The sequence below is a fragment of the Coffea arabica genome, chromosome 8c (genome assembly GCF_036785885.1).
Source record: "Coffea arabica cultivar ET-39 chromosome 8c, Coffea Arabica ET-39 HiFi, whole genome shotgun sequence".
NCBI classification, from domain to species: domain Eukaryota; kingdom Viridiplantae; phylum Streptophyta; class Magnoliopsida; order Gentianales; family Rubiaceae; genus Coffea; species Coffea arabica.
The window spans coordinates 24,787,835-24,859,923 of NC_092325.1; the positions used below are offsets into that span (position 1 = coordinate 24,787,835).

Sequence of the window (72,089 nt, forward strand, 5' to 3'; positions counted from 1 at the left end):
TTTTATCCCAATCACATGAGTTGTGATGGCCAATAAGGAAAATTCTCATAGAGGTCACGGGTAATGCAAATGAAGACCCAAATATGAATGCAAGTGTGAAAATGTAAGAGGAATGCAAAAATAAAATAAAAATACAAATGTAGGTGCAAGTGTGCAAATGAGAAAAAGTGCATGTGTGCAAATTGAGAAAAGTGCATGTGTGCAAATTGAGAAAAGTGCAAGGTGTGCAAATGTGAGAAAGGTGCATGTGTGCGAGTGGATGAGAATATGGTATAATAGTAGTAAATGCATCTAAGTACAATTGGGTGCAATTTGTGAGGTAGAAAATAAATAAGTGATAGGGAAAGAAGAGAGGTGTGTGAACATGGCATGTGAATTGAGAAAAATATAAGTTGTGAGAAAATGTGGATAAAGAGTGAGGAAGTGATATGATAAGAACGAGAGTGCATGAACCTAGGGGTATGCATCAAGTCGGGTACGGGAATGACTCCTAATTTCACGACTTTAATTTTCCCTTTGATTAGAAGGAAGAACTAGCATGCTAAGGCTATTTTGTAGCCACACTCGCTCGTTTCCCTTATCGAAAGGGGACACTCAAGCAAATGTACCCTATAACTAGCATGAGGATGCAAAAACCTAAAATGAAGGGGAAAGGATTGGAGGATCATGCCAAATGCTAGAAAAAACTAAGAAAAATGTATGAAATGTAGTGAAACATGCAAGTATGAACTAGCGAGGGAAATCCCTAAGGGTCTAGCGTTGGACTAGCCCATATCTATGCATTCCTACTAGCGTTGGACTAGTGGAAAACGGGACAATGAGCCACAACTAGCGTTGGACTAGTGTGGTGACGTGCATTCATCCATTACGTTCATCTATGACTATAGAAAGCAAGTAGTCATGCCAATCATCTATAAACACGTAGCACATAACACTTAGCATGTTCGACTAAATGCAAGAGCCTAATAAAGCAAATTAACACGTAGCAACAAAAGCAAGCAATCAATCTAATGAACCTATTACATTTGCTAACTAAAACAAAAGGGGAAGGGGAAAATGGACAAAAACGCTCTCCAAGCCCTATCTATTACAAGCCAAGAGGTGTACATATACCCCATAAAGAATAACTAAATGAAAGCAAAAGTAAATGAAATAAATGAAAGGAATTAAGGAAAGGCAAGGAAAGCAAAGTAGACATGCAATTCTCACTTAGCACGTTGGATCACATAGGAGAGACAAAAAAAAAGGATAAAAGAAGTTATACCTCCTCCCGTTTATGGTGCTAATAAAGTGAACAAGACTTAACTTGGGCTATAGTCACCAAAGGAAGAGATAATTTGGGCTAAAACTATCAAAACAAGGGATTAATGCATCACTTTAATTAACGAAATCTCAAGGAAAAGAATAAATATGAAATTGAATAATTAAACAGAGCATTCAAAGAAGTTAAACAACCCCTATTCATCCAATTAAACAAACAAAGATCCATTTAAAGAATTAAAGAATATTCAAGGGATCAATTTATTATTACTATAAAATAAAATAAAATTAAGGACCTAAGGTGAGACCCTCAATCAAATGATAAAAATCACATAAAAACAAATAAAAACCAATTTGCTAGGATTAAACAATAAAGAATCCGAATTAAAGTCATAAGTCTCTTAAAAGCTAATGAAACCTCAAAGTCTCATCCCAAAAAACTCATGCATGTTCTGTTCCATAATCCCATGAAAGCAAATCAAGGGAAAATAACATGTTAAAGGGGTCAAATTGGTTGATTTTCCCAATTATTTGGGCCACAGGGGAACAAAGGGAGACTTGGGGGGTCAAAGTGCTAAATTCAGAAGTTATTTTCATGCAAAACATGCAGCTACGTATGGCTTAAACTTCTGCAACTAAAAAATGAAACATGCTTCCTTTTGTTTCCAAGCTTGCTGCAATTTTCATTTTTTTTGCAAGTACATATCAACTTCAACACCAATTTTGATCAAAAACCTTTCAACCAAACATTCAAAAACTAATCTAAGCATCATAACACACAATTTCAACATTCAAACAAACCAAAACATAGAAGACAAATCATGCCAATGCTGGAAAATTCTATGCAAAAGGTTCGGCAATCCTGACTTGTTCCTTTTCAGCAAGCATTCGATCATAGCTCAAGTATTTTTAGACCCATACTTGCAAACTTAATTCACTCATCCAATTTCCTCTTTTCAACACAAGATTAAATAGCAAAGTAGGTGATGAAACCCATTTAGTGGGCTGTTGCGAAAAAAAAAAAATAAATAAAAATCAGTAGGACATAAGAATGAACGCAGCTTTCTATTTACTTTAGCCTGGATATATTTGTGTGCAAGAAACTCAAACAAACTCTACTAATTTGGACAACCAAACCCAAGTGCTAGGACTTCATCCCATTGCTACCATTATCCCAAAATACTACTACCTATCCCCAACAGATTTTAACATGAAATAGGTGTGAAAATTACAGCAAAGATGCAAAAAAAAAATCAACTGGAAGATGCATCTTATCAGCAAACTCGGGAAATTTGCAGCCCAACATGCATTATATGTAGCATGAACACACGCTTAAACAAGCAACGAAGAGCATTTGGGATAGAGATGGGCCAGAACGAATATGCACTTTCAAAAATTTTTATGCAGCCTAGTCGAAGACAGTTTTCATTCTTACTGATCTTTGCAATCTTAAACCATTACAACCGGGGCAACTCAGGCCATCTCAACCCAAATCATCAAATTCATCAATCCCAATCCATTAAACTACAAAACACAGCACAACAGGCAGGATACAAGCCATTGAAGGTCAATCAGACAAATAAAATGAAAACACATGCGACCTGGACATATTCTGCAACTTTTCTAACACTTTCCATTAAACTAGCCTAGGGAAAACTTGCATATTTTAGCTACAACCTCCCATCCAGTACATCATGCAAACGAATTAACCAAATACCAGGATTTTAACTATCAATTATCAATTAAAAACAAACACGAGATGTTGTTGTAGGATTCAAGCCAAGAAATTGAATTGACCGACAGAAAAATGAAAAAGCAGCAAGGTTTCTCTGCAATTTTCTTGTCCATCAAACCCCAAAGCCAAAACTTCCAAACCATGTTATTAACGCTGCCCATATGCAACAGCCTCTACCTAAAAGACCCAGACCGAACACATGAAAGCAAACAAGATGCTCAGAACAACACTTGCAACCTGCGGGCCATCCTCATTCAGTTACATGGAGAAACAAAACACGAAAAAGCTAATGGCTTTTTGGTTCACAAGCTCTCAAACACATGAATTCAAGACATAGCTATGGCAGCCAAAAGACTTAGCCTTTTTACTCACAAACAAAGCCACAGATTCATAGTGAACATGAAACAAGAAAGAAGGAAAAAGTAGACAATAAAACAGCAGACATTCCATAGGCAAGGATACTGAATACATGCTTCAACAACTTCAAGCATCTGCGCGTTAAGATATACTGAAATTTAAAGGACAAGACTGACTTACAGTGCTCGTGCTTTCTCTCTTGGTGAAGATTTACGATTGATGATGGCGTGATGAAGTGATCACAGCTTCTCGTGAGGGTCAGCAGCTCCCCTTTTTCCTTCGTCTGTTTTCCTATCCAAAGCTTCCTGCTTCAGCTCCCTTTCTCCCGCAACTCCTCCTTCCAGTCTTAGTCTTCCCTCTTTCTGTTTTCTTTTCCTTTCCTAGCCGTCACTCCTCCCTCCTTTCATTTCTCTCTTTTCCATCAAAAACCTCTCAGCCGTTGTCACCCAAAAACTTTCCCTCAGAATTTTTCTCAGTTCCAGCCGCCCCTCTCTTTGTTTTTCTTTCCTTTCTTCAGATCTGAAGCCGTCACTCGATACCCCTAAAAGCTGCGTTTCTTGTTCTATTTATACCAGAAACCTGCTCTCAAACCCTCACCTGAAAGGTGAGGATGAGAGTGGAGGTTTTACTGGGCATCTTAGAGCCCTCCGATGCCAGCCACATTTTTCCTGAAGATGCCACTGCATGCGGCTCTTTTTTTTTTTTTTTAATAATAATATGAAAATAATATTTTAAATAAAAATCAGATAATAAGAAGAAAATTCGGAATAAAAGATAGAAAATAAAATGCCTAACAACAAATTATGTTTGATTAATGATTTTCTTTTTTTCATTTTTTTTCCTTTTTCCCTTTTTTTTTCATTTTTCATATTTTTGTCCAAGAAAACATTGAGTTTAAATCAAAACAACTAAAACATAATTTTTTGAATGCTTTTTCTTTTTCCCGAGAAATTCTATGCTAAAGCTTAAAAATAAAATAATAAAATAAAAAACTAAAAAACTACAAACTAAAAAGTGAATAAACCTAGCACGACAAATAAAAACAAAAAAAAAATGAAATTACACTGAAAATTTGGTATCTACATATGGAAATGAGATTATTTTGTGTGTGACTCTAGGACTAATTGAGGAAACGAATAAAACCATAAATGGCTAGAAAATAGGTAAATACAAAGGGCGTGCTGCCCAAATTTACGCTCAAGGGCAAAGTAGATATACTTGCGACTCGAGTAAGGCTTGAGAGCGAATACCACGTGAACCATCTAGGATATTTGTGTCTTCTTTTATCGAGGTATATAAGTAAGAACTTGGCTGACCTTGTACCCTTGGAAAAATGAAATTTACGACTAATAGAAATATGTTTTCTCCATTTCTTTGACTAATAGAAATACGTTTTTCTCCAAGAGAAGATTTAATGTGTGGCCCAAGTTCACCCAAAAGTCAACTCTTCTTCGCGCTCGCACGCGCGTGTTTTGTGCTTGTTTCCTCTCGAGTTTATTTCACTAGTGCACTAAACCTCTAATGGACTTATATTCGTATTAATATTATTCAATCTTAATTGTCCCAAAATAAGGGTCTAAAGTCCCTCAATTAAATCGCACGCGTAAAAACGCGTACTTTCGATTTTTGCGCGATAAAGCGAAATTTTCAAGAAATTCTTATAACGATTGTATCACTAACTAATGCTTGAATACTTAAGTATAAAAATACTTATTTTAAGACTAATGTATAAGTCTCCAATTTTCCAAGGTTATTGTATTCTCGAATCGATTATTGACTCCAATCGCTTATTCACTATTTTCACTTAACGAGTTTTCAAAAATTAAATTTTGAAACGAGTTATTTTAAAAATATAAGCAAGTCGTAGTTCTATGTAATTGGGTCTAAAAAGGTTGAAATAAATTATTCGAAGAAAACGGGTGGATAAATAATTAATGAAGCCATTAAAATAAGTAAAAATTCGGGTCCTCACACTACCGAGACTTAAATGACGTTACCATCAAGAATAACCACCCTTTGCCCCACATTGATGAGTTATTTGACCAATTGCAAGGAACGGTAGTATTCTCAAAGTTGGATCTCAGGCAAGGTTATTATCAACTGAGAATTTTGGAAAAAAATATACCTAAAACTGCTTTTATCTCGAGATACGGACACTTTAAGTTCGCAGTGAAGCCATTTGAATTGACTAATGCACCTGCAGCTTTTATGGATTTAATGCACCGAATCATTAAGTCTTATTTGGATCAATTTGTAGTAGTATTCATTGACGATATATTGGTGTATTCTAAAACTTTGGAGGATCATAAGAAACATTTGAGAGTTATTTTACAAACTTTGAGAGAACATCAGTTGTATGCTAAGTGTAACAGCCCCACTTTCCTCTAAGGCGAACCAAAGGGGTTAGCGGACTGCCTGCCCAGCTCTCGCCAGGACTACGGATTAGTTCACGTCGATCTAATACGTTCCGGAACATACCCACGCGCGTAAACAAGTCAAAATTACAAAATAAAAAAAATGAAAACGCGCCGATGATGATCAACGCCGGCCACGTCAGAATCCAGATACTAGGCCGAGAGTAGCCAAAATTTTCTTTTTGTCGTTTGAAATACGAGTTGATCCGAAATTCAACCAAACATACACACATTGAAATATAACATTTTCAAGCCAAAGCGGCATATCAAAACCATTCATTACAAATATACATGTTCGGTTTGCCAATCAAAAGAAAGTGAACCCAATACACATTAGGGTTTCATTCGAAGAGCTATCCAAAAGATACATTTACATGAGCTCAACTTGACAACCAACAAGTATAATCTTTCCAAAAGTGGTCATTTTCCTGTAAGGAAAACAAATGGAACGGAATGAGCTTAAGCCCAGTGAGTTACTACCACATAAGCAACAAGGATCATATAAGCATAATCTTTCATTTTGAGTACACAATTAAGAATTAAAACAAGTCAGTAAAAGGATACGGATGGCTCTCAAGAGCCCATTTCCACGCTTACATTCTTGATCCAATCTCATTGACCCTCCATCAATGTTTAAGAATACCCGACCGTAGACCTCACTTCACTCCATTCCTTCCACCAAACATACCCCAACCGGGCCCGCACTCCAATTCAGTAGCTTTTGGTAATACTCGAGTATACCGGAACCAAGAGTCTCATTACTACAAGGTTCCCCAGTACAGTTCCCGTGGCAAGTCAATTTTCACGACCAAGCCCTCGCCGGCTCGATTCAATTGACCACCAACGAGGTTGAGCTCAGTAATACAGTAAGGCCGTTGGATATTCGTCCAAACGACACCAAATCAGTTTTCCATGACAGTAATTCAATGTCTCATATAGCATGTGCAGTATTTCAGTAAAACAGTAAACAGTCATGAATGAGATCACAAGGGGTGAGGGCGGTTAAGTACACCCTCACCTCTATCAATTCCAATAGCCAAGTAAGCCTTCAAGGCATCAAATTCACATATAACAAAGCCACATTGTAACAATTAAGTGAGTAGTATACTCACCAATCAATTAAGTGCTATTTCATGCACTTCCGTCAGGAGAATGTCGTGAACCACCGTCACGCCCTAGAACACGTAAGCAAGTACAATGAGACTCGATAACGAGTCATAAAGCAATGCCAATCACAACCCCAATAGGGTTTATATGCATAAATAAGCATCATTGGTAACCAGAAATTAAGGAATGGCTTTAACTTAGGCCTTGACAAAGAAACCGTATTTGACCTCAATATGCGGTAATGGCACCAAATTCACTACGGTTATCGGATGAGGGTGTAAGACCCACCGTTTCGAAGCCAAGAAACAGGGCTACAACAATTTAGAAGGCCACTCAATCCAAATCCTAGCACAACTAGGTCAAATATGCCAAATACTACACCAGAACCACCAAAAACAGGTTTACAAATCACACAATGCTGTAATTAGTCTATTTCAGTCTACACAAGTCCAAATGCATTGATTCCAAAGGCATATCATAGCTAAGACATCCAGATACATTTCATCAGAAGACACCAACACCAAAATCCAAACCAATTCCAGTCAAAACAGTCAATTACAAGTGCAGTTTTCACATTCTGAGCAACCCAGATCAGCAATAGTAAAATCGACATATCTCACTCTACACTAATCCAAATGACCTGAAATTTTGCAGGCACTTCAAACTCATCAATACCTACAACGTTCATGTTTTGAGCAAAGTCCAATTCGGCCTCTAACCCTATGATCCAAAACCGGACAGAATTAGGGGTTTTGAAACCCTAACTTTTCATTTTTCAATCCAAATCCAAAATTGGTTGCAATTATCAATAATTCTCACCTACTAGAGTCATTCTAGGCCATTACCAATCATCATACAAGTCCACAACATCAAGATCATATTAAACCAGAAAATTCATCAATAAAATAAAAACTTCACCAAATCACTTCAAACCAAGAAATAAATCACATATATCATCACTTTAGCCACTACTAAACATAACTTAAGCTTCATTAAGTGTAAGAGGGCATTCACACACCACTCACCTAGTAACCACGAGAGGTAGAGATGTTGGACACCTTAGCTCTTCAAACAAACTTCACTAAACTACTTACTAGCACCCAAGGGAGGAATTTTATGGAGTGGAATCTAGTTTAGGTATTTGTTTTTGGAAGATTGAACCAAATGGAAGCTTGAAAATTGATGAAGTTTTCTTCCTTCTTGAGCTTGAGAGGGCCGGCTATGGTGAAGAAAAAATGAGGGAATTTTAGTGAATTTTGGAGATATTAACCACTTAGTCAAAAATAGTCAAAAGTATGAATAGTTGTCTACAAGTCCAACCAACCAACAAGTGACATTTGGCACTCCATTAATGCATGTCAATCCTTTTGTTTCCTCTCACATCAATCAAATCCCACTCTCTACTTATCTCTTAACACCCGATAAATTTCACACAGTATCCGGAATTTAACCTAATTGGCCGAATTTTTCCGAACTTTTCGCACTAGTGGGTCCCACGTCCAATATATATTCTTAATTTTCTAAAAACTCTCCAATATTAGAAAAATCATTTAAAAACTATAATTACTCATAAAATCCACCAAAAAAATATTCCTAAGCCAGAAAATGCAGAAAACATGCAATTAAGGGGAAATAAACCCTAGGAAAAATATTAGGGAAATACGGGTTCTCACACTCTCTCTCCCTTAAAAGAATTTCGTTCTCGAAATTCCTTATCATTGACTACTCCGGGATTAAATTGAGCATTATACTTAGCTAACAGATCTGTACCCCTTCACTGGCCAGGTTCAGTAAATTATTACCTTCCACGTCCCCTAATGGGTCAAAGACTTGATGTTGTTCTAAGGAGTACACCCGAGAGGACACTTTCGATCCATCCTTGTCCCCCTTCGGCTGGACAGGGTTGGTCGTAGTTGGTGGCAGAGTCCCTTGCCGCTCGCGCAGGCGAGCTGGACAGTTAGCAATTTGATGTTCGGCACTCCCACAGAGCAAGCATTTTCCTCCTTTCCTCCAGCAATTGTCCTCCGAGTGGTTTAATTTTCCGCAATACCCGCAGGGTCCGCGTGCTACAGAAACCGAGCCTCCTCTTGACGGGCTCTCTTGTGACACTCCCGGCATCCTTACTCCTCCCGTTCCTCGTCCAAACTTGGGAGGGGTACTTTCATCCTCCTGTCCCGAACTGTTTCCAGGAAATCCTCTCTTTTTCGCCTGAAAGTTTTTCACCTGGAGGCTAGCATTCTCTACTCGTTGTGCCTTTTCCACTGCTTCGCTGAAGGCGTTAATTTGGGCTGCCGCGAGGTCCTTCTGGATTTCTACGTTCAGCCCCTGGACAAATCGCCGTATTCTTTGTTGCTCGGTCATGATGAGTTCGGGCGCGAATTTAGATAGGCGGGTGAATTGGCTCTCATATTCCGCCACAGTTTGAGCTCCTTGGCGGAGTCGAATGAACTCGTCTTCCTTCCTCTCCTGAACTAGAGGAGGGAAAAACTTTGCATTAAACTCTCGGATGAAGTTCACCCAAGTTCTCGGCGTCTGCTCCCTTTCCCATTTCTGTCTAATTACATTCCACCAGGAACGGGCCGCTCCCTCAAGTTGGAACACGGCAAAAATCACCTGGCGTTCGTCTGGTTAGTGTAGAGCTGCAAATATGTCAACCATCTTCTCAAGCCATTTCTCGGCAACGTCTGGGTCGGGTCCCCCAACAAACTTTGGCGGAGCGAACTTTTGAAAGCGTTCAAGAGCTCTATCTTCGCTCTCGATGTGGTTACCAGGATTTCCGGGGTTAGGATTTGGGTTTTGGCCCTGTTGCTGCACCACTTGTGCGAGCAAGTCTGTCATTTGCTGCATAGCAGCAGCTATTTGTACATTAGGGTTTACTTGCGGTTCCAGATTGGGTCCAGTAGAGGTTTCCCCCGTACCCCTAACCGGTGTGGGTTGCCTACCCCTGCGTCCACGGCCTCGACCACTTCGGGTGCCTTCCATCAATCTAAGTCAATCTAGGTCATCAAATAAATACACTGTTAAAGGGCACCTAACCCTTCCTTCCGTAGCACCAGACAGGAACAAGGAAACAGGAATAAGTAACTCAAACAATTACCGCGAAGAGCATTTAAACACATAACACATATACATAGATCACATAACCAGGTTAAGCAATTATACGGAACAGTCAGTCAAGTACATACGAAGTCATTCCATGAAACAAAAGGGTCTTCCAAAAGTACTATAGACACCTAGGTCACAAGTACAAAAGAACTCACGAAAAGCTTTTCCCTTTTCCAGGGCTTCGTCCAAATATTTATATCTTAATCAAGGTCGATCACGCTTAACCACACCCGAACAAACCACACGAAGTTCCATAGAATCGCCTTTCTAGTTCACCAAATCCTTTCTAACCTAGGCCCTCATATCTTTCATATCCGGGCGCAAGAATCTCGTCTAAGATAATTCACATCTCGAGCCGGCCGGTCCCAAGAGTAAACCATCCTTATTAAAGATTCCTACCCGACATACATACCTAGCTTTCTCGAGTCCCATAATAATGATTCGTACACTTATCACATGCCCGGTTCATACTTACGCTCAAACGAGCACTTAGACATATTCATGAAATTAGGACCACAACACCACTTGGCCCAGTCTCACTCCGCCCAGAGACCACGCGAAGTGGCTCTGATACCACTTGTAACAGCCCCACTTTCCCCTAAGGCGAACCAAAGGGGTTAGCGGACTGCCTGCCCAGCTCTCGCCAGGACTACGGATTAGTTCACGTCGATCTAATACGTTCCGGAACATACCCACGCGCGTAAACAAGTCAAAATTACAAAATAAAAAAAATGAAAACGCGCCGATGATGATCAACGCCGGCCACGTCAGAATCCAGATACTAGGCCGAGAGTAGCCAAAATTTTCTTTTTGTCGTTTGAAATACGAGTTGATCCGAAATTCAACCAAACATACACACATTGAAATATAACATTTTTAAGCCAAAGCGGCATATCAAAACCATTCATTACAAATATACATGTTCGGTTTGCCAATCAAAAGAAAGTGAACCCAATACACATTAGGGTTTCATTCGAAGAGCTATCCAAAAGATACATTTACATGAGCTCAACTTGACAACCAACAAGTATAATCTTTCCAAAAGTGGTCATTTTCCTGAAAGGAAAACAAATGGAACGGAATGAGCTTAAGCCCAGTGAGTTACTACCACATAAGCAACAAGGATCATATAAGCATAATCTTTCATTTTGAGTACACAATTAAGAATTAAAACAAGTCAGTAAAAGGATACGGATGGCTCTCAAGAGCCCATTTCCACGCTTACATTCTTGATCCAATCTCATTGACCCTCCGTCAATGTTTAAGAATACCCGACCGTAGACCTCACTTCACTCCATTCCTTCCACCAAACATACCCCAACCGGGCCCGCACTCCAATTCAGTAGCTTTTGGTAATACTCGAGTATACCGGAACCAAGAGTCTCATTACTACAAGATTCCCCAGTACAGTTCCCGTGGCAAGTCAATTTTCACGACCAAGCCCTCGCCGGCTCGATTCAATTGACCACCAACGAGGTTGAGCTCAGTAATACAGTAAGGCCGTTGGATATTCGTCCAAACGACACCAAATCAGTTTTCCATGACAGTAATTCAATGTCTCATATAGCATGTGCAGTATTTCAGTAAAACAGTAAACAGTCATGAATGAGATCACAAGGGGTGAGGGCGGTTAAGTACACCCTCACCTCTATCAATTCCAATAGCCAAGTAAGCCTTCAAGGCATCAAATTCACATATAACAAAGCCACATTGTAACAATTAAGTGAGTAGTATACTCACCAATCAATTAAGTGCTATTTCATGCACTTCTGTCAGGAGAATGTCGTGAACCACCGTCACGCCCTAGAACACGTAAGCATATACAATGAGACTCGATAACGAGTCATAAAGCAATGCCAATCACAACCCCAATAGGGTTTATATGCATAAATAAGCATCATTGGTAACCAGAAATTAAGGAATGGCTTTAACTTAGGTCTTGACAAAGAAACCGTATTTGACCTCAATATGCGGTAATGGCACCAAATTCACTACGGTTATCGGATGAGGGTGTAAGACCCACCATTTCGAAGCCAAGAAACAGGTCTACAACAATGTAGAAGGCCACTCAATCCAAATCCTAGCACAACTAGGTCAAATATGCCAAATACTACACCAGAACCACCAAAAACAGGTTTACAAATCACACAATGCTGTAATTAGTCTATTTCAGTCTACACAAGTCCAAATGCATTGATTCCAAAGGCATATCATAGCTAAGACATCCAGCTACATTTCATCAGAAGACACCAATACCAAAATCCAAACCAATTCCAGTCAAAACAGTCAATTACAAGTGCAGTTTTCACATTCTGAGCAACCCAGATCAGCAATAGTAAAATCGACATATCTCACTCTACACTAATCTAAATGACCTGTAATTTTGTAGGAACTTCAAACTCATCAATACCTACAACTTTCATGTTTTGAGCAAAGTCCAATTCGGCCTCTAACCCTATGATCCAAAACCGGACAGAATTAGGGGTTTTGAAACCCTAACTTTTCATTTTTCAATCCAAATCCAAAATTGGTTGCAATTATCAATAATTCCCACCTACTAGAGTCATTCTAGGCCATTACCAATCATCATACAAGTCCACAACATCAAGATCATATTAAACCAGAAAATTCATCAATAAAATAAAAACTTCACCAAATCACTTCAAACCAAGAAATAAATCACATATATCATCACTTTAGCCACTACTAAACATAACTTAAGCTTCATTAAGTGTAAGAGGGCATTCACACACCACTCACCTAGTAACCAAGAGAGGTAGAGATGTTGGACACCTTAGCTCTTCAAACAAACTTCACTAAACTACTTACTAGCACCCAAGGGAGGAATTTTATGGAGTGGAATCTAGTTTAGGTATTTGTTTTTGGAAGATTGAACCAAATGGAAGCTTGAAAATTGATGAAGTTTTCTTCCTTCTTGAGCTTGAGAGGGCCGGCTATGGTGAAGAAAAAATGAGGGAATTTTAGTGAATTTTGGAGATATTAACCACTTAGTCAAAAATAGTCAAAAGTATGAATAGTTGTCTACAAGTCCAACCAACCAACAAGTGACATTTGGCACTCCATTAATGCATGTCAATCCTTTTGTTTCCTCTCACATCAATCAAATCCCACTCTCTACTTATCTCTTAACACCCGATAAATTTCACACAGTATCCGGAATTTAACCTAATTGGCCGAATTTTTCCGAACTTTTCGCACTAGTGGGTCCCACGTCCAATATATATTCTTAATTTTCTAAAAACTCTCCAATATTAGAAAAATCATCTAAAAACTATAATTACTCATAAAATCCACCAAAAAAATATTCCTAAGCCAGAAAATGCAGAAAACATGCAATTAAGGGGAAATAAACCCTAGGAAAAATATTAGGGAAATACGGGTTCTCACACTAAGTTTAGCAAATGTGAATTCTAGTTGAAGGAAGTAACTTTCTTAGGTCATATAATTTCCAAGGACGGAATTAAGGTGGATCCAGCCAAAATTGAAGCAGTTTCTAAGTGGAAGCAACCGGAAAACCCTACTGAAATTCAAAGTTTTATATGGTTAGCAGGGTATTATCAGAGGTTTATCAAAGATTTTTCTAAGATTGCTGGACCCATAACTGAGTTGACTAAGAAAAGTGAAAAATTTATATGAAACCCGAAGTGTGAAGAAAGTTTTCAGAAGTTAAAGAAACGGTTGACGAGAGCACCTGTTTTAGCTTTACCTAATGGAAATGATAGTTTTGTAGTATATACAGATGCTTCCAAAGAAGGCTTGGGGTGTGTATTGATGCAGAATGATAAGGTAATTGCGTATGCCTCTAGAAAATTAAAGCCGCACGAGAGAAATTATCCAACTCATGATTTGGAATTAGTGGCTGTAGTGTTTGCATTGAAGAAGTGGAGATATTACCTATATGGAGTGACATTTGAGATTTTCACGGACCACAAGAGTCTTAAATATTTATTTTCTCAAAAGGAGTTGAATTTGAGACAATGTAGATGGGTGAAATTTTTGGAGGATTATGATTGCATGGTAAATTATTATCCAGGAAAAGCTAATGTAGTGGCCGATGTTTTAAGTCGTCAAGTGCAAGTGGTAGGATTGATGATTAAAGAATTGCACTTGTTGGAAGAGGTTAGTTGTTGGAATCCTCGACTTGAACCGAGAAAAGTGATCCTTGGAAACATTGTCGTGAAATCCACTTTGTTGGAACATATCAAGGAAACTCAGGAAAAGGATGTTGAAGTACAAAAGTGGTTGGAGAAAGTTAGTAAGGGAGCAAAGTCGAATTTTAACTTGGGAACAAACGGTGTATTAAGATTTCGGAATCGTATATTAGTGCCAAAGGACGAAGGGCTTCAGAAGGAAATCTTGGAAGAAGCACACCGATCTAAGTACACGGTACATCCTGGAGGGAATAAAATATACCAGGACTTAAAGAGTTTGTACTAGTGGGAGAACATGAAAAAGAAAATTGCTCGATTTGTCCAGACTTGTTTGATTTGCCAGCAGGTTAAAGCTGAGCATTAAAAACCATCTGGTCTATTGCAACTTTTAGAGATACCCGAGTGGAAGTGAAAAAATATCACTATGGATTTTGTATCGAGATTGCCAAGAACACAAAGAGGTCACGACACCGTTTGGGTAATAGTGGATAAGTTTTTTTTTTTTTTTAAGCTAACCTTTTATTTTATTAGACCAAAGAAGGAATACAAGCGTGGGAACACATTAAGCCCCTATTACCCTAAACCTGCGAAAGGAAGGAAAACCAAGCCTGTCCAACCGATAAGCACCCCTAGCCAACGTAGGCAATTCATCAATCCCGTCATAGACCAACACCCCGCTCTGAGAATGAGCTACCCTAGCATTCGCCAAAATGTCCGCAACCTTATTCGCTTCCCTGTAACAGTGTAGGACTTGAAAGCTCCCCCTGGCTAGGAGCCCAATCTTCCGCACCTCTACACTGATGGACCATGGACACAAGCAGCGTTTCAACAGAATCCGTTGCAACATCAGAGAGTCTGTCTCCACCACCACGTTACCACCAAAACCCCGTTGGTCACATAACCGCAACCCGAGTAATAATGCTTTGGCCTCAGCCTGTAAACGAGTACAACACCCAAAATAGCTAGAAAACGCAAATATCATACAGCCCGAAGAATTTCGAAGGATCCCCCCTCCCCCACTCACCCCTGGGTTACCTTTTAAGCCCCCACCAATATTAAGCTTGACCATGCCAGGCCACGGAGCGTCCCACCTAATGTGACACACGAGGAATGCCTCCGGCCTGCACTCCACCGACTCCAAAAACGCATGCCATTCGGTAGCCCGATGCATCACCCCGAATCTGCACCAAAATACCTCCTTTAACTCTCGAAAAATAGCCTGACACACCTGTGCAGGTCTCTGCATGGATCCCTGGAACACCGCTGTACACCTTACCTTCCAAATATGCCAACAGATGAGAGAAGGTAATACCCGGAACACAAACCGAAGCTTCCCCGACTTCACCGGCTTAAGCCACCAACCCATCAACCAAACCTTGAGATGGCCAGTCAGAACCCTCCCCCAAATCAAACCAAAAAACTCCCGAACCGCAGTTGCAAGTTCCCCCTCTAGGAACAGGTGGAGAAGGGACTCAGAGCCCGACACCAGACAACATGAGCACTTGGATGGCAGCTGAAACCCACAAGCTGTCAACACGTCATCCAAAGGAAGGCGATTAGACAGTAACCGAAGCATAAAAAAGGACACCTTGAGGGGAATGCACGCATGCCAGATTTGCCGAAACAGGAATGATGAAGGCTTTGTCTCTCGGATCTCTTCATAGGCGGATGAAATCGAAAACTGCCCCGAGCATGAAGCCAGCCATATCATAATATCCGGAGACGCCCCATCCGGCCCTGCCACTGCTAAAACCTGCTGTACCATGTCATAAGGTAGGACCCCCGCTAACTTCGACGGGTCCCATTGCCCATCCTCCATAAATTCCAGACAGGGTACGTCCTCCTACACCCTCATTCTCAAATATAATGCCCCATGGCCAGTCCAATTATCATACCAAAAACTACATTGACCCTCATTCAGCCTCCATCCAATAAACAACTCTGCTAACCCCCGAACATCTAACATTCTCTTCCAAGTTGCTGAGCCCAGGATAGACACAGAAATCTGGCACGGGTGCCTCCTCTTACAATACTTAGCATTCAGAAACCGCGCCCACAAGGAAAGGCCACACCGGAAATTCCACCACAATTTACACGAGAATGCCTTGTACATATCACCCAACGAACGAAGCCCAGCCCCCCCTTCATTTGTTGGGTAACACAGGTCTCGCCAACGAATCCAGTGAAATTTCTTCTGCTCATCCCCCGCCTGCCAGAGAAAATCGGCACATACCCTTTCAATTGTCCGGAAGACGCCTTTTGGTATGACACCCACAGCCAATAAATGAATCGGGATGCTGGACAGCACATGCCTAATCAAAATGAGCTTCCCCCCGAAGGATAACAAGCGGGACTTCCAAGAGAGCACCTTATTAAGCACCGTTTGACACAAATCCGAGTAGTATGCCTCCTTGGCTCTACCGGTAAACAGCGGAGCGCCAAGATATCGAACCGGAAACTCTCTCCTTTGAAAGTGAGTAACCCGCTCAATTACCTTTTTACGTCCCACGGCGATCCGAGGATGTACTAAATATCCACTTTTTTGCACATTTACCAACTGGCCCGAATCACTTTGGTACCATTCCAAACACTTCATGACCCTGCTTAACGAACCCGCTGTCCCATTGGCAAAGATAATGACGTCGTTAGCAAACGCCAAGTGAGACACTACCGGACAATGCCTCGGCACCTTGTATCCCACGCCACGCGATTGAGACACAAGCCCATTTAATGCCCTGGACAACACCTCTGCCCCAATGATAAACAATGATGGTGATAATGGATCCCCTTGACGCAACCCTCGAGACGATTTGAAAAAACCATACGACACCCCATTCACAAGCACAGAAAACCACACATTGGAGATCAATCTCCATACCATGTCAATGAACCTTTCCCCAAAGCCAAACCGCCGTAAAACTGCAATAAGGAATGGCCAAGAAACCCGATCATATGCCTTAGCCATGTCTAGTTTCAGGGCCAAATTACCCCCCCGGCACTTCCTTCCCATATCCGACATCAGCTCCTGAGCCAGCAAATAATTATCCGCAATCGAACGCCCCTTAACAAACCCACTTTGTTGGGGAGAAATAATCCGGGGTAACACACTAGACAGCCTTGCCACCAAAATTCGAGAAATAACTTTATTCAAAAAATTACTCACACTAATAGGACGAAATTGAGTAAAATCCTTAGGGTTCATGACCTTGGGTAATAGGACAAGAGATGTAGCCGTAATAAAATGAGGTAGTTTAGCGCCACAGAAGAAACTCACAACCGCCTTATACACATCATTAGCCACTACCTCCCAGGCCACCGTAAAGAACTTCCCTGAGAACCCGTCTGGCCCAGCGGTACTATCACCATCCATCCCGAAGACCACCCCCTTCACCTCCTCCAAAGAAGGAACCTCTTCCAACCTCGTGTTATTAATCTCATCCCCAAGATTGGGGATAACAAGTAAGAGATGAAAGTCGGGCACAGGGTCAGCCGAGAACAACTTACTAAAGAACCGGACTGCCTCCCTTCCAATCCCCTCATCGTCTCTTACCCATCCTCCCACGGAATCCTGAATCCTGTGAATTCTGGATTGAAACCGACGTTGCTTGACCACCGAATGAAAGTATCTTGAATTCCGATCACCGTGTTGTAGCCACTTGACCCTAGCCTTCTGACTCCAAAATTGTTCCTCAATAGCTAACTGGCGGTTCAAATTAGCTTGGGCCTGCTGGAGCTCCAAGTGAGCCTCGTCAGAGAGATCAACCTGTACCCGCATTTCTGCCTCTGCCACTGCCGCTTCCCCCTTCCTAACATTCTCAAAAACATTTCCAAAAACCTGTTTGTTCCAGACACGAAGAGCCCGGGAGACATTCTTCAATTTTCCCCACACTTCCGAAAAGGGGGACCCCATCACCTCCACCTGCCAAGCTGACTTGACCACTTCCAAGAAACCCACTTTGGAGGGCCAAACGTTCAAAAAGCGGAACGAGCGACTCCTACAATCAACTTTAGGTGCTAGCGAGATGAGTAGCGGAGCATGGTCAGACGGGGCACGCACTAAGTGGGACACAGAGACTGAGAAAGGACAATCCAAGCACTCCATATTGAGCAAAACTCTATCTAACCGTTTCCAGATGCGCGCCCTCCCTAATCTGTTATTATACCACGTGAAACTACTACCCGAGAAACCTGCATCGAATACCCCCCCTCCAGACATAAATTGAGAAAGTTCAAGACCCTCTGCCAGCCGAAACTGCCTGCCTCCTTTCTTCTCACTGCCGGAAATAATAAAATTAAAATCCCCCACAATGCACCACGGTCCCTGCCGAGGCTTATCCTGTAGCAGCCCCTCCCAAAGCCGCTGCCGCTCCTCCCTCAAACACTTGGCATGAACAAAAGAAGTTAATAATGGATTCGGGAACTGGGGGTGCCCCCACCGGATTGAAAGGTGCTGATCCGACTCCCCAACCACCTGGCCACCAACCGGGGAACTAAAAAACACCCACAACTCCCCAGAGGCATTACACACTACGTAGTCAAAATTCAACTTAAGCCGAATTGAATCAGCTTCATACCTAGACAATTTTGGTTCACAAACACCCACAAGCACCAACCTATGCATCCGAACAAGATTCTTAAGTCTTCGAAGATTGGTGGGCTTTCCAATCCCCTGAATATTCCAAAAACATGCATTAATCATGGGTTAAACTATGAAAATAATTTTGAGTTTTCTTAGCTACCTGTAGACACCAAATTTTTGGTTTCGAATTTTACTTATTTAATTAGTTTAATTTTAAATTTGTTGTTTCAATTTTAGATTTATTTTCGGGGATTCCTGTTTCATGTCTCTTATTTTAATTAGTTTACGAACATTTATTACTAATTTAATTGAAAAAAGAGAAAAATGATGAAAATGGAAAATGAAAAAAAAAGGAAAAAGGAAAAATGAAAATTGCATTTTTGTTGTTTATTATTTCTAGTTTATTTATTTTTATCCGATGTTAATTAACTTGTTGTTTTTTGTTATTATTATCAATTTTTGTTTTAATTAAAAAAAAAAGAGAGTCACGGCATGCAAGCTGCGTTTTTTCGCAGCGGAAGGGCTTGGGGCAGCCCTTTGGCTGCAAATATAGAAGGAGATTGCTGGGGTTTTAGGGTTGAGGTCCCATATATAAAGGCCAAAAGAAATCGCCGCAAAAGGAAGGAGGTGGGCAACGAAAGAGAGAGGCGGAAAAACAGAGAGAAAAGCAGAAAGCTACGGGATTTCATCGAAGGACTGGGGAGCTGAAAAAGAAACAGCGGAGGGAAGAAAGATTGAAGTTGACGGCTGAGAGTTGAGATCGAGAGAGAGTAGGGGGGGTTGGCTGAAGAAAGAAAAGGAAGAAAAGGGCTATCGGGCTGAGAAGAAAACGGGAAAAAAAGGAAGAGCTTCAGGTGGGAAGCAAGAAAGGGCTGAGAAAGAAAGGAGGAATCTGAGAATAAACGGGCAAGGGAGGCTATGGGTAGTGAAGGAGAAACAACGACAAGAAACGAGAGCAAAAGAAATCAGAGGAGAAAGAGAAAGCTGCGGGCTGCTCTTTTCCTTGGAAGAAGCTGATCATCCAACCCTCTTGAGTGAAGATTTTCCCCTTCAATTCGGCATCGTTCGCCAAACTGCTGACTTCTACACACTCTCCGATATCAGGAGAGTAAGTTCTATTCAAAAATTTCGGAGTAAAACTGACAGGAAAGTCACCAGATTTGCCTTCCAAAGTCACGGATCGGCTCTGCTGGTGCATCTGCGAAGCTGCGAAGAATTCTTAAAACTCATCATCCGCTCGTTCCTTTTGACTTCAGCCTCGTTCAAGCTCATCATCAGGTAATCATAATATCACTTCTTATTCCTTATAGCACCTGCACGAAGCATAATCCAAGAAATCTGTGCTTGCTATGTCACGACCTTGCTGGGTTATGAGATGACTTTGCTCTTCAACTGATAATGTAGTCTCAGGCCTGATGAGTTTGGTTTACCCAGTGTTTTGATGCCATAGAGGAAAGTGAAATGTCCAAGTAAATCTGATTGGTGTTTTTTTTAGTTGGTCAATGCATGTTTGTTTGTTCTTTTGGTCTCTCCCGTCTTGCATAATTTTGTCCCAGAAATTTTGTTTACAAAGATTATATGGCTTAGTTGATGTTCTTGGCTAGAGGATGGGGATGGTTTTTTCTTGTTGAAACCGCAAGCCGTGAATGATTGAAAGTTGCATAAGCATTGCGGGCGTAAAAATTGCAGAAAGAAAGCTTCTGCGTTAACTTTACATCAAGAATCTTCATTTTTATTCCTTGTCGTCTTGCCGATAGCTGGTTTGAAACCTGGGATTGTATGATCTTGCGATGGGTTTTGAATTATGTGTTTAAATCACTGTAATGTTTATCTCTATCTCTGCAAGCTATGTAACTCATGATCTGAAACCAGTTTTGAGGATTTGTTTGGAATATGCAAACGGAAGTATTCTGTTTCTTTGTTGTTTGCAAATCCGAGAAGAAAAGGAGGAAAGGGGGGAGTTTTGAGCTTTAATCTCATGTTTTTGTGCTGTTTCTCTGTTGGATTGTGATTCTTGTGGGGTTCTAGTTGATAAAGTCATGGATTCCATTTGAGTTTGCTCGAATATTTGTGTTTGTTAAGCTGCTAAGAAGATTGCAGCAAGAAAGCTTTCAAATTTGCAGAAACATAGAAGAAAGCTTCTGGGATGGTTTGCATGGAAAAAATTTCAGAAAAATTACACTTTAACCACTCAAGTTTCACCTTGTGCTACTATGACCCGGAAAATTGAGAAAACTAATCAATTGGGTCCCTGTGACTTTTGCAGCAATGCATTATGGCCCAATTACATTCCAATGTCTTGCAATTAGGTCCTAAGGTGGGTGCATTTTGAGTCGTTACTTGGCTCTTTTATTATTTTTGGGACCTTTGAAGTTCTTAAATGTTTCGATTGGACTTGAATGGTTGATTAATCTTTGCGAGTTGCTCCTTGGTAGTTTTAATTTTTGCAACTTCATTGTTTGTTTGATTCCAATTAGCCACCTTGCTTTGTTTAAATTGCACTTCATTTAAGAGCTTTATGACCATGTGAGCCCGTGTTTGCATGTTTTCTTTAATTTTTACAAATAAATTGGTACCTTGACCATTTCTTTTATTTTGGAGGATAAATAAGCCATTTTTCTTTCATTTGGGCACCATTCCAAGGGAGGTATAACTTCTTTTATCTTTTTTGTTTCTTTCCTTTGTGATCCAACGTGCTAAGTGAGAATTGCATGCCTACTTGCTTCCTTTGCCTTTCCTTAATTCCTTTCATTTATTTCATTTTTACTTTTGGTTTTTATTTAAGTTATTCTTTATGGGGTATGTGTACACCTCTTGGCTTGTAATAGATAGGGCTTGGAAAGCACTTGATGAAGACCTATTGAAGACGTGTGCCTAGCTAGCAAATGTAATAGGTCCATTACCTTGATTGCTTACTTTTATTGCTATGTGTTAATTTGCTTTATTAGGCTCTTGCATCTAGTCGAGCATGCTAAGTGTTATGTGCTATGTGTTTATGAGTGTTTGGCATGTCTACTTGCTTTCTATAGTCGTAGATGAATGTGATGGATGAATGTACGTCACCACACTAGTCCAATGCTAGTTGTGGCTCATTATCCCGTTAGGAATTCATAGAAAGGGCTAGTCCAACGCTAGACCCTTAGGAATTTCCCTTTCGTTAGTGCATACTTGCATGTTCACTACATTTCATGCATTTTTCTTAGTTTTTATCATTTGGCATGCTCCTTCAATCCTTTTCCCCTCATTTTAGGCTTTTTGCATCTTCATGCTAGTTATAGGATACATTTGCTTGAGAGTCCCCTTTCGATAAGGGAAACGAGCGAGTTTGGCTACAAAATAGCCTTAGCACGCTAGTTCTTCCTTCTAATCCAAGGGAAAATCAAAGTCGTAAAGTTAGGAGTCCTTCCCGTGCCCGACCTGATGCATTCCCTTAGGGTCATACACTTGCATTCTTTTTATATCACATTCACACTCTTTTAGCCACATTTTCTCACTACTTAGACTTTTTCTCAATCTACACTTTCTCACCACTTTCTTCCTATCACTTATTTATTTTCTATCTCACAAATGGCACCCAATTGCACTTATATGTATCTACTATCCTATTTTTATTCATTTGCACACACAAACACCTTTATTTTCTCACACTTGCACACTTACACTTAAGTCCTCACTTGCACTAATAACGACTTCCATGAGAGCTTTCCTCATTGGCCACCACAATTCATGTGGTTGGGACCTAAAAGCCTCATGAGAAACATTTTAGGTTTAGGATTGTTTTTTTCTTTCCTTTTCGCATCCATTAGTCATATCCAACATGCAATACATACCTTGGGTAGAAAAATTAGGAAAAGTGGGGCTAAGTCTCGCAACTAGCTTCAGCTAGGGTAAAGGAGTGCTTTAGGCTTTGCTTTTGCCTTCTCCCTTATCAAATGTGACCCCCGATCCCTTTCTTTGGTTACGTAGACCTAAAAGTTCTTCAAAAGGGTTTGTTTACTTTTTCTTTCAGAAACAAAACAAAAATCATTTTTGGGTGACTTGGTACACCCTAACTCCGTACCAAGTGGCGACTCCATTTTTCATCCAAAAACCCTTTTTGAACTTTATTTGGCCAAACCGTCGCATTTTCAAGTCCCACGGCCTTTTATTTTCATTTTTTCACACACGTTCACATACACACTACTTTCACACACACCCAACATCAAAAAGTGGGGCGCGACACTACCGACCTTACCCTGTCAGACGGAGCCGCGACCCGCATCCCCCTCCCCTTCGTCTTCCTCCCACCCTGTTCAAGAACGGCAACCTGGTCTAGATTCAATGTCATAGCTAACCTCTGCGTTTCCATCCCCTCACCATGCTGTCCTTCACCATAGCGCAGAGACAGGTCGCCGGACGAAACATCCGACGATGTTCGAGCCAACAACCCAGCCTGCGCAAGACTGCCTTCCTTCCCCCCATCCGACCCCTCAGTCGCCACCCTTTCCGCAAGATCCGCAATGATCTTGTCTGCCGCAGCACCCACAGCGTGCTCCACTAGCTCTGCCGCAGCTGCCAAGGACAGGTCAGCCCCCTCTGTCTCCCCTACCTCCTGCACCTGCACTGTTGCCCCATTACCATCTCCATGCACGAACACCTCCTCAACTTGCTGCGCAGTCAGCACTCCCCCATCACCCGACCCATGGGCGACAGCAAAATCAGTAATCACCAATCCCTGCTCCTGCTGTCGCTCCGCTGTGATGCCATCAGCAGGCCCCTCCAACCCAGAAGCCTGTTGCTGGACCAATGGTGCCCCCATCTCGCGACCCACAGCCAACGTACGTCCCCCTCCCGTTCCTTCTTTGTCCCCTTCACGCACCGATGCCGTCTCTCTTCCCGAAGCCAAAAGTTCCCTCGGCTGAAACCTCTGCACCCCCCGCGACTTCCCTCCTCGTGAAGGCTCTTGCTTCAATTCCGGATGCTTCACTCTGCACTCTACATCACTATGGCCCTGATGAAAGCAATACCCGCAATATCTGGGTAAGTTCTCTGGAACCAAGGGCTGCCAGAAACCAAGCCGCTCACCAAACGAAATCCAAACCCGGGACGGAAGTTCCTTCATCAAATCTACCTCAACACATACCCTGGCCATGTTAGGTCTTGAACCTTGTGCAGTAGCTGCATCCACGCATAAGGGCTGTCCCAAACAAGCCACAATGGGAAATAAGCATTCCTTGTGAAAAAGGTGAACCGGCAATTTCGGCAACGCAAACCAGACTGGAACAACAGAGGTCTCCCTATCCACGTGAAAATCAATGGACCACTTGAAAACTCTCATAGGAGCCTCTTTGATATACCAAATACCTCTAGCCCAGATTCTGTAATAATCAGACTCAGTTGTCAACCGAATTAAAACATGTCTTCTATCCAACAAGCCAATAGCAAACTCAGCTTTTAAATCCAACGTATGGAAAAATTTTCGCAGGTCTTCCAAAGGAGGCCGCCCCCTGGAAAATTTTCCCACTAACGCGAATTGGAACGGAGTTGCAACACGTTCAATGTCCACCATGTCGAAGGTTACTGCCGGTTCTCCTCTGTGGGTAGAAACCACAGCCTTCACCCGTGCCTCCATTGACGACGGCAACGAAGCAAACGATTTTTCCTGGAAGCCCACCCTGTAGACACCAAATTTTTAGCGTAATTTCATTTACTATTTAATTCTTAGTTTTTATTTGTCGTGTTAAGTTTTTAGTTTTTATTCTATTATTTTTATTTTAAACTTTCTAGCATAAAATTTCTCGAAAAAGAAAAAAGAAGAAAGAAAAGCATTCAAAAAATATGATTTAGTTGTTTGTGATTTAATTTCAATGTTTTCTTGAAAAAAAAAAGGGATAAAGAGGAAATATGATGATGGAAAATGAAAAAAAAAGGAAAATGGAATTTGCACTTTGTTGTTTTTAGTTTATTTATTTTTATCCAATGTTAATTAAGTTATTTTTGTTATTTATTTTTATTATCAATTTTGTTTTAATTAATCTCTAAAAAAAAAACAAAAAGATTCTTACATGCAAGCTGCGGAAACGCAGCTTGCAAAGGACGGTCGCATGCCCATCGGAGGGCTGGCTTTTAAGGTAATAACAAACCCCTCATCCTCACCTTTGAGGTGAGGGTTCAGGGGATATAGCTCCCCATATAAAAGGAAACGGAGATAGCAAAGAGGGGGCATCGAGTGACGGCTGCAGAAATCTGGGAAAAAGAAAGGAAAACCAGAGAGAGGAGTGGACGACTGAGTGAAAAAGGCTGAGGGAGAATCTGAGAAACCAGAGAGAGGGAACGATTTGGATTTTGGGGGAGAGTTTTGAGGGAGCCACGGTGCAAGGCCGCGAAGAAACAACGCAAGAAAAATCTGTCCAAGCCACCACAGTCCGCACCTGCCACTGCTGCTGTCCATCGTCGCCGCATCGAGCGCAACCTCCATCGCAGCCACCAACAACCACAACCCTTCTTCTCCCGCGTAGCCAACAAGTGGCCAACGGCCTGTCCAAGAACTGGAGCCGCCTCCGCCACCAGAATCAGCCGTAACCGCCTGCGAAGCTCGCTGAAAAAGCACTTTTTTGTTTTGTCCCGAAGCCAAAGTCTGCAATTGGTTTCTTTTGATTTCTGGGGAGTACGCCTCCTTACGGGTTCCTGGCTGAGATTTCAGTTCCAGAAGAAGTGAAACAGGTAATATTCGACTCTCTTTCTCGTCGTTCTAATCTTCACATAGAACCAAATCTGCTAAGCTGAAATCTGGTCTTTTGATTCATTTGCTGCATCTCTGTTAAATTAATATGCATATCGCATCTGATTTGGGTAAAAACGGGAGATTCGACTTCATTGAAGTTCTAGTTTAGCCTGTTTTTCTAGTTTTTGTTTGAGGTTCGTTTGTATATTGATTGATGAGTTTGCTAGTTTTTGGTTTTAAAAGTGAAAAAATCTGTCTTGGCCTGTTCGGATGTTGGAGTTACTTGTTCTGGTTGTTGCTGAAACTTATAATTTGATCGAGACCTGGGATTTGTTGGTCACTTGATATACCACATGCATGTTTCGGCAATTTAATCTACATGAGCTTGTCGCTGCAAAATTCTGCAGCAAAACACAAAGAAGTTGCATTTTCTGTTCTATTTTTCTGTTCCGTGGTTGCTCCCCAAGTCTTTACACCTAAGTTGCATGTTTAATCTGTATTGAGGGCGAGGAATGGGGTGATTTAGTGTTGGGTTTTGGTGTTTGGGTCTAAACATACTTGAGTTGGAATTGAATGCTTGCTGGCCACATAGACAATAGGTAGCTGGATCATTTTGCATGAAAGTTTCCAAGAAATTTGCATCAGTTTTGTTATGTTTTTGCTTGTTTGCTGTCAAAGTTTCGGGCCTTGTGGTTTAGTTCCACACTATGATTTTGGTTAACATTTTCTGTTTTTGAACAAAGCTATCCTTTGGGTCTGAAATCTGCGTTTGGAAATGAAAGTCACAACTAGTTTTGTTGCCAAAAGACTCCACCCTTTGCCAAAGCTTCCAAATTGCAGCAATCTTCTTCCATCTTGCATAAAGGTTTCATAAGTGTTTGTATAATTTCCTTCCATGTTTTGCTTGTTAGATGTGGAACTTGTTTGTTTTGTTGTTTAATCCAAAGTTTAGATAGATGAAAGGGTTAGTCAAAGCTGCTTAGAATTTGTGTATGAGATGGAAATGCAACCAGCGATTGTTTTAATTTCAAGAAGATGTTCATTGCAGAAAATTTTGTTTCCTACGTATGTATGCATGCAAATACTTCTGAATTTAGCATTTTGACCCCCCAAGTCTCCCTTCATTTCACTATGACCCAATCAATTGAATAATCTCCTCAATTTGGTCCTTGGTAGTTTTGATTTTACAACTTCATTGCTTATTTGTTTCAATTAATTACCATGCTTTGCCAATTGCACTTAAGTCATGACTTTAGGGGCTTTACGATCAAGTGAGCTTTATATTTGTGCATTTCTTTTAGTTTTTCTCAATTAAAGTGGTACCTTGACTTTTTTATTGTTTTGAAGCCATTTTTCTTTCATTTGGACACCAAACGGGGGAGGTATAATTTCTTTTATCCCTTTTTGTATCTCCTATGTGATGCAACGTGCTAAGTGAGAATTGCATGTCTACTTTTCTTTCCTTGCATTTCCTTGATTCCTTTCATTTTTTTCATTTACTTTTGCTTTTATTAAGTTATTCTTTTATGGGGTATGTGTACACCTCTTGTCTTGTAATAGATAGGGCTTGGAGAGCATTGGATGAAGACCTACTGAAGATGTGTGCCTAGCTAACAAATGTAATAGGTTCATTAGCTTGATTGCTTGCTTTTGTTGCTATGTGTTATTTGCTTTATTAGGCTCTTGCATCTAGTCGAGCATGCTAAGTGTTATGTACTATGTGTTTATGAGTGCCTGGCATGTCTACTTGCTTTCTATAGTCGTAGATGAATGTGATGGATGAATGTACGTCACCACACTAGTCCAATGCTAGTTGTGGCTCATTATTCCGTTAGGAATTCATAGAAAGGGCTAGTCCAACGCTAGACCCTTAGAGATTCCCCTTTCACTAGTGCATACTTGCATGTTCACTACATTTCATGCATTTTTCTTAGTTTTATCATTTGGCATGCTCCTCCAATCCTTTTCCCCTCATTTTAGGCTTTTTGCATCCTCATGCTAGTTATAGGGTACATTTGCTTGAAGGGTCCAATTAAATATGGGATATAGATGAGTGTGGCTTTTTCTAAGCCTTAGCAAGCATGCATTCCCTCTATCAAAGGAAAAATTGAGTCACGATTTAGGTCTCCCCGTGCCCAATATGCATGCATTCCCTAGGCTCATGCACTTTAAATCCACCCTATCATTTTATACCCTCATTACACTTTCATTTTTCCTCCCATTTGCACACGTGCACCTTTATATCCCTTCACTTGCACACGAACACTTTTATCTTCATTTGCACACCGACACTTTCACACTTTTCTCTAATTGCATATATGCATTTTGCCCACTTGCACTTGGAGTATATTTTTACGTTCAAAGACATTTTTTGCACACCTCTCATATTTTCTCTCCTTGTTTGAGCATTCCACTTGCATTATTCGTGACTTGTTCGAAGAGTTTTTATTGGGTGTCACATTTAATGTGATTAGTACCAAGTAAGCTCCGAAGATACATTTCAACCCCCCAATACCCCTAGGTCTAGGATTTGCATTCATGTGGTACATCCAAATGTAATAAATTCTTTGGTTAAAACAAGAAAATCTTTGATTAAATCACGCAACTAGCCTTGGTTAGGTCAAAGGGGTGCCTTGGATTGTATCCTTGCCTTCCCCTTCGTCAAATGTGACTCCCGAACCTTTTTCGTTGGTTTACGTAGACTAGGAGTCGTTTAAAAGGGGTTTCTTACTACTTTTTCCTATTTTTCTTTAAAAATTCATTTTTAAGTGACTTGATACACCTTAACTCATTACCAAGTGGCGACTCCGATTTTTTTTATTTCAAAAAAACCCTTTTTAAACTATAGTTTTGGGTCAAATCGTCGCATTCTCAAAACCCCCATTGAGGCCCACTTTTCTTTTAAATCAAAATTCATTTTCAAACCAAAAATCGAATCAAAAATACATTTTTTAAACCATTTATTTATTTATCAAAAAAAAATGGGGCGCGACAGTTGGCGACTCCACTGGGGACATTTGAGAGTCTGAGCAAATTTGATTTAATCAACCTTTTTCTTCTTTTAACCTTTTCATATATCACATTTGGGTGTTTTAGGGTTGCATTTTTCCTTTTTAGGATTTTACATTTCGCGCGTATTAATTACTCCCTCACTCACGCATGTATGATTGGTTGATTGGATGTATGTTTACTTGTTTATCTCGCGCTTGCATTGCATTTGGGGGGGTGTGTGTCACCTTTAGAGCCTCGCATGGTTCTCAACCCTTTCCCTCAAAATAGGGAACACTTCATACGTGCACGTTTACTTATTGTTATCCCATTTTATTTTATTTTCGTGGGCGCTACCCCACACCGCCTTGTAGGATTAGGATTGATTGCCTTGGGTAAGCGGATGGTGTGCACTGCGCTCATAGCGCTACCTGAGGGATCACTCGAGCCACCGATCGAAGGCCTTGGGAGTGATGACCCTTTGCCTTTAGGTCTGAAGGCTTGGGGACCTTTTAAACCTTATCGAGTTTAGTTGCATTAGTAAGCCCCAACCTCATGCATCCATGTTAGAATTTTTCTAAGTTAGAGTCAACCTCACCCTCTTTTAAGCACAATTAGGCACGAGGGAAGGGGTTCCACCCCTTTTATTGGCTTTTATTGTATTTCTTTTCTTAATTGCTCCCAATATGTTATGTGTACTATCAATTGCACTAACCATTCTTTTGTTTTCTTGGATTGCATTCATGTGCCTTAGCAATAAGAGGCCTTTTTGGCACTCTTTTAGTGACTTACCCACTAGATGACTCACATGTTTAAATTTCAGTTATTACACTTGATTTTCAATAAATACATTTCATTTTTAGACCTTTTCCCCCCGATGTATTATTTATGTCCTTTAGGCCATATTTGTCACATATTTACATCGCTTTAATAAATGGCATCATGCATAAACCATAGAAAGGGAATGCCACATAGGGAATCCCGTGTTTAGGAATAAGCCACCTTATGTCTCGGATACTTAATCCAAAGAGACTTGCACGTTTACATTTTGTACCATCCAAAGGGGTAGTGCACAAGGTAAGGTAGGATCCGACCGTCTTCATAAGAGCGATTTTTGGAATATGAGCGTCTAATAATCACTTTTTGGCCATTTTATCAAAGTTGGTAAAAATCCATTGCTCAAAGGACATTAACTAGAAGAAATTCACAACTAATTCCTCCTATTGAGACGATAAATAAATTGAGGCCAAAATTTGATTTTAGAAGACTCATAGGCTAATGCATCGTAATAATTTTTTGAAACTACCAGTGGATAGCTTGATTTTTTAATAAGCTCCCAATTCCATTCAATCTATTGGACCATTTCCTTCATCAATTTCATCCAATCCATTTTATAAATTTGTTCATTTTTAGGGCAATTTAGTCGATTTTTGAATAAATCACCAATGTCATTCAATTCATTTGATTAGTTAGGGCAATTTTGTTGATTTTCGATAAATCATCAATTTCGTCCGATTCATTTGACCAGTTTACCCTTTTAGGGCGATCTGGTCAATTTTGAATAAATTCTCGATTTCATTCAATTCATTTAATCAATTTCATTTTTTCGGACGATCCGGTCAATTTTGAATAAAATTCTCAATTTCATTCAATTCATTCGATCAAGTTCCTTTTTTAGGATGATTCGGTCAATTTTGAGTAAGTTTTAAATTTCACTCAATTCATTTGACCCGCTTCCCTTTTTAGGGTAATCCGGTCGATTTTAAATAAATGGTCAATTTCATTCAACCCATTTAAACAATCAGGGTTTCAATGTCAATTTCAAATTGGGAAACCTAGTCGGTTTTGAGAAAATCATCCACTGCATCCAGCCATTTGATCAGTTGGGGTTTTGACCCGCGTTTTACTGAGGAAATTTTGTCAAACGAATTCCGGTCTCTTCGATAGGAAGTTCGTCAAGGTCAAACCCGTGCGTTTTTGCAAATTCTTGTATCGGTCAAAAGTGATCAATCCATTCGGATGTTTACCTCATTTTGACAAGTGTCTCTCGTCAATCCAATTGACCAAATTTTCAAAATTATTTTTCACTCAATGAGTTGATCAGATCCATCAGGTATGGTATAGTGCCTACCTCAAAGGATTGCATTTTCATGCTAGGCCTACCCTTGGCACAAAAAGGGTTCCCCCATAGGCATGCATACCGATTTTATATTCTTATTTACTAACTCAGGGTATTTTTCTTTTGTTTTCCCCCTCCCCTGCATTCATAAAAAAAAATAAAAATGCTTCAATAAGGTGAAAATATTTTTCTATATCCGATGATAATTTGGATCTAATAAAGTGTCAAAATTGCAAGTATTGTGTGATTTTTGGGCAGATCCTACAATGAAAACATAAATGATCTATCTGGAATGTGACAGCCCCACCTTTCCCTAAGGCGAACCAAAGAGGTTAGCGGACTGCCTGCCCAGCTCTCGCCAGGACTAACGGTGCAGTATAAAGCGATCTATCACGTTTGAAACTTATAACGCGCGCAACAAGGCAAAAGGGCAAAATATCCCAAAATAAAAGAAACGAACTCCAGAGTCGGCTATGAATAGTAACCGACCCGTCCGAAACCCAACCAAGCATCGAAATACATATGCAACATAACATTAGCCATTTACAAGCCACAACGGCAAGCCAAAACCATTCACTAAGGAAGTACACATTCGATTTGCCTATCAAAAGGAAATGAACCCGTTATACATTAGGGTTTCACTTCAAGAGCAATACAAAAGACATTTACATGCTCAATTCGGCAATTGACTAACCAATCCATTCTCAAAAGTAATTATCACCCTGTAAGGAAAACAAATAACACGGAATGAGCTAAAGCCCAGTGGTATACCACCCAATAAGCAATCAAAGTCATATAAGAATGAACTCTCATTTAAAGTGCACAAATAAGCAATGAAGCAAAACGGTAAAAGGATACGGTCGGCTCTCAAGAGCCCAATTCCACGCTTGTAATCTTGATCCAACCTCATTGACCCTCCGTCAATGTCAAAAGTATCAAACCGTAGACCTCACTTTACTTCCATTCCTTCCACCCAACATACCCCAACCGGGCCCGCACACCATTCAGTAATATTTTGGTAATACTCGAGTTTACTGGAACCAAGGGTCTCGTTACCACAAGGTTCCCCAGTACAGTCCCCGTGGCAATTCAATCTTCACGACCAAGCCCTCGCCGGCTCGATCCAATTGACCACCAAATGGGGTTGAGCTCAGTAATGCAGTAAGGCCGTTGGACATCGTCCAAACGACATCAATTCAGTTTCCATGAAATGGAATTCACCGACCAATATATCAAGTTCAGTAATGCAATAAAACGGTAGCCATTCAGTGACAATATCAAAAGAGGTGAGGGCGGTCAAGTACACCCTCACCTTAATCAATTTCAATATTCGAGTAAGCCATCAAGGCATCACATAACATTTAACAAAGCCACATAGTAACAATATAGTGAGTGGTATACTCACCAAGCAAGTAAGTGGTATTTCATGTACCACGATCACCAAGCCGTCGTGCACTACCTTCAAGCCCTAGAACATATAACACATACAATGAGACTCGATAACGAGTCATATAGCAACGCTAAACACAACCCCAATAGGGTTTCATATACATAAATGAGCATAATAGCAAACCAGAAATTAGAAAATGGCCTTAGTCTTGGCCCCCAAATAGAAAACTGTTTTACACTCATTATGCGGTAATGGCGTCAAATTCTCTACGGTTATCGGATGGGGGTGTAAGACCCACCGTTTCGAAGCTATGAAACAGGGCTACAACAATGTAGAAGGTTACTCAATCCAGTTCCTAGCTTAACTAGGTCGAAAATGCCAAATACTATACCAGAATTACCAAAACAGGTTTGTAAAACACAGAAAACTGTAATCGGTATATCTCAGTCCATACAAGTCCAAATGCCGAAATTCCAAAAACATAAGTTAGCTAAGTCATCCAGCTACATTTCATCAGAAGACACCAACTCCAAAATCCAAACCAATTCCAGTCAAAATAGCCAATTACTATCGCAGTTTTCGCATTCTGTCCAAAGCAGAACAGATACAGTAATTTCGGCATAACTCATTCTACATTAATCCAAATGACCTGAAATTTTACAGGCACCTCAAACATATCAATACCTACAACTTTCATGTTTTGAGCAAAGTCAAATTCGGCCTCTAACCCAGTGATCTAAAACCGGACAGAATTGGGGATCAAGAACCCTAACTTTTCAAATTTCACACCAAATCCAAAATTGATTGTATTTAACCACATTTCACATCCACTAGAGCCATTTTAGTCCATTGCAAATCATCATACAAGCCCCCAACATCAAGATCATATTAAACCAGAAAAAATCCCAATAAAATAAAAACTTCACCAAAACTCTTCAAATCAAGAAATAAATCAAATTTTCACACACTCATGCCACTTCTAAGCATCATATAACCATCATTAAAGGTAGTAGGGTGTTTCAAGCTTCACTTACCAAGAAACAAGAGAGAGGAAGATGTGGAGCACCTTAGTCCTTCAAACAAAGTTCACCAAACAACTTGCTAGCACTAGAAGGAAAGTTTTTATGGAGTGAAATCGTGTTTATGGCCTTGATTGAGATGATTTGCTAGTAGAAACTTGAAGATTGGAGAAGTTTTCCTTCTTACAAGAGTGAGAGAGAGAGCCGGCCAAACAAGAGAGAAAAATGGTGATTTTTTTGGTGAATTTTGGATATTTAATCCCTTGGTCAAATAAGTCAAGACAATGAATAGTAATTCTTAAAAGTTCAACCAATAAGAAAGTGACATGTGTCACTCTATTAAATGCATCCTTATCATTCTTTTCTCTCTCACATCAATCACTTTACACACCCTACTTATCTCTTAATACCCGATAAACTTTTAACAGTATCCGAAACTTAACCTTATTGGCCGAATTTTTTCCGAACTTTTCGCACTAGTGGGTCCCACGTCCAATATTTATTCTTAATTTTCTAAAAACTCACCAATGCTAGGAAAATCATCTTAAAACTATAATTGCTCATAAAATCTACCAGGAAAATATTTCTAAGCCCGAAAATGCAGAAAACATGCAATTAAGGGGAAAATAAACCCTAGGAAAATAATTAGGGTTTTACGGGATCTCACACTCTCCCCCCCTTAAAAGAATTTCGTCCTCGAAATTTCTCACCTTAATTTCCGAAAAGGTTTGGGTATTTCTTTAGCATTTCTTCTTCCATCTCCCAGGTAGCTTCCTCAACTCCGTGGTTCCTCCACAGCACTTTCACTAGCGGAATCCGCTTATTTCTGAGTTCTTTGACTTTTCGATCGAGTACTTGAACTGGTTTCTCTTCATAGGCCAGTGATTCATCTACTTCGATATCCTCCGGTTGCAATACATGGGATGGGTCTGGATGATACTTCTTTAGCATCGAGACGTGAAATACATCGTGGATTCGAGAGAGACTAGACGGTAGTTCCAATCGATACGCGACCGCTCCAACCCTCTGAAGGATCTTGTAGGGTCCGACGTACCGTGGTTGGAGTTTCTTTCCTTTCCCCGCTGTAAGACTTCGTAAGGGTGTGATCTTAAGAAATACTTGATCTCCAACTTCAAATTCCAAATCCTTCCTTCGGTTATCCGCGTAGCTCTTTTGGCGACTTTGGGCGGTTTGAATTCGTTGCCATATCAACTTAACCTTCTCGTGAGCCTCTTCCATCCACGGAATAGTTGTCGGGTCTAGTGCTTTCTTTTCACCAACTTCGTCCCAGTAAATCGGTGAGCGGCACTTGCGTCCGTAGAGAGCTTCGTACGGAGCCATTTGAATTGACGAATGGAAGCTATTATTGTACGCAAACTCTACTAAGGTCATGTGCTGACCCCAATTGCCTCCGAAATCCAAGATGCACGTTCGCAGCATGTCCTCGAGAGTTTGAATTGTCCGTTCTGACTGGCCATCCGTCTGAGGATGATAGGTTGTGCTCAAATTGAGTTTCGTCCCCAGGGTTTCTTGAAACTTCTGCCAAAACCGAGACACAAATCGTGGATCCCGATCAGAGACGATGCTCACAGGAACACCGTGTAGTCTTACAACCTCATCCACGTACAGTCGAGCCAATTTGTCCATTGAGTACTTCATGTTCACCGGCAAGAAATGGGCCGACTTGGTTAATCGATCAACGATCACCCAAACGGCATCGTGTCCTCTTTGTGTCCTCGGTAAACCGGAAACGAAGTCCATGGTGATGTTTTCCCACTTCCACTCGGGTATCTCCAAGGGTTGTAATAGACCCGATGGTTTTTGATTCTCTGCCTTCACTTGCTGGCAAATGAGACATTTCTGCACGTACTGAGCGATTTCCCTCTTCATATTGTCCCACCAATAGGTTCCTTTTAGGTCTTGATACATCTTGCTGCTGCCCGGATGGATTGTATATTTGGACCGATGAGCTTCCTCCAGAATCTCCATTTTCATCGACTCTTCCTTTGGTACCACCATTCGGTTCCGATATTTTAAAATACCCTCAGGACTCAAATTAAAGTCCGTAGTTTCTCCCTTATCCACTTTCTCTCTCCATTTCTGTACCATCAAATCTTCTTTTTGTGCCTCTTTAATACGTTCCAGTAGAGTGGATGTCACCCTTACATTGCTAAATATCACCTTATGACTCCCAAGACAGGGTTTCCACTCGCACACGAATTCTAGCAAATCCCATTCCTTGATCATTAGTCCTGCTACTTGCACCTTACGACTCAAGGCATCTGCTACCACATTTGCCTTTCCCGGATGGTAATTGATCGTACAGTCGTAATCTTCCAAGAATTCCATCCATCGCTGTTGTCTCATATTCAGTTCCTTCTGGGAGAAGAGGTACCTAAGACTCTTGTGATCCGAAAACACTTCGAAGGTCACCCCATATAGGTAATGCCTCCACTTTTTCAGTGCAAACACAACTGCAGCTAATTCTAGATAGTGAGTCGGGTAGTTCTGCTCGTGAAGCTTCAATTTCCTAGAGGCAAAAGCAATCACATTCCGGTTCTGCATCAAAACGCATCCCAATCCTTCTCGCGATGCGTCTGCATATACTGCAAACCCGTCCACTCCATTTGGCAAGACCAGAACCGGAGCCATGGTCAATCTTTTCTTTAATTCCTGAAAATTCGTTTCGCATCGGCCGTTCCAGATAAACTGGCCATGCTTTTTTGTTAAGTCAGTTAAAGGTCCCGCCAGTTTGGAAAAATCCTTAATAAACCGTCGGTAATACCCAACTAGCCCTAGAAAGCTACGAATTTCCGTGGGGGTTTCTGGCCTCTTCCAATTTGTCACGGCCTCAACCTTTGCCGGGTCCACCGAAATACCTTCGTGGGAGATCACGTGCCCTAGAAATACTACTTTCTCCAACCAAAACTCGCATTTGCTAAACTTGGCGTACAGTTGATGTTCCTTCAATGTCTGCAACACCACTCTCAAATGCTCCTCATGCTCCTCGCGTGACTTAGAGTAGACCAAAATGTCGTCAATGAACACCACGACAAATCGGTCCAGGTAGGGTTTAAAAACCCTATGCATTAGGTCCATGAAGGCGGCGGGAGCATTAGTCAGTCCAAAGGGCATAACGGCGAACTCGTAATGCCCGTATCTCGAGTTGAAAGCAGTTTTCGGAATGTCCTCCTTCCTAATCAACAACTGGTAGTATCCCTGTCGGAGGTCCAACTTCGAGAAGACCACTGCTCCTTGCAGCTAGTCAAATAACTCATCTATGTTAGGCAGTGGATACTTGTTCTTGATCGTCACGTTGTTCAGCCCCCTATAGTCAATACACATCCTCAAAGTTCCATCCTTTTTCTTCACGAATAGGACCGGAGCTCCCCAAGGAGACTCACTCTCGTGGATGAATCCCCGCTCCAAAAGGTCTTGCAATTGCAACTTAAGCTCTTTAAGTTCTGCAGGCGCCATTCGGTAAGGGGTTTTCGAGATAGGTGCAGTTCCAGGTAAAAGATCTATTCGAAATTCTATCTCTCTTTCCGGAGGTAAAGCCACTAACTCATCAGGAAACACATCCGGAAATTCCCTCACTATGGCCACGTCTTCCACTTTTAACTTATCCGTAGGGGTGTTAATTAAGAAGGCCAAAAATCCTTGCGCCCCTTTACTTATCAGTTTCCTAGCTCGAATGCCCGAAATGAGAGCAGATGAGGCTAACCTACCCCTTATATCCAACCTTAAGGTTGCCTCGCCAGGAATGCGAAATTCAACTATTTTCGTTTTACAGTCCAGTTGGGCGTTATATTTGGCTAACCAGTCCATACCCAGAATCACGTCGTACCCCTTAATGGATAAGCTAATCAAGTCCCCTAAAAACCTCCTTTCACCTACCCATACGTCGCAATCCCTATAAACCATACTAGTCACCAAACGTTGATTCCCCGTAGGTGTACTAACCTCTAGGTCATATGGTAAGCTAGCAGGTTTTATATCGACGCCACACATGAAATCAGGGTTAACAAACGAATGAGTGGCACCGGGATCAATTAAAACTTTGGCAAAGCGGTGGAAAATAGGGATCGTACCTTCCACCACCTCGGAAGACTCTGGGACCTGGTGGGGCTCTAAGGAATATACCCTAGCTGGCACCTTAGGTTTGGATCCGTCTCCCTTGGCTGGTCCAGCATTGGTCCTCGACGGTAGTTGGCTCCCCTTTCCGTCTTGTTTCAGGACCGGGCAAGTAGCCAGTTGATGGTCCGCGCTTCCACACCGCAGGCATTTACCCTGTTTCCTCCAGCAGTTGTCTTCGGTGTGGTTTGCCTTCCCACAGTGCCCACAGGGACCACGAGGTGCCGAAGCCGAGCCACTCTGGGTGTTTCCCCTTTGTCCTCGCCCAGCTGGGCCGCCCCTGAACGTAGTCCCTCTGCCTGATCCAGATTGTCGTCCACCCCCAGTTCCTCGTCCAAACTTGGAGGGAGTGCTCTTCTCACCTTGTCCGGACGTACCCCAGGAAAACCACGCTTCTTAGCCTGGAAGTTTCGGACCTGAAGCCGTGCACTCTCCACTCGCTGGGCTTTTTCCATTGCCTTGCTAAAAGTAGTGATTTGAGCCGCCGCGAGGTCTTTCTGGATCTCAACGTTCAAGCCCTGAATAAAGCGCCTCACCCGTCGTTGCTCGGTCATGATTAGTTCAGGCGCGAATTTGGACAGGCGGGTAAACTGGCTCTCGTACTCCGCCACCGTCTGAGCCCCTTGCCGGAGCCGGATAAACTCGTCCTCCTTCCTCTCCTGGACTAGAGGAGGGAAAAACTTAGCATTAAATTCTCGGATGAAATTCACCCAAGTCCTCTGTGTCTGCTCTCGCTCCCATTTCTGCCTAATTACGTTCCACCAGGAACGGGCAGCTCCTTCCAGTTGAAACACGGCAAAAGTGACCTGCCGTTCGTCCGGGTAGTGTAAAGCCGCGAATATATCAACCATCTTCTCCAGCCATTTCTCGGTGACGTCAGGGTCGGGTCCCCCAATAAACTTTGGTGGGGAAAATTTTTGAAAACGCTCAAGAGCTCTATCCTCGCTCTCAACGTGGTTACCAGGGTTCCCAGGGTTAGGGTTTGGGTTTTGGCCCTGTTGTTGCACTACTTGTGCGAGTAGGTTGGTCATTTGCTGCATAGTAGCAGCGATTTGAACGTTGGGGTCTATCTGGGGTTCAGGATTTGGTCCAGTAGAGGCTTCCCCCGTTTCCCTAACCGGTGTGGGTTGCCTACCACGCCCGCGCCCGCGTCCCCGACCACTTCGTGTTCCTTCCATAAGTTCACTCGGTCTAGGCAAAAGTACTAAGCCAAAGCGGTAACAAAACATGTAAGTAACACATAACTTTTCACATAACACATATTGATGCATTTCAAACAAGATCACAAGCACACATATATACAGGCCAAACATATATTTACAATCAGTCAGTCAAGTACGGCCAAAGCACGTACGTACATACACGATCCTCCCGAGGATAGGCCTATCAAAAGAAATTTACACGTAGCTAACTCTACATCCAAAACGGTTAGCTAAGGCTCTATCCCTCTCCCTATGTACATTCAAAACCACCACTAGCCAAAAGGCGCCCTAAGATCAAGGCCTAATCAGTCGCTGGGGTCTGGGACCCAGGCGACGAGGTAGACTCCTCCCCAGTCTCGGCCCCAGCGTACGAGGCCTCATCACTAGACTCCTCGAGTCCGTCGTCGCATAAGTTAAGGATCGCCTCAGCACGACCCCTGACCTTGCGAGCTCGCTTAGTCTCGCGCTCGCGTGCATCTCTCAACTGATCACATAGGTCATTAACTCGGTCCTCCGCCTCATTCACGTCATACTCAAGCTCCATGATACGTGCGGCTTGCTTGTCATTGGTCGCCTTCGCCTGAGCCACCTCAGCCTCCAATGTAGCAACCGCAGCTTCAAGCTTAGAATTTTCCTTAGCAAACTCCTCGCGTTCCTTTGCCACCGACAAAACTAGTGTATTTGGGTAGGCAAAGTTGCTACGACACTCACACTGTCGAACGCGGCTGGCCGGGCTCCAACGCACCACGGCCCCCTTCTGCCTAAGTTGATACTTAATTGTCGGCAGCGTGCTACGAGGACGATCGCCTACCGGACGGTCACTCGGGTCACCACTGGCATCCATCCTATAGCAAAGGAATAAACAACATGAATAACCTTAAAAACCATAATCAATAAAACCCTCAAGTCGAGCACTTCTATTACACCCAGGCTAATTCAAACCTAGGCTCTGATACCACCTGTGACAGCCCCACCTTCCCCTAAGGCGAACCAAAGAGGTTAGCGGACTGCCTGCCCAGCTCTCGCCAGGACTAACGGTGCAGTATAAAGCGATCTATCACGTTTGAAACTTATAACGCGCGCAACAAGGCAAAAGGGCAAAATATCCCAAAATAAAAGAAACGAACTCCAGAGTCGGCTATGAATAGTAACCGACCCGTCCGAAACCCAACCAAGCATCGAAATACATATGCAACATAACATTAGCCATTTACAAGCCACAACGGCAAGCCAAAACCATTCACTAAGGAAGTACACATTCGATTTGCCTATCAAAAGGAAATGAACCCGTTATACATTAGGGTTTCACTTCAAGAGCAATACAAAAGACATTTACATGCTCAATTCGGCAATTGACTAACCAATCCATTCTCAAAAGTAATTATCACCCTGTAAGGAAAACAAATAACACGGAATGAGCTAAAGCCCAGTGGTATACCACCCAATAAGCAATCAAAGTCATATAAGAATGAACTCTCATTTAAAGTGCACAAATAAGCAATGAAGCAAAACGGTAAAAGGATACGGTCGGCTCTCAAGAGCCCAATTCCACGCTTGTAATCTTGATCCAACCTCATTGACCCTCCGTCAATGTCAAAAGTATCAAACCGTAGACCTCACTTTACTTCCATTCCTTCCACCCAACATACCCCAACCGGGCCCGCACTCCATTCAGTAATATTTTGGTAATACTCGAGTTTACCGGAACCAAGGGTCTCGTTACCACAAGGTTCCCCAGTACAGTTCCCGTGGCAATTCAATCTTCACGACCAAGCCCTCGCCGGCTCGATCCAATTGACCACCAAACGGGGTTGAGCTCAGTAATGCAGTAAGGCCGTTGGACATCGTCCAAACGACATCAATTCAGTTTCCATGAAATGGAATTCACCGACCAATATATCAAGTTCAGTAATGCAATAAAACGGTAGCCATTCAGTGACAATATCAAAAGAGGTGAGGGCGGTCAAGTACACCCTCACCTTAATCAATTTCAATATTCGAGTAAGCCATCAAGGCATCACATAACATTTAACAAAGCCACATAGTAACAATATAGTGAGTGGTATACTCACCAAGCAAGTAAGTGGTATTTCATGTACCACGATCACCAAGCCGTCGTGCACTACCTTCAAGCCCTAGAACATATAACACATACAATGAGACTCGATAACGAGTCATATAGCAACGCTAAACACAACCCCAATAGGGTTTCATATACATAAATGAGCATAATAGCAAACCAGAAATTAGAAAATGGCCTTAGTCTTGGCCCCCAAATAGAAAACTGTTTTACACTCATTATGCGGTAATGGCGTCAAATTCTCTACGGTTATCGGATGGGGGTGTAAGACCCACCGTTTCGAAGCTATGAAACAGGGCTACAACAATGTAGAAGGTCACTCAATCCAGTTCCTAGCTTAACTAGGTCGAAAATGCCAAATACTATACCAGAATTACCAAAACAGGTTTGTAAAACACAGAAAACTGTAATCGGTATATCTCAGTCCATACAAGTCCAAATGCCGAAATTCCAAAGGCATAAGTTAGCTAAGTCATCCAGCTACATTTCATCAGAAGACACCAACTCCAAAATCCAAACCAATTCCAGTCAAAATAGCCAATTACTATAGCAGTTTTCGCATTCTGTCCAAAGCAGAACAGCTACAGTAATTTCGTCATAACTCATTCTACATTAATCCAAATGACCTGAAATTTTACAGGCACCTCAAACACATCAATACCTACAACTTTCATGTTTTGAGCAAAGTCAAATTCGGCCTCTAACCCAGTGATCTAAAACCGGACAGAATTGGGGATCAAGAACCCTAACTTTTCAAATTTCACACCAAATCCAAAATTGATTGTATTTAACCACATTTCACATCCACTAGAGCCATTTTAGTCCATTTCAAATCATCATACAAGCCCCCAACATCAAGATCATATTAAACCAGAAAAAATCCCAATAAAATAAAAACTTCACCAAAACTCTTCAAATCAAGAAATAAATCACATTTTCACACACTCATGCCACTTCTAAGCATCATATAACCATCATTAAAGGTAGTAGGGTGTTTCAAGCTTCACTTACCAAGAAACAAGAGAGAGGAAGATGTGGAGCACCTTAGTCCTTCAAACAAAGTTCACCAAACAACTTGCTAGCACTAGAAGGAAAGTTTTTATGGAGTGAAATCGTGTTTATGGCCTTGATTGAGATGATTTGCTAGTAGAAACTTGAAGATTGGAGAAGTTTTCCTTCTTACAAGAGTGAGAGAGAGAGCCGGCCAAACAAGAGAGAAAAATGGTGATTTTTTTGGTGAATTTTGGATATTTAATCCCTTGGTCAAATAAGTCAAGATAATGAATAGTAATTCTTAAAAGTTCAACCAATAAGAAAGTGACATGTGTCACTCTATTAAATGCATCATTATCATTCTTTTCTCCCTCACATCAATCACTTTACACACCCTACTTATCTCTTAATACCCGATAAACTTTTAACAGTATCCGAAACTTAACCTTATTGGCCGAATTTTTTCCGAACTTTTCGCACTAGTGGGTCCCACGTCCAATATTTATTCTTAATTTTCTAAAAACTCACCAATGCTAGGAAAATCATCTTAAAACTATAATTGCTCATAAAATCTATCAGGAAAATATTTCTAAGCCCGAAAATGCAGAAAACATGCAATTAAGGGGAAAATAAACCCTAGGAAAATAATTAGGGTTTTACGGGATCTCACATGGAAGCTCTACGCTAAAACCTCTGAGAGATTTTGTAATTGTTTTCCAAAGGGAAATTCTGTTTATTTGATTTGTTAGTACATTTTGTTCCAAAAGAAAAGGAGGCAAAAGTGTATATGTGAAGCTCTTTACAAGTTTCTCTCTTCTCATTTGTATCATAATTGAATGAGAAATTTTGTTTCAAACTTTTTCAGCAATAAAATTTTTGGACAATTTTTGTGTATATTTATGTACATTTCATTCTTTATTCTTTCTTACTCCTTGGAGAGTTCATGATGAATTTTGGAAAATAAGACTAAATTGAGGTTTTTTCAACCTCTAGCCTGAATTTCACAAGTGTACACCTTTTAAAATCCTCATGTACACTAGGTTGGTGATCCGAGCTATACAATAAGAGTACTCAGAAAAAAGGTGAATGGTCACTCAAAAGGCCTCATGAGATATCTTTTCTCCTTCACTGTACAATTCGTATTTTGCCCATTTCACTTAACCCCAAAATAAAATCAGTCACATTGATTGATAAATTGTAAATTGGGGCAATCTTTGCTTGAGAAATGTTCACTGTGTCTAATCATATTCAATTCACATCTAAGTGAAGGCAAAAATGTGCATTATTCTTGTTTGTTTTGAAAATCTGGAATGATACTTTGAGCATTCGTTTCTCTACCTATACACATTTTATCATTTGCTCTCCCATTTGAGCCTTTGAAAGAATAATTTCGTTTCAAATAAGCGCCTTAATTATCACTACCCTACATGGAAAATTTTCAAATATCAAAAGGGGGAATGGATTCTCAATGAGCATTGCGTTACGTTGATTGTCATGAAGTGTAAGAATGATGCTTTGGCCATCATTTCTACAACTTAAACACTGTTTTACCCCTTGCATCCCCGTTTGAGCTAAAAATTGGTGGTTCTTTTCAAAGCACCTATGATCGCACCCCATATTGGGGGAAGGAGATTGGGGAGATTTGATTTTTACTTGGGCTTCAATTTTGAAAAAAAAAAAAGAGAAGAGAGAAAGAGAAAAGGAAGAGATTTGTCCGCACGGACCGCCTATGTTTCACAAATATGGATGAACAAGGGTCTTCCTCAATCAGTAATTCAGATACATGCAAAAAATTTCGCATTAATGAAAGTTTCCTTTCAGAGTTATTGTAAGGAACGGAATAAAAGTCAGACCCTCTTCTTTTCCAATCAAACGTTCTATCCTTAGTTTTCCCTTTTGAGCCTTCAGAATAAAATACTTCGTTTGGCAACCCCTGAGAATCGCAAACCCCACACTGGGGCAAGTTTGAGTTGAAAAGGAAAATTTCAAGAAGTGAAAAAGTGAAAAGCCACAAAATCAAAAGACAAAAGAAGAAAAGAGAACCTCAGTTCACAAATAAACTGGGGCAAATTTTGAAAATTTTAAAAAATGGCAGAAGGCCGAAAAATTGAAAGAAAATGAAAGAGAAAAAGCCTCAATTGAGCACAAGCTCTGGCAAAATTCTGATTTAACCCTAAAAATAGGGTTGGCACAACAATGCGATCTCAGATTACTTAAACCACTCTTGAAATCTGCTTTCAAACCTTAACTTTTCTAAACACCCCACCAGACCCCATTACAAAAGCCGAAAGTCCTGACTTCTGTTCTTTGCAATGGCCCTGTCAAGAAAATTTCTGATGCCGGAAAATTTTAGCTGTATTTCTGAATTGCTTGAGTATGAGGTTGACGCTACTCACCATGTGAAAACCCATCAGCTCGAGGGAAAAGAAAAGAAGCGAAAGAAAAGCAAGAAAAGAAAATGCAGAAAAATTCGACGCTGAAATCCCTGGTGAATGATAAGAAAAATGCAATCAAAGTCTGAGACCTTTGAGTTCCCAACGTAGGGGCAATTTTGAGAAAAATGCGAACTTCGGTGCAATGTCCTTAAAATCTTATTTCTTTAACTATCGTTTTCAAGCTACATTACAAGCTAACAAAGTCCATCGTTGACTTATTCCTTCATGACAATCCAAAGTGAGGATTATGCTCGTAAGAAATCCATCAATCATTTGTGATCATGGGGGTATAACCAGTTTTCACAGGTTTAGCTATCGTTAGCCATATTGTTGCAAGCCTGTAAAACTCATATGTGGACTACGTTTTCTTAAGAAATAAGGGTGACAAATTATTTGCTTTCACTAAGATGTGGTATTGAAGAGATTACATACAATTTTTGGGCACAAAAAATAAGACAAATTCTGACCTCCCATTTCCTTAGCCATTTCAAAAAATAAAGTCACTTGATTGGTCCTGAAAGATGAGCCAACCAGAAGTGGTGACCCGTTACCCTAAGCACCAATGCTAAAAGTGAGGAAGAAATCTTCTTGAATTTGGTGTTACTTCGAGGAATTCATCATGAAATTTTTGCATGAGTTCAAATTTGACGTTTAAAGTTTCTTCACATTGTTGTATATGTGCATTCTTTTCTAAATTTTAGAAAGTGCGGTTTTTCTTTGTTCAAATAAATGGGAAATCATCTGAACAAATTTTTACAATCAAGGGAGCCCACACTGGGGCAAAAAATTTTATTTGTGAGATTTCATGAAATAAGCCCATACTGGGGCAAATTTTTTGTAATACATTTGAGATTTTTGTCCAAAAATCAAATAATAACATTTTTCGAATCAATCCCGCTGCTCCTTTCATGGAATTTAAGTGCATGTCATGCTTTGTTAAGTCCCCCTGTGCAGGTATTCATGGTTCAAAATGACGAAAAGCATCCAGTGAGGCGGAAGGGCGATACTGCAAAGAGAAGTGTCGCGCCCCATTTTTTGATGAAATAAATAAATGGTTTAAAAAATGTATTTTTTGTGATTGGAAAATGAATTATGATTTAAAAGAAAAAATGGGTCTAAATGGGGGGTTGAGAATGCGACGATTTGACCCAAAATTATAGTTTAAAAAGGGTTTTTGAAATAAAAATTGGAGTCGCCACTTGGTAATGAGTTAAGGTGTACCAAGTCACCAAAAAATGAAGTTTTAAAGAAAAAATAGGAAAAAATAGTAAGAAACCCCTTTTAAACGACTCCTAGTCCACGTAAACCAAAGAAAAAGGTTCGGGAGTCACATTTGACAAAGGGGAAGGCAAGGATAAAATCCAAGGCACCCTTTGACCTAGCCAAGGCTAGTTGCATGATTTAATCAAAGATTTTCTTGTTTTAACCAAAGAATTTATTACATTTGGATGCACTACATGAATGCAAACCCTAGACCTAGGGGTATTGGGGGAAATTTCTCTTCAAAGGTTGAGTGGTGCCAATCACATTAATTGTGAAGCCCAATAACGATCCTTTGAAGAAGTCACGAATAATGCGAGTGGGATGCAAATGAATGGAATGCATGTATGCAATGTGAGGACATGAGTTTGAAAAAGTAATAAAAAACAATAAATATGTAAATGAAAATGTGCACATGAGTGGGCAAGGTACGGTATGTGAAATGATAATATGAAGTGCATGTGTGCAAGTGATGATAAAAGTGTTCGTGTGCAAGTGAAGAAACATAAAGGTGCACCTGTGCAAAATGGGAGGAAAAATGAAAGTGTGATGAGGGTATAAAATGGTAGAGTGGACTTAAAAATGCATGAGCCTAGGGAATTCATGCATATTGGGTACGGGGAGACCTAAATCGTGACTCAATTTGCCCTTTTATAGAGGGAATACAAGCGTGCTAAGGCTTAGAAAAAGCCACACTCGTCTATATCCCATATTTAAGGGGACTCTCAAGCAAATGAACCCTATAACTAGCATGAAATGCAAAAATCCTAAAATGGAGGGAAAAGGGGTTCGAGGGGCATGAAAAATGATAAAAACTAAAAAGAATGCATGACATGTAATGAACATGCAAACATGTACTAACGAGGGGAAATCCCTAAGGGTCTAGCGTTGGACTAACCCATTCTATGAATTCCTACTAGCGTTGGACTAGCGGAAACGTACATTCATCCATCACATTCATTCATGGCTATGGAAAGCGAGTAGACATGCCAAACACTCATCATCACATAGCACATAACATTTAGCATGCTCGACTAGATGCAAGGCCCTAACAAAGCAAATTAACACGTAACAACTAAGCATGCAAGACACATAAGACAATTAAAACCCTAACTATTACATTTGCTAGCTAGGCACATGACTTCGATAGGTCTTCATTGAATGCTCCTCCAAGCCCTATCTATTACATTAGGGAAACCCTACTACAATCTAAAAGGGGAAAAAGGAATAAAATAATTAAATCCCTAACTATTACAAGCCAAGAGGTGTACACATACCCCATAAAGAATAACTTAAATAAAAAGCAAAAGTAAATGACATAAATAAAAGAAATTAAAGAAAGGCTAGGAAAGCAAAGTAGACATGTATTTCTCACGTAGCACGTTGGTTCACATAGGAGAGACAAAAAAGATAAAAGAATTTATACCTCCCTTGAGTTGATGCCTTAAATGGAGTGAAATCACTTATTCATCCTCCAAAATAAAAGAAATGGTCAAGGTACCAATTTATTTGGAAAAATTAAAGAAAATGTACAAACACAAGCTCAATTGATCATAAAACCTTTAAAACTGTGACTTAAGTGTAATTTAAGCAAAGCATAGTAGCTAATCAAAGCAAACAAGTAATGAAGTTGTAAAAATTAAAACTATCAAGGACCAAATTGATGAAATTATTCAATTAGTTGGGTCATAGTGGAACCAAGGGAGACTCGGGGGGTCAGAGTGCAATTTTCAGAAATTATTTCATGCAAAATGCATGCAACCCACGTAAGAAACTTGTTTCTGCAACTAAAACATGAAGGCTACTGCAAATTACCATTTCTGCAAGTACATATCAACTTCAACACCAATCTTGATCAAAAAACCTTTCAACCAAACCTCCAAAACTAATCTAAACATCATAACACACAATTTCAACATTCAAACGATCCAAAACATTGAAGAAAAATCATGCCAAGGCTGGAAAATTCTGTGTAAAAGGTTCGGCAAGCCTGGCTTGCTCTTTTCCAGCAAGCATTTGAACATGATTTAAACATTTTAGCCCCTGACATACACACCCAACACCAAATCATTCCATTTCTTCCCTTCAACCTAGGATTAAGCATGCAACTTAAGTGTAAAGATTCATTGAACAGCCATGGAAAAGAAGACAGCAATAAGAATGCAACAGCTTTTTGCTTTGCTACGAACTCTGCAGCTTCAAACTCACGCAAATGAAATGCCAAATGCACACTGATCAAATATGGTTGCCTATCCCTACTCCCAGCCGAGAACAATAAAGAAAATGCAGCAAAAATTTGCTTTTTGGTGATCACAGATCAAGCAACACTGCCGGCCTCCACTGCTAAGCTCCCAAACATCTCAGCTGAATGATGGACAAATTAAATATTTCCAAACAACATGAAAAACCCCAGCAGCCCAGAGGTGCAGGCCTGCTGCTTTTTACTTAACATTGTCCAGTTTTCTTCAACGTAAAATGAAGCAGCCATTGATGCGCAAAGCTTAGTGAGCAGGGAAGGAAACAGCAAGGAACATGCCACAGCTTTTACTTCTTTTATATTCATCTAGAAATATTGGCATGCACAGAGCTCAAACCAATTCTAATCAATTAACAACCAAATCAAACCACCAAACTTCAACCCATTTGTGATTAGCATCCCCTCCAACAAAATCCTCTGTTTCTAACAATCTAATTAAGGCAAGTGAAAATACGGCATCACAAAGACTGCAAGCATCCACACAACCCAATCAGAATTTCAGTTATTCTAGGAAAATCAGCCTACAAATATCCACATAACCAGCCGAATCCTTTCAAATTCATTGCAGCAAGGATTTTACTTTTAAACTTCAGCAAGACATTGCGTGAATCCAGGCCATGGCATCAAACAAGTATTATTTTTTCAACCCTTAACACAAAAGTTATAGTTTCAGACATGCTAATAGATTTTAATCATACGATGAACAAAGCTGCAAACTTTTCTATGGTGAAGCCTTCATTTCATTAGACCCACACCCACATAACCCAAACACAGAAGTTTTCATTCCAAGAGAAACCGGACAAACAAAACAATAAAGAACAAACTAAGGATGAAGCAATTTCTGAAATATACAACTCGCTGGGCCTGCTTGAAAGATATGAGGTAAAAAGGATTACCTTTAACATCTTGTAGTGTCCAGTGAGCAAAGAAAGATTGAAGAGGTTGCCCCCCAGACGTCAACTTTGAAGATGCAAGTTTCAAATGAAAAGATTTCCCAAGCTTCGTATGAAGACAGGAACGAAACCTTTTCCTCCTTCAGCCGCTGATCAGATTTCTCTCTTAGCCCTTTCTGATTTTTCCTCCAGCCGCTACTTCACCAAAAGATCCTCTCAAGCTCTCCCCTAAGTTTCCTTTTTCCTTTTCCCCGCAACTCTAACCCTCATCCAACTCCTTCTCTGCTCCCCGCTTTCCCCTCTCTTCCTTACACTAGCCTTTTCTCACAGCCAAACCTTCTTTCTCTTCAGCCGTCCACTCTCTCTCCAACCTCAACTTTTTCACTCAGCCCCTCAACACCAAAACCTCTCCTTTCTCTCCTGTTTCTTTCTACAGCCGCTACTCTCTCTATTCCCGTATGCTCCTCTCTCGATTTCTCTCTTGCGGCTGCTGCTCTATCGTCCCCCCTTTGCGGCTGCCTCCTCTCTTGCTATTTATACCAGGAACCCCCCTCCTAAAACCCTTAGCACTCTTCTATATTTTCAGATAAGGGCTGCCCCAATGCTCCTTTTGCAAGCTGCGGCAAAACGCAGCTTGCATGCCGTAGGACCTTTTTTTTTTTTACTATTAATACAAAAAATTAATAAAATAAAAATAACAAAATTGACAAAAACCAGGTAATAATAATAATAGTAATGAACACAATTTAAAATAACTAAACAAAGTGGCCATTTTCAATTTTTTCTACACTTTTCTTTTTTCTCTTTTTTTCATGATTTTCCTTTTTTCATCATTTTTTCCTTTTTTTCCAAGAAATTCTATGCCAAAGACTTAAAAATAAAAATAAAACTATAAGCTAAAAACTAAAATCGAATAAAACTAACACGACAAATAAAAAACTAAAAATAAACAGTAAATGAAATTACACCAAAAATTTGGTGTCTACAAGAAGCAAGAAGGAGGAAAAATGGACCCGACACTGGGGCAAATTATTTTGAAAAAATTCTCTCGGAAAAATCCGAAAGGAAGGAAAAAATCAAAAGAAAAAAAATCAGAAAAAGAAAGAAAAATAAAAAAATCATCATCAGAAAGGTCAAAAATAAAAAAAAAAACTCAAGTTTAACTTCTTGCTTCTTGACAAATCAAATTCAATTTCTTGTTCACAAGATCACGTTGGGCCTGGACTTGGTGCCGCCAACATCGCAAAGTGCACGTTGGGACCGGGTTTTATCCCGCCAACCTCGGCAGGACCGGATTTTATCCCGCTGACTGCTCATATATCATATTGGGACCGGGTTTCATCCCGCCAACCTCGGCAGGACCGGGTTTTATCCCGCTGACCGCTTACTTCGTTGGGACTGGGTTTCATCCCGCCAACCTTGGCAGGACCGGGTATTATCCCGCTGACCGATTACCTCGGTAGAGCTGGGTTCTATCCCACTGACCAATTCATTACACTGGGGCAAATCTTTGGATAATTTTCCAGGCAAGTCTTATACAGTTTTTTCGTACATACCAGCATTTCATTTACATTTCGTTTACTTAACCACTGGAGCGTGAGGTTAGTCCCGCCAGTGAGCATTTCATTTACCCCGCCGCTAGCCGTGGGTCAGTCCCACTAGCGTGCGTCCCATGATTTTCATTTTATTCGGGCCAGTCCCATGATTTTCATTTTATTCGGGTTAGTCGCATGATTTTCATTTAATTCGGGTCAGTCCCGTGATTTTCATTTTATTCGGGCCAGTCCCATGATTTTCATTTTATTCGGGTCAGTCCCATGATTAAAGCTTGTTCGGGTCAGTCCCATGATTTTCATTTTATTCAGGTCAGTCCCATGATTAAAAGCTTGTTCGGGTCAGTCCCATGATTTTAAAATTTTATTCAGGTCAGTCCCATGATTTTAAATTTTGTTTGGGTCTATCCCGTTTTAAATTTCCTGTTCGGGCCAGTCCCGTTTTAATTTTCTATTCGGGTCAGTCCCGTTTTAAATTTCTTGTTCAGATAGTCCATTAAAAATTTTCTCGTCTCAGTTAATCTCAACAAAAGGGGTCAGTCCCCATCGTTCGAGTCGTTCACAGCCGAATAACACAGGTAAGTATTTGGTGTCTACTTGTTTGTCTCAAGTTTTTTCAAAACTCAGACAAAGAGGGGCAAACTGTAGACACCAAATTTTTAGCGTAATTTCATTTACTATTTAATTCTTAGTTTTTATTTGTCGTGTTAAGTTTTTAGTTTTTATTCTATTATTTTTATTTTAAACTTTCTAGCATAAAATTTCTCGAAAAAGAAAAAAGAAGAAAGAAAAGCATTCAAAAAATATGATTTAATTGTTTGTGATTTAATTTCAATGTTTTCTTGAAAAAAAAAAGGGATAAAGAGGAAAAATGATGATGGAAAATGAAAAAAAAGGAAAATGGAATTTGCACTTTGTTGTTTTTAGTTTATTTATTTTTATCCAATGTTAATTAAGTTATTTATTTTTATTATCAATTTTGTTTTAATTAATCTCTAAAAAAAAAAAAGATTCTTACATGCAAGCTGCGGAAACGCAGCTTGCAAAGGACGGTCGCATGCCCATCGGAGGGCTAGCTTTTAAGGTAATAACAAACCCCTCATCCTCACCTTTGAGGTGAGGGTTCAGGGGATATAGCTCCCCATATAAAAGGAAAGGGAGCTAGCAAAGAGGGGGCATCGAGTGACGGCTGCAGAAATCTGGGAAAAAGAAAGGAAAACCAGAGAGAGGAGTGGACGACTGAGTGAAAAAGGCTGAGGGAGAATCTGAGAAACCAGAGAGAGGGAACGATCTGGATTTTGGGGGAGAGTTTTGAGGGAGCCACGGCGCAAGGCCGCGAAGAAACAACGCAAGAAAAATCTGTCCAAGCCACCACAGTCCGCACCTGCCACTGCTGCTGTCCATCGTCGCCGCATCGAGCGCAACCTCCATCGCAGCCACCAACAACCACAACCCTTCTTCTCCCGCGTAGCCAACAAGTGGCCAACGGCCTGTCCAAGAACTGGAGCCGCCTCCGCCACCAGAATCAGCCGTAACCGCCTGCGAAGCTCGCTGAAAGAGCACTTTTTTGTTTTGTCCCGAAGCCAAAGTCTGCAATTGGTTTCTTTTGATTTCTGGGGAGTACGCCTCCTTGCGGGTTCCTGGCTGAGATTTCAGTTCCAGAAGAAGTGAAACAGGTAATATTCGACTCTCTTTCTCGTCGTTCTAATCTTCACATAGAACCAAATCTGCTAAGCTGAAATCTGGTCTTTTGATTCATTTGCTGCATCTCTGTTAAATTAATATGCATATCGCATCTGATTTGGCTAAAAACGGGAGATTCGACTTCATTGAAGTTCTAGTTTAGCCTGTTTTTCTGGTTTTTGTTTGAGGTTCGTTTGTATATTGATTGATGAGTTTGCTAGTTTTTGGTTTTAAAAGTGAAAAAATCAGTCTTGGCCTGTTCGGATGTTGGAGTTACTTGTTCTGGTTGTTGCTGAAACTTATAATTTGATCGAGACCTGGGATTTGTTGGTCACTTGATATACCACATGCATGTTTCGGCAATTTAATCTACATGAGCTTGTCGCTGCAAAATTCTGCAGCAAAACACAAAGAAGTTGCATTTTCTGTTCTATTTTTCTGTTCCGTGGTTGCTCCCCAAGTCTTTACACCTAAGTTGCATGTTTAATCTGTATTGAGGGCGAGGAATGGGGTGGTTTAGTGTTGGGTTTTGGTGTTTGGGTCTAAACATACTTGAGTTGGAATTGAATGCTTGCTGGCCACATAGACAATAGGTAGCTGGATCATTTTGCATGAAAGTTTCCAAGAAATTTGCATCAGTTTTGTTATGCTTTTGCTTGTTTGCTGTCAAAGTTTCGGGCCTTGTGGTTTAGTTCCACACTATGATTTTGGTTAACATTTTCTGTTTTTGAACAAAGCTATCCTTTGGGTCTGAAATCTGCGTTTGGAAATGAAAGTCACAACTAGTTTTGTTGCCAAAAGACTCCACCCTTTGCCAAAGCTTCCAAATTGCAGCAATCTTCTTCCATCTTGCATAAAGGTTGCATAAGTGTTTGTATAATTTCCTTCCATGTTTTGCTTGTTAGATGTGGAACTTGTTTGTTTTGTTGTTTAATCCAAAGTTTAGATAGATGAAAGGGTTAGTCAAAGCTGCTTAGAATTTGTGTATGAGATGGAAATGCAACCAGTGATTGTTTTAATTTCAAGAAGATGTTCATTGCAGAAAATTTTGTTTCCTACGTATGCATGCATGCAAATACTTCTGAATTTAGCATTTTGACCCCCCAAGTCTCCCTTCATTTCACTATGACCCAATCAATTGAATAATCTCCTCAATTTGGTCCTTGGTAGTTTTGATTTTACAACTTCATTGCTTATTTGTTTCAATTAATTACCATGCTTTGCCAATTGCACTTAAGTCATGACTTTAGGGGCTTTACGATCAAGTGAGCTTTATATTTGTGCATTTCTTTTAGTTTTTCTCAATTAAAGTAGTACCTTGACCTTTTTATTGTTTTGAAGCCATTTTTCTTTCATTTGGACACCAAACGGGGGAGGTATAATTTCTTTTATCCCTTTTTCCATCTCCTATGTGATGCAACGTGCTAAGTGAGAATTGCATGTCTACTTTGCTTTCCTTGCATTTCCTTGATTCCTTTCATTTATTTCATTTACTTTTGCTTTTATTAAGTTATTCTTTTATGGGGTATGTGTACACCTCTTGTCTTGTAATAGGTAGGGCTTGGAGAGCATTGGATGAAGACCTACTGAAGACGTGTGCCTAGCTAGCAAATGTAATAGGTTCATTAGCTTGATTGCTTGCTTTTGTTGCTATGTGTTATTTGCTTTATTAGGCTCTTGCATCTAGTCGAGCATGCTAAGTGTTATGTGCTATGTGTTTATGAGTGCCTGGCATGTCTACTTGCTTTCTATAGTCGTAGATGAATGTGATGGATGAATGTACGTCACCACACTAGTCCAATGCTAGTTGTGGCTCATTATTCCGTTAGGAATTCATAGAAAGGGCTAGTCCAACGCTAGACCCTTAGGGATTCCCCTTTCACTAGTGCATACTTGCATGTTCACTACATTTCATGCATTTTTCTTAGTTTTATCATTTGGCATGCTCCTCCAATCCTTTTCCCCTCATTTTAGGCTTTTTACATCCTCATGCTAGTTATAGGGTACATTTGCTTGAAGGGTCCCCTTAAATATGGGATATAGACGAGTGTGACTTTTCTAAGTTTTAGCACGCTTGCATTCCCTCTATCAAAGGAAAAATTGAGTCACGATGTGACGACTCCACTTCTCCCAAGGGCGAACCCAAGGCTATCGGTGGGCCGCCTGCCTAGCTCGCGCCAGGACTCAAAACTTAAAACAATAAAAGCCAGAAAATTCAAAAGAGTTCTATATACAATCCCAAAAGAGTTATAATTACATTCTCCAAAAGTACCTGCTCACACTATTACATCCTTATAAATACCACCAAAACTAAAATGTAGACCCTAAGGAGGGTCTTTATACAAACCACTAAAATTAAAACAAAAACAAACATACTATAAGTCCAACTATTACAATCAAACCTAACTATGCTAGTGTGTGTGACAAAAGTCCCCGCGTCGGCCCCTGCTAAGGAAAACAAAAGGAATAGAGTAAGCTATATGCTTAGTAAGTAAACAGGGGCAAAAGCATAAATTTCACGTAACAACAGTGACATAGTAAGAGTAAAGCAAAAGCAGAAAAGTAACATCACATAATAAGGATACAGGTGGCTCCAAAACCAATTCATATGCCATGCGTGATCTGCTGCCGACACTCCGTCGACCACACTTAATGGTCCGTAGAACTTCACTTGTACACCCACCGACACCTTATCACCCTCACTGGCCAGTCACCTCACAAACTTGCCCGGACGAACGAAATCACAAACTTGAGCTTGAGTCACAAGCTCGGGTCACAAAATTGGTCCACATACTCGGTGAACCGGATTCACAAACTTGGTGACCTCCAACCAGGTTGGACTGACTTCGACCAAGCCCTAACCGGCTCGAATAGTCCATCTAGGTCAAGAGATCGCCCCAAACTCACAAACTTCACAAAATTATTCAAAATCACCCCGAGCCACAAGCTCAAGGGTTTTAGTTCCAAAATGATTCACATACATATATCATGTACAAATATGTGCGTAAATTCGGGTTTAGAGCGAGTGCGATAAAGTACACCCTCGCCTAAGTACCCTCTTCATACATGTCGAAACACATAAGCAACTAACACATAAGAGCAGCCTGAATACTTACTCAAAATACAAAAGTAGTACAAAAGCGGAAATCACTTCGTGTGTTGGCTAGTAGTGGGCCCCACCGGCTCCGCCTAGCTCACCACTGTCTGAAATAGAAGATTTTATCACATTATATCACAAACGGCTACTAACAGACCCAAAACAAGCAAAACGGCAAAAGCCGACACACGCAAGTACGGAAACGGCAAAATTGGCACATGCAAGTGTGCGGAACGGCAAAAGGAACGGCCAAATCTGCCATCTCAAACCGTTTTGATCAAAGATTAGGCTAGGAAAGTCGGATCAAGGTGAGCGAGATACTGTTTTGAAGCTCTGAGAAAGGGCTACAAATATCCTGAAGAAACTTTAATCTAGATCTGAATGGAAGCAGGTCAAAATTGTAGAAAACAATACCAGAAATTTACGTCTTAGGGTGACGAACAGGGTCGTTTGCTGGACCATAAATCCCAGATCACAAATCCAAATCAGGAAATTCCAAAGGCATTAGAAAGCTGAGACATAAGGCTAAAACTTTGATGTTTTGGCCAAGACCTGAATCCACTCAAAACAGAACGAAAATCGAGTGCCAAAGTACCCGTCAGAACTGTCCAGATACAAGGCAGTTCTGACGATCACTTTTGTTTCGGTCATAACAGGAGCTACGGAACTCGGATTTCAACGTACTTTATACCGTTTCGAAGCTAAGACCAAGATCTAAATTTCAAATGAAGGGATCAGCACCCAGTTCGTACATGATCAACACGGAAAAACCCACGATCAGAAACTAAAATTCAAAACGTACACAAACTAATGTCTAAAACAGGCCTGAGGGTTTTGTCCATAACTCAGGATACTCTAATCCGTTTGACCTGAAATTTTACAGGTAGATTCAGGACTTAAGAGGCTACAATGTTGAAGAAGGCCACTCAACACAATTTCGAGTGTAACTACATCAAAAAGGTAACATATTAAACCATAATCTCATAACAGGTTCACAAACCGTATTCTAGTGCAAACATCATAAAACAGCCTATATAAGTCCAAATCCAGAAATTCCAGAGCCACATGAAAGCTTAGAAACAAGGCTACATTTCATCAGAAGACCTCAATAACCAGTTCGGAAGCATTCCTAACCAAAATCACTAATTACAGGTGCAGTTCTTACATTCGGATAAAACCAGGATAGCAAGGGTAATTTTGACTTTTGTCACTCCGTTGCTACTCCGATTGACCTGAAATTTTGCAGGCACCTCTAAAATAACATTCCCTACAACTTTCATGTTTTAATCCAAGGCCAATTCGGCCTCTATCTAGGACCAAAATTTTCGGACAGAATGAAGAACCAAGGAACCCTAATTTTCCAGATTTCTTCCAAAACAGAAATTACTTGCAATCTTCCACTTTTTCCACCCTCTAGAATCATTATATACCATTTCCAATCATCATATATAGCCACACCATCATGTTCATATTAAAACAGAAAAATCCCCAAAAATAATAAAACTTCATCATTTCAACCACAAATCAAGAAATAACCCATAAATTTGCATCTCATACAACCACTAAGCATGATTTAAGCATCAAGTAAGGGAGGAGGGTGGTTCTTCATGACTTACCTTTAAAACAAGAGAGAGAGAGAGAGCTATAGGTCCTTCTAGTTTTCCAAATCACTCCACCAATTAACTTACTAACACTAATAGAAGAGGTTTTATGGAGTAAGTTCAAGTTTCAATGGTTAGTTTTGATGATTTGGAGCAAAATAGAAGCAAAACTTGAAGAGTTTCTTCCTTCCTTTTTGAGAGAGAGAGCAGGCCAAGCTTGAAGAAAAATGGAAGATATTTGGTAAATTTTTTGGTTTTATTTAGTAATTGGTAAAAGGTTGAATAGTGGTCTTATGTAAGAAACAATACTATGGTGACACTTTTCACCTCATTTAATGACTTGCCTAACTTTTTTCTCTCTCTTCCACCTATCCACTTGATTCCTCTAAATATCTCATAACATCCGGTAAATTAAATCCAGCATCCGAAACTTAACCTAATCGGCCGAATTTTACCGAACTTTCCGCACTAGTGGGTCCCACATCCGATATACGTTCTTAATTTCTCAAAAACTAACCGATACTAGAAAAATCATCTAAAACTATATTTAGTCAATAAAAATTATCTGGGGAATTTTCTAATAAAGAAAATGTAGAAAAAAAATGGGCGATTAAATAGAATAAACCCTAGAAAATTAAAAAAAAATTCTTGGGTTCTCGTACTCATTCTTTCGGGGCGTCACACACGATTTAGGTCTCCCCGTGCCCAATATGCATGCATTCCCTAGGCTCTTGCACTTTAAATCCACCCTATCATTTTATACCCTCATTACACTTTCATTTTTCCTCCCATTTGCACACGTGCACCTTTATATCCCTTCACTTGCACACGAACACTTTTATCTTCATTTGCACACCGACACTTTCACACTTTTCTCTAATTGCATATATGCATTTTGCCCACTTGCACTTGGAGTATATTTTTACGTTCAAAGACATTTTTTGCACACCTCTCATATTTTCTCTCCTTGTTTGAGCATTCCACTTGCATTATTCGTGACTTGTTCGAAGAGTTTTTATTGGGTGTCACATTTAATGTGATTAGTACCAAGTAAGCTCCGAAGATACATTTCAACCCCCCAATACCCCTAGGTCTAGGATTTGCATTCATGTAGTACATCCAAATGTAATAAATTCTTTGGTTAAAACAAGAAAATCTTTGATTAAATCACGCAACTAGTCTTGGTTAGGTCAAAGGGGTGCCTTGGATTGTATCCTTGCCTTCCCCTTCGTCAAATGTGACTCTCGAACCTTTTTCGTTGGTTTACGTAGACTAGGAGTCGTTTAAAAGGGGTTTCTTACTACTTTTTCCTAGTTTTCTTTAAAAATTCATTTTTAGGTGACTTGGTACACCTTAACTCATTACCAAGTGGCGACTCCGATTTTTTTTATTTCAAAAAAACCCTTTTTAAACTATAGTTTTGGGTCAAATCGTCGCATTCTCAAAACCCCCATTGAGGCCAACTTTTCTTTTAAATCAAAATTCATTTTCCAACCAAAAATCGAATCAAAAATACATTTTTTAAACCTTTTATTTATTTATCAAAAAAAAAAAATGGGGCGCGACACACCCCAGATTTGGAAGCCACCACATCAGCAAAAGACCGACCAACGCCAACCTGTGCCATGGCCGGACAAGGTGCCCCCTCCCCCGAGGAAGAGGGAGGAGCAGCCATGACGGCCAAACTTCAAAGGCAAAAAAAAAACCCTAACTTACTAAAAGGAGAAAGTTCCCCCTCCAATCCTCCTAAAAAAATAGTGAATAATTTGACTAAATCTGCTCATTTTCTGCCGATTAGTATGAAGTACTCATTGAAAAAGTTAGCTAAGTTATTCTTGGATGAGATTACAAGACTATACGGAATACCGGTAAGTATTGTGTAAGGACCAAAAATTTTTCTTATTTTTATTCTATTTTACTGGTTTATTTAATTATTTATTCACTCGTTTACCCCAAATAATTTATTTCATCCATTTCAAGTCCATTTGTATGCAAAAATGTCCCTTTTATAATTTTAAAATGATTAGTTAGCAAATTTAATTTTTCTACGGCTCGTTTAGTGAGAAATAGTGAATATACATTTTTTGAGGTAAATTCGATCCGAGAATACATTAGTCTTGGAGAACTAAGGTTGATTAATAGTAGACTAAGAAAAGTTATTTGAGGGATTAGATGTGAGTGAGTTAAAATTAAGCTTTTACCGCGCGCGCGTCAATAGTTTCCCAAAAGTCACGCCGATACGACTAATTGGAGATATGAGAAATTAATACTAGACTACTAAGGGTGAATAATTACCATATTAATGGAAGTACCTTGGGGGATTAGTGCACAAGTGTATCAAACCCAAGAGAAAATGGTGGTATGAAACCCTATTGAGCACTATTAAAGGATTGACGTTTTGCACCAAACTTAAAACTATTATTTCATTCTTTCCCTCCAAGTTTCCATCACACAAAAACCCTCATCTTGATAAGTGACTAATTTACGTAATAATTGAATGATATTTTATATTATTTTTAGTCACTTTGGTTATATTACTGGAAGAAAATGAATCATTTTGCCTATAATTGGTGAAAAATGCTTTTTAGTAATTAAATGAGTTTTTTTATCATTTTTTACTTGGATTTTGTGCATTTTGACAGTTTTGACACATTTTCGTATTTTGACTATACCTTGAGCTACAATTGTCAGATTGAGATGATTCTTAAACCAATTTGAAGATGATAGATAGATATACAACTTTGGTGAAGACATCGGAATCCAGTTTGAAGGTTTTTCAGGTCAAAAAGCCGAATTACAGTAGCTAATTTCTATTGGTCGAAGCTAAAACAGGGCAATGAGCAGTCAAGGGTATTTCTATCATTTCTCAGCCTACACAGATCCAAATGAGGTGATTCTTGATGCATTGGAAAGCTAACTCAAAGAGCTACAAGTTTGATGTTTTGGTCAATCAGCTTTTATCATAAAAAAAAGTTCAGTTGAAGTTGACGCAAAATCGGAGCAGAACTGGAAATTGAACAAAAGTGCACCAAAATGTCACTGTAGCAATCCGGCCGGATTTGTGGCCGGATTGTGGTCATAGAAGGCTGATCTTTATGCGAAAAACTCAATTTCACCTCCACCAAGTCACATGTAATGCTAGACATGTGAGAAACATTACCAACTGTAAAAGGGAAGCATAGGCCTCATTTTCTTGACTTCCTTTGTCTTGAAATAGACAAATCTTGCAAGAAGAATGGGGATCATCATATGGAAGAATAGAGAGACATATGGGAGAAGCTTGGAGTGCAGAAATATAGTTCTTACATATTCTGAGTGTTAGATTAGTTTTAGTGTAGACTAGTATAGTTCATCCATTCTTGTATATTGGCTAGATTATGATGAAAATGGAGATGAAGAAGGAGGAGTTGAAGCTCAAGTGACATGGGTTATCTCTTCCCCAACTCTTTATCTTTTGTACTTGATTCCAAGTTTAGTTAATATACAAGTTCTGGATTTTGTGTTCAATATGTGTCTTTAAAGTTTATGCCTTGGGTTTGGTTGAACTTTTTATGATTGTTAGTGTTTATTATTTGGTTATTTGATTACTATTATTTGAGCAAGTTATTTAGCACTTTGGCCTTTTAAATCATGATTAATCTGGTACCATTAATTGTGATTATTTAAGGTGTTATTTCTGTAATGAAAATTGAGATTTAACACTAGTTCAAGAAGTGCTAAACATAGGGAGTACACTCACGAAAGTAGAGGTGCACTTATGTGGTTTTTAGTGACTCATTTCATGTAATTTTACTAAAGAAATGAACTTGTACCTAATTTCATAACCATAAGAATAGGTATGGATTATTTATGAGTATAATTGATTCACTACAAAAGTAGGTTTCATATGCATGAGAAAATTACACCATAACTAACCTAGATATTAATATTTAATGATCCAAATATAGCACTTGCATGAGTAGTTAGGGATACCACAACCTAAGGAGCTTTCATTTGTTATTTTCTTGCATAAGTTCAGTAGGTTTTACTTGTTATAATTCATTGATAATCTAAATAATAGAGAAACTTTAGTAGTGCCAGTAATTGCAATCTTCCTTGTGGGATCGACCCTTAATACTTGTAAGGCCCAAAGACAACCTAAGAGGGGGGGTGAATTAGATTGATTAAAAACTTAATTGAGTTTATGCACTTTTTCCTTAATAAAAGGTTTACCTTCTTTTCTAGCAATGATCAATCAAGTGAATTTAAAGAGGAGAACAATGTTGATCAGAATTAAGAATATATATATAAGCAATGAGAATTTTATTGAACAAAAAGAATAAGATAGAGTATCAAACCGATTGTCTACCAAGCTTTCCTCAAACTTGAAAACCAATCACAAAGATGAGCACCTTCACTTTGATGAAAAATAATCAACTCAATGTACAATGGAGGGATCAGTTCCTCCTTGCCCCAAGTCTCACTTAGTCAAGTTAGGAAGTTTTACTATCACCCAAATAACCCTCAACAAAGCTACACTATTAAAATTTCAAACACAAGAGAAGAGCTTACAGGAAATTCACACCACTTGGAGAACAAATCTTGCTTAGGAGACTATTTTCTCACTAAAATATCTCTTGAGATCTTGTAAACAAAGTGTGCAACAGTCACTCACTGGTTCAGAATCGTTTTTATTTAAAGGGGACCAAAAATGGGTTTCAATAATGCTTCCAACAGATAGTAGGCAGATGAAGAGTCAGCTAACCGTTGGGGCCGTCGGACGTCCGACAGATATGTAAGTCCCAAAGACAACCAAGAGGGGGGGTGAATTGGGTTGATTAAAATCTTAACCAAATTTATGCACTTTTTCTTTAATAAAAATTTACCTTCTTTTCTAGTAATGATCAACCAAGTAGATTAGAAGACAATAGCAATATTGATCAGAAAAACAAGTATAGATAAGCAATGAGCATCTTATTAAACAAAAAGTAAAATAGGAAATCAAACCAATTGTCTACCAAGCTTCCCTCAAACTTGAAGACCAATCACAAGGTTGAGCAACTTCTCTTTGATGAAAGATGATCAACTAGATGTACAATGGAGAGAGCACTTCCTCCTTGCCCTAAGCCTCACTTAGTCAAGCTAAGAAATTTCACAAACACTCAGATAACTCTCAACAAAGCTACACTAAAGAAACTTTCAACCACAAGAGAAAAGCTCACCAGAAATTCACACCACTTACAGAACAAATCTAACTTTGGAAACTATTTTCTAGCTAAAATATCTCTTGAGATCTTGTAAACAAAGTGTGCAAAAGTCTCTGCTTGGTTCAGACCAATTTGATTGTAAAGGGAACCAGAAATGAGCTTCATCAATGCTTCCAACAGATAGAAGGCAGCTGAAGAGTCAACTAGCCGTTGGGGCTGTCGGACGTCCGACGATCAAATCATCGTCCGAACCGATCGTCCGATGACTGCCAAGTTGAAGTTCGGACATCCGATGCGTCTTGATCGTCCGACAGCACAGCGTCCGATCGTAGGCAGAGAGTTGGCAAGTCATCTTGGAATTTTTCGGACGTCCGATGCGGTTGATATGCGTCCGAGGTGTGCGTCCGATCCTTCCGAACGTCCGATGCTTCCTTATGAGCGTCCGACAGAGCTTCCTTCTTGATGTTCTTTATCCTTTCAGACGTCCGATAGATTCCTTTCGGCCGTCCGACATGAGTGTCCTGTTTTTGCTTCATCTTTTGGTTGTTTTGCATTTCATGACATATTCGTACCTGATTCTTTGATAGACAACAACACTTATATTTGAAGAAAGTTAGATAAACCTTTCAAAGAATCAAGACTAATAAAATTGACATACTTAAAAGATAGTATCTTTGATCGGAACAAAACAATGACTAAATTCGTTTATATTATTCCAATCTTGTTTGCCACATCCAAAGTATCGTAGACTGGAGTCAATCAAACATATGCTTTCCTTGTTCCATCAGGTCTGATCAAAGTGTTCACTTTCTTGGTCTGTATAAACATTTCAACGAACTTTTGTGATCATCAAAACCAAGAATAACATTCTCCCCCTTTTTGATGATGACAAAACAAAAGTTTGAAATGAAATTTGATGATTGCAGTATAAGCTCCCCCTTTCTCAAGAACTCCCCCTTATTTAGTGAATCATAAAATTTTGAAAATTTTGAAAAACTCCCCCTCACTTGGCTGCCCATCCGAGTTAAATAATTTTCCAAAAATATGACAATTAAGCATATCAGCCAATCCAAATTTAAACAATCAATCCAACATATCCAATCATCAGCAATCATCAATCAACACCAATCATCAATCAATCCTCAATCCAGTCCTCTCCCCCTTTTTGTCATCACAAAAGGACAACCAACCCACATCAACACATCCACAAACACATTCATCAATGAAAACCAAATTCATTGCACCAAAATACTTAAATATCCATAAACACAGTCATCATTCAAAATACTTAACATAAACATACAGTACCAACAAGAAAAACATTACAAATGTTGAACATTACAAACACATAAAATAGACAAACAGAATGCAAATGTCCTAAGTAGTGAACTATGTGGATCCAGGTGTTCTTCGAGAGAGCTGATATTGAGAGAGGTCTTCCTCATCAGTTTCTTCATCATCTTCAGCATCTTCTTCAATTGGTGCCTTGCCTTTGTCTGATGTGGAAGGGCCATGAGGAGTCACAGGAGTTGATGAATTCGGATCTGGAATTGCTGCACTTGGATCAGTGGTGCGAGGCTCTTTGCCATGTGAGACTTCCTCAACTACAGGTGGGGGAAAAAGAAGGTTCTTTTTGTCTAGAAAGGCAGTTTGTTGCTCAGAGGACATGGTGAGCATTAGGCCATGTTCTAGAAGAAGAACATGCTGTTTGAGTTCATGAAGAAACTCAATCACTCCATCATTGGAGGAGGAAGATGCCTTAGTGGCAGATTTCCTAGGATGAATGGGAGTGAGTGGAATAGATGAAGGATCATGTGTAGCCTTAGACCTATGTTCACTGGACGATGCCTCCTTATAAGACCACATATTATCTTTAAAAACAAGATTTTTCCTTTCAAAATATCCTTTGGTAAAGGCATAAGAAGATGCTTCTTTGGGACAAACAGCTAAAATTGGAACTTTGAAAAACTCAAAAATCTTTTGAAGAAACTTTCCATAGGATAGTTTTCTGCGAGAGTCAGTGGTATAGCGAAGTAAAAACTTGCACATGACAAAACCAAAATCAATCCGAATTTTTTCTCGAAAACAATAAAAGAGGTACAACTCCATTTTGTTTGCATCAGTTCTATGGCCATCAGTAGGCACAAGCAGGTTTGAAATGATAGAAAAAGCAATTAAATTCACAGGGGCAAGATCATTCAGTTTAGCTTCAGCAGGGGAGGAAAAACTTCTTTTAAAATAGGTCAATATTTTAGCCCCATCAAAATGATTATCAGCATTAGGGTGCTCTTCATAGGAAAAGAAATTTGCAATTTTATCCTTGCACCCACGTTCAATGGTAGTATTTAAAATGGAATTCACAATTTCAGAGTCAAAGATTAAATCTACCCCATTAACCCTGGAAAAGATTTCAGTTTGGTCAGAGCCTTTCCTAAGATTAGCAAAAAATTGATGCAGCATTTCAGGATAGTAAACATTTGGCATAGAAATGATATGCGACCATTTCTGAAAAGCAAACAACTTCAGAATGGGTTCTAAACCTATGAGACGAAATTCAGAAGGGTTTACAGTGCGTTGAGGATGACACCTTTCTGGGATATCAAGGAGTGTTTGTCTCTTGCTATATCATCAAAGAATGTAGGGGGAGGGGCTGATTTTGGAGGCGGTTGAGAAGATGTTCCCTGTCCAGATTCAGGCTGAGAGGAGGGTTGTGGTGTAGGCAGTGACATTTGACCCTTTATGGCTCCTCTCTTGAAGCGTTTGGATGAACGTTTGACTGTAGGAAGATCCTCATCCTCATCCCTGAGAGGATGCTTGCGTCCGGCAGTAACTTTTCCTCCTCTAAGATTCACCATTGTGCGAAATGTATGGAATGAAAGATGCAAATGAAACACACAGTAGTAGGGAAGTGAATCGCACAAAAATTTTGGAAAAAAAAGCCTTGTACAAGATTTGACAGAGCGGTTATGAAAAGGTAGGGTTTTAAGGAAAATTTGGGAATGTGCGAAGTGATAGATGATTTTGTGAAATGATCAGGAAAAATGACTCGCAATTGATCAGGAACTGTTTTGGTTGAGTCAATTTGGGAATGGGGGCTTCAGAATGATATGAATTTGAGAGTGAGAGACAAGAGGGTTTTCGTCCGAGAGGAAATAGAATGGGAAGAGTCTGAAGCAAATGAGAAAGAAAGTTGTTTTAAAAAATGAGCCGTTGCACTGTCGGACGGCCGAACGAAGTTGTGCGTCCGACAATTGCGTCTGAACAGGTGCAATCTGGAAAATGGCTGAAGAACATCATCGGACGTCCGTTCATCTTCTTTCGGACGTCCGAAGACCCAAAAAAAATTAAGATGATTTTTCGATTATTCCTAATTTTGATTTTAGATGAATGAACTGATCTAATGGCAAAGCTTTTGTAAAAATATCAGCAAATTGATCTTTAGAACAAACATAATTTACACATATTTCACCTTTTTGAACAAGATCACGAATAAAGTGATGCTTTATATCTATGTGCTTTGTCCTAGAATAATGAATAGGATTTTTGGTCAAATTTATAGCACTAGTATTATCACAGAATACAGGCATGCAGTCATACAACAATCCAAAATCATTCAAAGTGTGCTTCATCCATAAAAGTTGAGCACAACATGCACTAGCGGCAATATATTCCGTTTCGGTTGTAGACAAAGAGATTGCACATTATTTCTTGCTAAACCAAGAGACTAAACAATTTCCAAGAAAATGACAAGTTCCACTAGTACTCTTTCTATCCACACGACACCCTCCAAAATCAGCATCCGAATAACCATATAGTGCAAACTCATTAGATCTAACATACCAAAGACCATAGTCTAATGTACCTTTCAAATACCTAAAAATCCTTTTTACAGCATTCAAATGTAATTCTTTTGGACAAGATTGAAATCTAGCACACAAGCAAACAGCAAACATAATATCAGGTCTACTTGCGGTTAAATAGAGTAGGCTTCCGATCATACCTCTATAATGCTTTTCATCCACATGATTACCTTCTTCATCTTTGTCAAGCTTTGTAGAAGTGCACATTGGAGTTCCAACTTGCTTTGAATCCTCCATGCCAAACCTTTTCAGCAATTCCTTGGTATATTTTGCTTGATTTATAAAAATTCCCTCAAGAGTTTGATGTATTTGAAGTCCAAGGAAGAAATTTAATTCTCCCATCATACTCATTTCAAATTCACTTTGCATAGTGGTGGAAAACTCCTTACATAGATACTCATTAGTAGCACCAAAAATAATATCATCAACATATATTTGCACAATAAGAAGGTCATTCAACACTTGTTTAGTAAAAAGTGTGGTGTCCACAACACCCCTTTTGAAACCATTTTCAATCAAAAAACCACTTAGTCTTTCATACCAAGCTCTTGGAGCCTGTTTTAGACCATATAAAGCTTTAGATAGTTTAAACACATGACTTGGAAATTTTGTATTTTCAAAACCGGGGGGTTGATCCACATATACTTCTTGATCAATAAAACCATTTAAAAAAGCACTTTTAACATCCATTTGAAACAATTTGAAGCCTTTAAAGCATGCAAAAGCAAGAAGCATTCTAATAGATTCTAATCTTGCTACGGGAGCAAATGTTTCATCAAAATCAATTCCTTCTTCTTGTGCATATCCTTTAGCAACTAATCTGGCTTTATTTCTTACAACAACACCTTTATCATCCAACTTATTTCTAAAAATCCACTTTGTGCCAATGATAGGTTGATTTTGAGGTCTATCAACAAGTGTCCAAACTTCATTTCTCTCAAATTGATTAAGTTCCTCTTGCATAGCCAAAATCCAGTTTTCATCCTTTAAAGCATCATTGATATTTTTGGGTTCAAAAAGAGAAACTAAAGCAAAATTGTCAATCAATTTTCTAGATGTGGAACGAGTGTTTACCTTCTCGGATGGATCACCAATTATAAGCTCTTTTGGATGATTTTGGCTGAATTTCCAAGTCTTGGGAAGATCTTTGAGTGGATCATCATTTTTGTCTTCATCTTCCTCTTCTTGATCATTATGAACTTCATTTTCCATTTCAGTTGCTACTGGTTTAGAGCTTTCTTCATTTCCAATTGATAGCTTTTCCATTCCTTCTCGAACACCTACATCATCATCCTCACACGAACTTTTGGAATTATCATCATTGGTTTCATCAAATGTTATATGTATAGCTTCTTCAATCACAAGAGTCCTTCTATTAAAAACTCTATATTCTCTTTTATTCTCACAATACCCCAAAAATATTCCTTCATCAGATTTTTTATCAAACTTACCAAGATGTTCCTTTAGATTCAAAATAAAGCATTTACAACCAAATACTTTGAAATAACCAACCGTAGGTTTCTTATCAAAAATCAGCTCATAAGGAGTTTTCTTTAAAATAGGTCTCAAGAGTATTCTATTCATCACATAACATGCAGTGTTTACCGCTTCAGCCCAAAGATATTTAGGCAACCTACATTCATTCAACATAGTTCTAGCAGCCTCTTGGAGAGTCCTATTTTTCCTTTCTACAACACCATTTTGCTGTGGAGTCCTTGCAATAGAAAACTCATGTGTTATATCATTATGATCACAAAATTCTGGAAAACCACAATACTTGAATTTCATCCCATTATCACTTCTAATCCTAACAATTTTTAGCCCAAGCAGATTTTGCACTTTAGCAAACAATGAAGTAAAATTCTTGAAGGCATCATATTTATGAGCGAGAAATATCACCCAAGTGTATCTAGAGTAATCATCAACAATTACAAAGCAGTATTTCTTACCTCCCAAGCTAGTGATTTGAGTAGGACCAAATAAGTCAAGATGCAATAGTTCTAAAGGTTTGGAAGTAGATACACACTTCTTTGGTTTAAAAGAAATTTTTGTTTGCTTCCCAAATTGACATGCATCACATATTTTGTCCTTATCAAAACTGATTTTTGGCAAGCCTCTAATCGACTCCTTTTTCGAAATTTCCTTTAGTAAATCCATGTTAAAATGACAAAGTCTTCTATGCCACAACCAAGGATCTTCATTTGAAGCTTTAAGACATTTTAAGTTAGAAGAATCAACTTTATCAAGAATCACAATATATATGTCATTAAACCTCTTACCTTTGAACACAACATTATATTTGGAATCAAGCACAATGCATTCATGCTTTTTAAACAACACATTCAAGTCTTTATCACACAATTGACTAACACTAAGCAAGTTATAACTTAAGTTATCAATTAAGAGCACATTATGAACAAAAGTTTCACCATCCTTACCAACATCACCTATTCCAATTGTCTTAGCTTTTACATCATCACCAAATGTCACTTTTCCACTTGATTTTGATTTCAGATTTATGAACAAAGAGGGATCACCGGTCATATGCCTTGAGCAACCGCTATCAATAAACCATTTAGACTTGTTTGAGCATTTTTCCTGAAAAAAGAAAGTGTTTGGTACCCATTTTAATTTTTGGGTCCGCAATAGTTAGCATTGTATCTAACTAACCACATGCATTTCATCCCTTTGTTCAGATTTCTTTTCACATAGCAATCACCTTTCAAATGCCCTCTTTGACAACAAAAATCACACATAATGGAAGAGTCCTTAACATGTACTGGTTTGACATATCTCAATCCACCTCTTCTATATGTTGTGAAACCATGTGCATTTTTGTTGTGTGCAAATGTTCTTTGAAAAGTAATAGGATGTGTAGATGACATGTTCATTTTGATAAACTCCTGCTTTCTTGCTTTCAAAATCTCATCCAAGTTGTCCATTCTTTTTTTCAAATCACCATGTCTTTCCTTCAGCATTTCACAAATATTTGTCTTTCTATCAAGCTCATTTTGAACATTACATCCGGCTCTTACAAGACTTTCATTGTCGGTATTTAGTTGTTTATTTTGTTGAAAAAGACTTGCATTTTCTTGAATGAGAAAAGCCATTTTCTGTTTTAACTGCTTGTTTTTATCATAAGATTCCTTCAAGGCATTATGCAGTTTTTCAACAAAGGATTCAAAATCATCATCTTCATCATCATCACTTTCAGATTGAGAGTGTGTGGAAGTTACCTCATTATTTCCAATAGCCATGAAAGCCATTTGAGCTGATTCTTCTTCTTCTTCAACTTCCCCTTCGGAGTTGCATTCATTCCAAGTAATCTGAAAGTTATTGAATCTTGGCTTCCGATCAGCTTTTCCATCTTTCATCTTCTTCAAGGGGCATTCGTTTGCATAGTGTCCAAGCTGTCCACATTCGAAGCATTTGTCCAACTGTTTCTTGTTGAAATCTTGTTTTCCTTTGTACTTTGCGATAGATGGCTGATTCTGGAATTGATTACTAGGTCCTCCCCTTCTAAACTTTCTTTTATTCAAGATTCTCTTGAAGCCTCTGGTGATGAGAGCAAGATCATTATCATCACCATCCGAGTTTTCATCATCCAAGTGAGCTGTATCATCTTCACCTTGAGTAGTCTTTAGAGCAATGTTTCTCTTTGCTCTAGCATCCTCTTCCTCCTGCACTTTAGATTTCAGTTTCAACTCATAAGAGGTTAGTGAGTTAATGATAGATTCAATAGGCACAGAGCTTAAATCCTTAGCCTCCTCTATTGCAGTCACTTTATTTTCCCATTCTTTGCCCAACGCATTGAGAATTTTCCTGTTCTTCTCTCCCAAGATATACTCTTTGCCCAACACCTCGAGATCTTTGATCAAGTCAGTGAACCTGCAACACATTTTGTCAATATCCTCAAGAGGTTCAATTTTAAATGATTCATATTTTGTGACCAAGATAGCCTTTTTCTGTTCTTTCACGTTGTCACCCCCCTCATGGATTTCTCTTAGTTTATCCCATATTTCTTTGGCCGATTTGCAGCCTTTTACTCTAATTGATTCATTTGAATCTAGGGCACTATAAAGAACATTCATGGCCTTGGCATTCAATGTGAGGTTAGTCCTATTTTGAGCATTCATTTCAACTCTCGTTTTTGGCCGAAGCAACCCTGTATCTGCATCAAGAAAGTTAGTTTCATGCGGTCCTTCACTCACAATAAACCATAGTTCAATATCAATAGATTGCAGAAAAATAATCATTCGTTCTTTCCAGCTAACATAGTTGGAGCCACTGAACATGGGAGGTCTAGTAACAGATTGCCCCTCAACAAACATAGCATGACTGGTTGTCATCTTTACTCCAAGCCGTTAGAGCTTAATCTCAAGGAGACCAAGCTCTGATACCAATTGTAAGTCCCAAAGACAACCAAGAGGGGGTGAATTGGGTTGATTAAAATCTTAACCAAATTTATGCACTTTTTCTTTAATAAAAATTTACTTTCTTTTCTAGTAATGATCAACCAAGTAAATTAGAAGACAATAGCAATATTGATCAGAAAAACAAGTATAGATAAGCAATGAGCATCTTATTAAACAAAAAGTAAAATAGGAAATCAAACCAATTGTCTACCAAGCTTTCCTCAAACTTGAAGACCAATCACAAGGTTGAGCAACTTCTCTTTGATGAAAGATGATCAACTAGATGTACAATGGAGGGAGCACTTCCTCCTTGCCCTAAACCTCACTTAGTCAAGCTAAGAAGTTTTACAAACACTCAGATAACCCTCAACAAAGCTACACTAAAGAAACTTTCAACCACAAGAGAAAAGCTCACCAGAAATTCACACCACTTAGAGAACAAATCTAACTTTGGAGACTATTTTCTAGCTAAAATATCTCTTGAGATCTTGTAAACAAAGTGTGCAAAAGTTCCTACTTGGTTCAGACCAGTTTGATTTTAAAGGGAACCAGAAATGAGCTTCATCAATGCTTCCAACGGATAGAAGGCAGCTGAAGAGTCAACTAGCAGTTGGGGCTGTCGGACGTCCGACGATCAAATCATCGTCCGAACCAATCGTCCGATGACAGCCAAGTCGAAGTCCGGACGTCCGATGCGTCTTGATTGTCCGACAGCACAGCGTCCGATCGTAGGCAGAGAGTTGGCAAGTCATCTTGGAATTTTTCGGACGTCCGATGCGGTTGATATACGTCCGAGGTGTGCGTCCGATCCTTCCGGACGTCCGATGCTTCCTTATGAGCGTCCGACAGAGCTTCCTTCTTGATGTTCTTTATCCTTTCGGACGTCCGGCAGATTCCTTTAGGCCGTCCGACATGAGTGTCCTGTTTTTGCTTCATCTTTTGGTCGTTTTGCATTTCATGACATATTCGTACCTGATTCTTTGATAGACAACAACACTTATATTTGAAGAAAGTTAGATAAACCTTTCAAAGAACCAAAACTAACAAAATTGACATACTTAAAAGACAGTATCTTTGATAGGAACAAAACAATGACTAAATTCGTTTATATTATTCCAATCTTGTTTGCCACATCCAAAGTATCGTAGACTGGAGTCAATCAAACATATGCTTTCCTTGTTCCATCAGGCCTGATCAAAGTGTTCACTTTCTTGGTCTGTATAAACATTTCAACGAACTTTTGTGATCATCAAAACCAAGAATAACAAGATGAATCACCGTTCGATCCCATCATCCGAAAATCAGCCAAGTTGTCGTTCGGACGTCCGATGGGATATTATCGTCCGACAGCATCTGCGTCCAAACGTCATCAGAGAGTCATCAAAACTTTGCAGAATTTCTCGGACGTACGATGCGATCGATGTGCATCCGAAGCGTGCGTCCGATCGTTCCGGACGTCCGATGCTTCCTTACGAGCGTCCGATAGAGTTTCCTTCTTGATGTTCTTCATTCTTTCGGACGTCCGACAGCTTCCTTTAGGATGTCCGACATGAGTGCCCTGTTTTTGCTTCTTCTTTCGGTTGATTTTCTTTCCTTGACACCTTTGTACCTGATTCTCTTAAAAGCAAAACACTTATATTTGAAGAGAATTAGATAAACATTTCAAAGTGTTTTGTGATCATCAAAATCAAGAATAACATTCTCCCCCTTTTTGATGATGACAAAACAATGGTTTGAAATGAAATTTGGTGATTACAAATAGGCTCTCCCTTTCTTAGTCAAGCGTAGAACAAAAGTTTAAAAACTCCCCCTCACTTGGCTACTCCACAGATTTGGAACAAAAACTTAAAAACTCCCCCTCACTTGGCTACTTATTATCCATATTGTCCGTTTTCATATCTACACCATCTCTCCCCCTTTTTGTCATCACAAAATTCAAAATGTAAAGATACATTTGGAGAACTAGTAACAAAGATTCGACCATATATGCAACCATTCATAGCAAAATGATCTTACGAGCATTACATCCATATTTCCAACCATTCAAACAAGCAAAATGTAAAGATTCAACCATTCACAAACATTACAAACATATGTCCAGTTTTGGACATTACAAAACACCAAATGACACCAAGCACCAGAATGTGTACTTTGTAAAACTCAAAAATTTTCTGAAGAAATTTTCCATAGGACAGTTTTCTACGAGAATCAGTGACATAGCGAAGTAAAAACTTACACATGACAAAGCCAAAATCAATGCGAATTTTTTCTCGAAAATAATAAAAAAGATACAGCTCCATTTTATTTGCATCTGTCCTATGACCATCCGTAGGCACAAGCAAATTTGAAATGATTGAGAAAGCAATGAGATTCACAGGAGCAAGGTCATTTAGTTTTGCATCAGCAGGGGCAGAAAACTTCTTTTTAAAATAGGACAGCATTTTAGCACCATCAAAGTGATTATCAGCAGTGGGATGCTCTTCATAAGAAAA

At 39.7% G+C, this 72,089-nt stretch overlaps 1 protein-coding gene across 1 annotated transcript; it reads right to left on the bottom strand.

Moving 5' to 3' along the window:
• Nucleotides 1–15,993: 15,993 nt before the first annotated feature.
• Nucleotides 15,994–38,828, bottom strand: LOC140013429 (uncharacterized). The gene is made up of 4 exons (XM_072062705.1): nucleotides 38,727–38,828; nucleotides 25,140–25,399; nucleotides 22,964–24,383; nucleotides 15,994–18,819 (listed from the first exon to the last, which is right to left on the bottom strand). Exons 1-4 carry the CDS (start codon nucleotides 38,826–38,828, stop codon nucleotides 15,994–15,996), a joined length of 4,608 nt encoding a protein of 1,535 aa, XP_071918806.1.
• Between the last annotated feature and the right edge of the window lie 33,261 nt (nucleotides 38,829–72,089).

Excerpts from the sequence above, each read along its gene's own strand:
- LOC140013429 (XM_072062705.1), bottom strand. The coding sequence starts at position 38,828 with ATGGAGCTTGAGTATGACGTGAATGAGGCGGAGGACCGAGTTAATGAC. Across the intron at positions 25,400-38,726 it reads AGACTAAGCGAGCTCGCAAG|CCAGGAACCCGTAAGGAGGC; the intron begins GTCAGGGGTCGT and ends CTGAAATCTCAG. Across the intron at positions 18,820-22,963 it reads TCGCGGCTCCGTCTGACAGG|GGGATTGGAAAGCCCACCAA; the intron begins GTAAGGTCGGTA and ends TGGAATATTCAG.